Below are 61,091 nucleotides of genomic sequence, written 5' to 3'. Positions count from 1 at the left end.
CTCCATCAAATCCGGTTCATCAAATCCGTTGCTCCCCTTCCATGATCGCAAAAACGGATTCCCTACGATCTCCTCTATCTTATCCAAAAAAACCCCCCTAAATCGCGAATCAAATCGCGTGGAATCGACGCGGTTTCGAGCTGCTATTTTCCTGTGAACCCTAAGCTAAACCGCCTCCGATTCCCCTCAAATCCGCATCGATCTCTCCCCTCCTCCGATTCTCTTTCCCCTCCTTTGCTCGAGCTCCCGTGCCCTAGCCGCCGCCTCTCCCCGTGCTAGCCATTTCTCTCTTGCCGCCGGCGGTCGCTCCTGCCGCCCCTAGCCGCCGCCTCGGCCGACATACTCCTGCGGCGCCACCTCCCACGGCTCCGCAAGGCCGAGCTCTACCTCGTCCACCCGTTCTTTTGCGCCGGAAGCCGCCGTCACCGTGAAGGCCGAGCCGTCGCCGTGTTTTGATCTCCGGCGAAGCCTTGCCGCCCCTCCCGTCGTCGCCAGGCTTTGCCGTCTCCTCCGTTGGCTTCGCGAGGACCCGTAGAAGGCCGTTCACCTTTTCTCCTCCGCCGGAGTCCGCCGGAACACCGCCGTCGCCGTCGTCCCGATCTCGCCGCCGCTCGAAGCTCGTCGCCGGCCGTCTCCTGTTGACGTTCGTCGTCGTGCCGCCCCTCGGTGAGCTCTCCTCGTCGTGCTCTTTCTTCCGGTGCCCTCGGTTTGCGCTGTCGTGCCCTAGATCGCCGGCGATTAGCCGCTCGTCGGTGATGACGTCAGCGCTTGTTTTCCTTTTCTAAAATAAATAGTAAACCCATTTCTGTGCAAGGCTAAAATCAGATTAATCTTGTAAAATTCATAACTAAATCATATGAAGTCGGAATGAGGCCGTTCAAGTCTCTAAATTCATCTAAAATCATTATCTACATGTTTGTTTACTTTTTATATACCGTTTATTTGGAGTTTCTTAGTTTTTTCCTCGTTTTGCGTGTTAGTTGTTGTTTTCGTCGTTTTGGAGGTTTGTGAGTGCGTCGGAAGTGGTTCAGAAGACTAATTGAAGACCGACTATTGCAAGTCAAGTCACACAGATCCCAAACACAATTCCTTTGAGCATATTGAAATTACACCTACCAGTAGAAGAATTTGGTTGCCCTTAAGATTGACCTTATCATGCTGGAAACTGACGATAGACCTCTTGAGATGGTTTAGGGTTAAGCTAGCCCAGTTGGTTCTCTTTATATTTGGTATATTTATGAGTAGATTTACGTAATCTGAATGGACTAATCTCTCAGTTGTAGGACATAGGATCAGTATATAGCACAAACTGCCTTTTAAAGTGATCGTCACAAGATTTGTTAAAATTCAAGAATCCCGCAAGGCTGACAGAGTTATCTTAGTCCCCCTTTTGTCTTTATATAATGCAAACAGAGCAGCCTTTGTTGCCTGTAGAGCTTTGTTTTTATCTTTGTCCTTCGGGGCATCAACGTCAGCTTGGATTGCTCGTGGGACTTCAACTAGTTCAACACCTTTTGATGGCACGCCGAGTATGTGATCCACATCTTCAATGGTTATCTCCAGCATGGTTCCATTTATATTGAAAGCTCTAGTCTACTCATCATCCTGCCTAGCAATTTGTTTGAATAAAAGCCGGTGAATCTGGACTCCATTCATTTTTTGTTAAGCCCCCAAAACCTAGATAGCGATCATTAAGTCGAAAGAATAGTTGCTTACCGGTTTGTTGGCTCGAATATTATTCTTAGTCATTCTCGGTGGTGGCTCACAGTTGGGTATCATCGAGGATTATATTGTCTGATGCGTTTGGAATAATTAAATCATTTAAAAACATTTAAACAGTAATGCATGTGTTAATACAATGGTAATTAAGAGATGAAGTGTGACGGTTGCTGATGAGCCATTACTTCAGCAACTACGAAAATTCAAAATCTAAAATAAGACTAGGTGTTTACTTTTTATCTACGAAAATTCAAAAGCTTAGAATAGGGATTGGTCTGGAGAATTAATTCGGTCGTATATTAACAGTGGTTTAATTTCTGGTTTGTTGAGTACAACACGCCACGAATTGTAAATAATTACAGCCACAGCAACCATCTACCTCATGTAATTTGTGTGAATGTAATTAGCATAAATAAATAACTAGGTGATGTTTCCTGGACACTTCCTGTGGTGTATATATATATGTAGTACATCGTCATTTAACTTGATCCATTTCCATGCACGCGAATGACACACAATTCCGTCCAACCATGTGATTAACTTCCTGTGGTTGGACGAACTTGTGTCATTCGCGTGCATGGAAATGGATCAAGTTAAGTGACGGTGTACTACATATATATACACCAGAGGAAGTGTCCAGGAAACATCACCTAATTATTTACTTATGCTAATTACATTCACACAAATTACACGAGGTAGATGGTTGCTGTGGCTGTAATTCGTGTTGTACACAACAAACTAGAAATTAAACCACTGTTAATATACGACCGAATTAATTCTCCGGACCAGTCCCAGTCCCGGTTCTATGCTTTTGAATTTTCGTAGTTAGAAAGTAAACCCCTGGTCTCATTTTAGAGTTTGAATTTTCGTAGTTGCTGAAGTAATGGCTCATCAGCAAGCACCACACTTCATCTCTTAATTACCATTGTATTAACGCATGCATTACTGTTTAAATGTTTTTAAATGATTTAATTATTCCAATCGCATCACAGAATATAATCCTCGATGATATGCCCAACTATGAGCCACCACCAAGAATGACTATGAATAATATTTGAGCCAACAAACCGGTAAGCAAGTATTCTTTTTGACTTAACGATCGCTCTCTATGCAATAATGAACTAAATTGTGATGTTTATTATCGCAGGGAACGCAAGTATGTTCACAAGTAGCCTACTAGAAATTCATACAGACTCTAGACAAAGAACAGATGCAAGCCATAGATGATCTAGGTTTTGGCGGCTTAACAAAAATGAATGGAGTCCAGATTCGCCAGCTTTTATGCAAGCAAATTGCTAGGCAGGATGATGAGCAGTCTAGAGCTTTCAATATAAATGGAATCATGCTAGAGACAAACCATTGAAGATGTGGATCACATGCTCGGCGTGCCATCAAAAGGTGTTGAACTGGTTGAAGTCCCACAAGCAATCCAAGTTGACATTGATGCCCCAAAGGACAGATAAAAACGAAACTCTACAGGCAACAAAGGCCGCTATGTTTGCATTATATAAAGACAAAAGGGGGACTAAGATAACTCTGTCAGCCTTGCGGGATTCATTGAATTTGAACAGATCTTCTGACGATCACTTTAAAAGGCAGTTTGTGCTATATACTGATCCTATGTCCTACAACTGAGAGATTCATCCATTCAAATTACCTAAATCTACTCATAAATATACTATATATAAAGAGAACCAACTAGGCTAGTTTAACCCTAAACCATCTCAAGAGGTCTATCGTCAGTTTCCAGCATGATAAGGTCAATCTTAAGGGCAACCAAATTCTTCTACGTGTAATTTCAATTCCAGATATGGTTTAAGTTTGTATGATGTGACTACATATTTTTTAAGTTTGTATGATGTGACTACATATTTTTTTAAAAAAAATTCTTGCAGCTTTGGTACTGGGAGAAGTTTCGAGTGAGTCATATAGATCCTTCCATAGCATAGCTTACACCGCACGTGTCAGAAGTTTCGAGTGAGTCATATAGATCCTTCCATAGCATAGCTTACACCGCACGTGTCAGACCACTGATACAATACTGGGATGAGAAGAAGGCTAGAAAGCGTGAAAAAATCATGTATGGAGTAGGACAGGTAATTCGTGTCCTAGCACCAGGAAACAGGCACGAAACTGTCATTAGTGGTGAGCCTATAATCTCCCGTACAGCTTTCTATTAGTAAATGACATGCTTATGATTTATTCATATTTTGATCTCCTGCATGATCAAAGCTGAAAGGAATGGAAAGATATTTCGAAATATCTAGATACAATGAAAGATCTAACCAAACCATCTAGCCGGATTTTGATTTGTCGACTTGGCATGTGTTTAGTGTGATAAGCACACCTAGGCAGAAAGATTTGTATGTTACCCTTCTTGGATTAAATGCAATTATCTTTCTTACAAAAATAATTGTTATGTTAAGGAACATCTTTCTATAGGTCTTCATGTGGTCTCTTCATGCTGAAGTGTATGGAACACTGGAATGGATCAAAGTTAACCACAAAATTTAAGAAGGTACTTCCTCCGTTTCATATTATAAGACTTTCTAACATTGCCCACATTCATATATATGTTAATTAATCTAGATTTATATGTGAACCTAGATTCATTAATATCTATATGAATGTGAGCAATGCTAGAAAGTCTTATAACCTGAAACGGAGGTAGTATGTAGTTTACTACAAAAGAATGTATATAAACCCATCAATTCAAATTTAAGGCTAAAAAACTATACATCTGCATACTATACAGATCTTCAGACGCAAGTTAGCGGCCATTTTGGTTGGCTCCGCATCGAATGATAACACCGAAATCCCAACATATAATAAATAGGCAGGTGGCGACAAGGGTGTTTGGCCGGGAGAATAATAACAACATGATTTACAAATAACTGCATCTAAATATTTCAGACATATTCTTATTTTTCTAATTTAAACAAATTATGGATATTAGTATATTCACTGTACTTGGCTCAATTTCGATTAATATTTTAGTGTGTTGGAGAAAATATTAGTTAGGTGACAATTAGTATTCACGGCTTGTATGTATTGATGACAAGAACGTGCTCAACTCCTGCACTATATTACTGTTCAATGTTCAGAATCACGATGAGTGATCTCAGGATATTATGTTTTCAGGCTACATTGTTGAGTAGAATGTACCGTAAAAGTCTTCTTCTAGTATTAGGGGATTTGATGGAAATAGAGGAGATGGAGAACTCGAGAAGTTTGGGTGTAGGGTTTGATACTCAAAAGCCGCGTTTACACAAAACAAGCCTAATGGACCTTGGCCTGCTTCCTGTCAAAAATTTTGTCAATTTAACCCTTTACAAAAAGTAATTTCGCAGATGAACCGTGGCAAAAACTTATTTCAAAAATAAACCGGTGGCTCAGCGCCAAATAACCTGGCGCTGAACTTGCACAGGTCGGTGCCAGGTCAACTGGCGCGGAATGCCTTGCCACCGTGGATTCGAGGCTGACTCGGTGATTCGACGTGTCAAAGGTCAGTGCCACTCGACTCGCCGCTGAGGTGCCAGGATTCAGCGCCAGGCGGTTTGGCGCTGACCTTCGAGTCTTTTAGGCCCATACGCCCTGGCCGAGAGAGGCAACCTCTCTCATTTCTCTTCCTCCTCTTGCGACACACACAACGACAATGACGGCGTCTATCCCCTGCAAGCCCTAATACTCCTCGATTCCTTGGGGAATCAAGGGGATTGGGAGGGGATTAGTGGTGGATATTGTGGTGTAAGGTAATGCCCTCGAAACCATCCAAAACTTTTTACATTTTGTGATTTGGTTTGGTGAAGAAAGAGGGTTTGAAAGGATGAGGGTTGAATTGATTTATCGGTTAATTGAGTGGGAGAGGGTAATTTAGAGGGGAATAGGATTGATTGGTAATGAAGCCTAGTTGGAATGAGGGATTTGGTAGGTTGCAATGGGTGGTTTGGTTAGGGTTTTGGTTAGAGGTTTTGGTTAGGGTTTGGTAAGGGTTGTTGTTAAGATTGACATGTAGTTCATAGAGAATGGAATGAATGTGATGTACGGCTAAGACTTGTTCTCTAGTTAACTACTGCTACATGGTTTGCTTTGTTCTGACTTTTACATCGCAACATTGCTTTGGTTGCACACTGGTTATGAACTGAATGATTGATTACTTAATGCTGTGTTCACTTCAACTCCAAATTTGTCTGAAAGAAATAAGTTTTATCCTATTATGCACAGCTCAACGCCAAATAACCTGGCACGGACACTGCCGACTTCAGCACCACCATATTTGGCACTGAGCTCTAGCACTACACCAAGCCATACCTAACTGCTTGACTAAGTTAACCAGTACAGCGCCAAACGACTCGGCGCTGACCTTAGCCACCTCAGCGCCGAGTCAGGTGGCGCTGAGCTTTGCCACGCTGGCACGCCGAGTCGGCCTCCCATCCACAGTGGCACGGCATTCAGCATCGGCGCAGAGGTCAGCGTTCATTTTTTAAATAAGTTTTCGCAAAGGGCCAAATTGTCAAAAAAAAATTGGCTTTCTGTAGGCGAATGGCGCACGCAACTCCTCGCGCCCTTGCATGTCGGCCAGTCGCTCATCTGATGCAGAGTGTCTTCGCGCTCTCTGCAGCTCAGCGTCCTGCCTGGAGAAAACCGCGGGGCTGGGGGGTTTAGTGGGTGGCGCGAGGTATGGCGAGCGCCACACCTCACCCTACCGAGCCCTCCGCCGCTGGGGTTTGATCGATCTAGCTCCATGGACGCCATCACTGACCTTGCGGATGCCCTCGGGGGCGATGGCAACTTCAACGGCGCGGATGCGGGAACGGGAGGTAGGCGTACGCTGGAGGTGCCGGGAGAGGCGACGAGAGGAAGAAGAAGGCGGGGCGAGCGGCGACGAGAGGAAGAAGAAGAAGGAGGCGTGTGGCGGCACGACGCTGTGGGCGTACAATCAGATGGGCCAACCCTATTTGAAATCCATGCACAATTATAGAATACACCCCCCTAAAAACTGAATTTACAAGAATGCCACATAAATTTTTTTTCACAATTACCCTTCTACTACCCTACTACACCTTTTTATTAGGTGTAGTAGCAACGAATTTTCACCCTTAGCTCTTATCTCTTCAATGGTCCATATTCTTTCAGAGGTACACTCAAAAAATCCTTGGCTGGAAGGGGGGCAAACTACTACACAGATCATGCATGGAAGCTCAACCAGAATGACTTCAATTTCAAATCACCTTAGTTCAAAAACACAATTCCCAAACTCAGGAGCCAAACTTTGATCTAGTTACTTGATGAAGAGAAGAATCGGCTTCACATGCCACAGCTCTATTGCCGTAAGCCAACACAGACGGAAGAAAAGTAACATCTCGCATGCTCGATCAGACCAAAGTCTCGCACGGATCACGACTGCATGCCTCTCCTACTGCTCCCTCGACGACGAAGGCTGTGGCGCCATCACGACGGCCTCGCCACCCACCGCCTCCCCTTCCTCCTCCTCCGGCTGCGGCTCCGGCACGTCCTGCCCCGCCGACTCCGGTCGCTGCGGTGTCTGCGGCGCCGGCGCCCGGAACGCCTGCCCTGCCAGCTCCGGCTGCTGCGGCGGCGGCTGCGGCTGAACAACGATCTGCCTCGCGGGCGGTGCCCGGTACGCCTGCCCGCTCGACGTGCCCACGCCGCGCGGCGCCACGAACGTCGGTCGCACTGATCCCCATGCGCTGCCGCCGATGCTGCTGCTGCTGCGCGGGCAGCTGCTCCTCCACGCGGGGGTGGTTGTGTCCGACTCCGGATCCCCCCTGGGCGATCGCGGCGTCCGGGTGCCGTGCCGTGCCGCCGCCGCGGCCGCGATGCCCCTGCGGCTGCGGCATGATCGCCAGCTCACGCGCGCGCTGGCGCTGCTCTTGCCGCCGCCGCATCTGCTGCATCTCCAGCTTGAGCTGCTCCTGTAACGCTGCCTGCTCCAGCTGCGCGCGTTGCCTCAGCAGTGCCGCCGCCCGCTCATACCTCTGCTCCAGCTCGCGTCGCTGCAGAAATGCAACCACCTTCTGCAGCTCTAGCCTGACTCGCTCCCGCACCGACGCGCGCCGCTCCTCCGGCGTGCTTCCCCGTTGGTGCTGAAGTGCATACGCCCGACTCACCGTCACCGTGAAGTCTCGTTGCTTCCGCGGCGCCGCCTGCTGCACCACCGGCATGCGCTGCTGCTGCACCGGCGCGCGTTGCTGCTGCTGCTGCTGCTCCACCATCTGCTGTCGCCATTGACGCTGCTGGAGCACGAATCGCTTGTGCGCCAGCGCGCGTTCCCACGACAGCGCGGACATCTGCTGACGCTTCAGCATCCGTTGCTGCAGCAGCGCCGCCACCTGCCGCCGCACCCTCTCGCGCTCGCGCTGGACCCCCCGCGCGCGCTCGTTCGCCTCCACCACACGCCGGCGGCTCGCCTTCAGCTCCAGCTCCCACCGCTCAAGCGTCCAGCTCCGCCGCTCCGCCGCTCCGCCGCCTCCTCCTCCTCCTCCTCCCGCTGCACCTCGCCGTTCAGGAAGTTATCCGCAACGGCCGGCTCCTCGCCGCAGGAGGAGGCGGCGTCGTTCCAGGCGGCGGCGTTCAATGCCAGCACCTGCTTCTCGAACTCCTCGAGCTCGGCCATGCGGATCGCGTCGCCTTCGTGGATGTCATCGAACACCTGCACGTTCGACGTGTTCTTCCCCTGGATCGCGTCCTTGTCGTGCCCCGCGAACTTGTTGATCAGCCTGCCAAAATCAATTCAGTCCATGAGCAACACTGATTGTTAGTTGCTACAGTGCAGGTACGCACTTATTATGAGTTGATCACTGATGAAAAAAGTAATTGTACGTGATTAAGAAATTCTTTGGCAAAATTCAGAAATATCAGAATGCTGACATTGGCAACAAAACTCACTCAATGCGAATTTTATTTCTATCGATCATTCTATATCCACCAGAATGAATGGTTACTAGAATAAATTTCACTCTTCTCTTTAATCAAATGTGTGAAGCAATTCACTGGGATACCATGATCATTGATGACTTAGATATGCATGAAACAAGATGAACAGTTTTGATGATCAAACGAGTACATTAGCACGTCGTAATTTTCTAACTGAAACAACAGAAATTTGTATGGTGAAACATTGGCTTCAAGTCACATACAGAAATTATCAAAGGTTGATCTCAATGCCAGAAATTATATTACATTCTGAAAATTTATATGCTGTCTTCCAGATCCAAAACTAGCTCAACATATATGGCGCAGTGAAGCTAACCAAACATTATATTCCAGAGAATTTCGTCAGAATAACATGTACATGACAGAGAAAAATTACAGTTGCTCATCAATGTCATCAATCCATTTTCCCTGTTCATCCATCGCAGTGAAAAAACTAACTAGTGCAGAGTTTTGAAAATTCATGTTAAAATTGTTCATGGATTGATTTTTGCAAGCAGTACGTAGAAGGTTGGTATCGATTCAATCCGTCTGAAGAAACCTCTATCGTGAGAATGCAATGGGGTTAAGAATTCGCTGCACAAAAACCTTAAACTCGCGCGTGCGTCGTTTCCCCCCAAAATAGGATGAAATCTTGCAGCACACAACACAACTCGGTCGCAAGAACGAACGAGAGATCAACTCAATCTTGGGCGAAAAATCGTAGCAAGAGGAGAGACAAAGCAACAAGGCTGCGCGCGGCAGAGATGGAGATGGAGGAGGAGGAGATCAATCGGAGCACGTACCTGCTGATGGCGTCGTCGTACGCGAGCTGCTCCGCCGCGCGTTCCCTCGCCATCGTCGTCCCCCGCGGCGCAGGGGACACCGTCGTCGCCGCTCCAGCCCCGGTCCCGCCGAAGCCAACGCCCTGATTCTGCTGCGGTTGCTGCGCCGGCGGCGGCGCGAGAGTTGGCTGCTGCTGCACACGGGCACGGCGTGACGCGGCCCCGCCACCATCCCCATCCCCCGTGGCGCCAGCGACTGCGACGCTCCAGTCCCGGCCCCGCCGAAGCCGAACCCCTAATCCTGCCGCGTCTGCTGCATGGCGAGACGCGGCCCAAGCCCCACCGCCATCATCCCCCGCGCGGCGAGCGCACCACCGATGACTCTCCAGCGCCGCCACCGCCGAACACGAACCCCTGCTGCTGCGGCGGTGGCGGAGGCGACCCGAAGACCGTCGGCTGCTGCTGCTGCTGCGTGGCGAGGCGCGGCCCGATCCCCGCCGCCATCATCCCCCGCGGCGAGCGCACCACCGATGCCTCTGCAGCGCCGCTACCGCCGAACACGAACCCCTGCTGCTGCGGCGGTGGCGGAGGCGGCGTGAAGACCGTCGGCTGCTGCTGCTGCGTGGCGGGGCGCAGCCCCGGCGGCTCCATCCCCCGCACCGCCGCCGCCTCCTCTTCAGCGCAGACACTGCAGAGTCCGATTCCCTGCTGCTGCTGCTGCTGCGTGGCGGGCCTCAGCCCGGGGCCTCCATCCCCCGCGCCGCCGCCACCGCCGCCGCCGCCGCCTCTTCAGCGCAGACACTGCAGAGCTCGATTCCCTGCTGCTGCTGCGTCGACGTCGGCGGGGGCGGGGAAGCGAAGCCCGCCGACTGCAGTATCGCGAGGAGGAGCGGGGACGGCGGCGGCGACGGCACCTCCGGCTCCCTGAGCTGAGACAGCGCCTCGTCGTAATCATCCTCCATCTCCTCCCGTGCCTTTCTCTCTCCCATTTCGATCTCCTCTTCTCTTCTTTTTTTTTTTCTTGGGTTATTTCTGGTCGCGTGGATGCGTGAGCGTGTAATGCACAATTAGGAGTATATATACTGCGGCGTACTGGGCTGATCGAACGTGGGTCACCGGAAAAAAATTTGGTGCATACCGGATGCAAATCTCAGCCCATGCATACCCGAGTCAGATGCGCGACGCGTGGAAGAGGCGTGCATCCGATGGCGCGCCCGCACGCCTGGAGCCGCAGCACGATAAGGGTCAGCTCAGCTCGCTCATATCGGCTCGCCTTTCCTCCGGAGTCAACGAGCTGGACGGCTCGCCTTTCCTCCGGCCGCAACTCCGCTTCCCCATTCCCGCCGCCGCTGCCGCCGCGTTCTCCCTTCCCATCTCGCCTCTATCGGATCGTAATCGCCTCTCCTCGACGTCGTCGGCTCGCTCTTTCACGATCTCCTCTGCCGCCGTGCCTCCTCTCCCGTGTTCTTCTCCTGGCCACGGGCGTCGTAGGTGAGGCTGGGTAAATGTTCAGTGCAAAATATCTGCTGCTCAGGTAGATGGTTCCACCAATGAAACAATAATAGCCGATCAATAAGATGGTTCTTATCCTGGATTCGGCAATCAATAAGATGCTCATAATTCTCAAACAATAATAGCTGATCATTCTCAAAAACCATGAATTTGGTGGCTATGTATGAAATGCGAAATCATCTATATTGTTTCAGAAAGTCAGTTTCTAGACATCATATTCCAGATTGAAGAACATGATCATACATAGCCAACACCATACTCCATCGATCAAAAAGAGTCCCGAAGCCAACACAAACAAACAAAAAGAGTTGCATGCTCGATCAAGTCAATGTCTCGCACAGAAAATTAACATGAAACAGAAAATTAAACTTTCTGATCGTGCCCATTTCCCTAGTCATCCATATCCTTTTTGCTAAACATCACGCGACAGATTTTTTTCTTGGAAATCACTCAGAATTTGCTTTCCTCGGATCGCTTGGGCATGACTTAGGGGGGTGCTGATACGCGATCAGCCGGACGCGCGCGGTCAGTCACCCCCCCCTAGTCTCTCCTAGGTACTGTATACATCTTATATATATACGTATGTTGTGTGTGTGTATAGTATATACATACATATATATTTACGAATATATTTTAATGCATAAAAAATATATACACACATACACAAAGTCTGTATATGCTAAAATAAAAAAAAAAAAGAAAATACATAACGTATAGAAAGTTTGTATACGTGTATATAAACTTTGTATACGCGTATAAAAAGTTTGTATATATGTATAGAAAGTTTGTATACGCCTGTAGAAAGTTTGTATGCGCGTATAAAAAGTTTGTATACCCGTATAGAAAGTTTGTATGCGCGTATAGAAAGTTCTATACGTACGAATACAAACTTGGTATATATACAAATACAAACTTTATATTTATACATCTTAAAAAAAAGGGAAAAAACCAAAAGAAGATAAACCGGGAAAAACAAACCGACCAGAAAAAACCGGAGAAAAAAATCCAAACAGAAAAAAAACCGAAGAAAAGAACAAAACAAACATAAACGAAAAAAAAGGAAAAAAACAAAAAAAAACGAAAAACTCACTACTGGCGAGTCGCCGCCCCCTCTCCGCGCGTGACATGTGTGCAGTCGCGCGGGGAGGGAGGCGCGCGACTGATCGCCCAATAGCAATCTCGCGAATTTTTTTTATTTTTAATTTTTTTTATTAAAAGTTTTACAAAAATAATTTTCCATTTTGAAAATTGACAGAAGTAGTCGCCTACCGCCCTCTGGGAGGGCGATTTTTAAAAATCGCCATCCCAGAGGGCGGCGAAAGTGACGTGGCAGACGGCCATTCGCTCTCGGGCGACGGCCGTCAACGAAATTTGCAGGCGGCCCCCTTGCCGCCCTCCGCTAGGGCGATTTTGTACTGTACGGGGGCCGCCTGCAAATGGGCGGCGAGGGGGCATGGCGGCGAGGCGGCATGGAAATTTGCAGGCGGCCCCCTTGCCGCCCTCCAATAGGGCGATTTTGTACTGTGCGGGGGGCCGCCTGCAAATGGGCGGCAGGGGGCCTGGAATTTTGCAGGCGCCCCTTTGCCGCCCTGGGGAAGGGCGATTTTATACTATGCTTTATTTAAGAAATAAATTTTTTATAAATATCAATAGTTATCAAATCTTTTTATATTGAAAACTATACAAGATTAAAATCTCCAAGACTGGTAAAATACAATTTTATTATTTTTTAGGGCCTATTTGGAATGTCACCGTACAAATATTTTGTTAGTGCCAAAATATAAGCAAGTTTTGGCACTACCAAATCTTTGGTAAGGTAAAATTGCATTTGATCATATTTGGTTTGCTGCCAAAATGTAAAATTGTAGTGAAGAATGTTCTACATAATCTCAAATCTAGATTAGGTATTACCTATGAATAGGCTTCAATCGAAATCAAACACAAGTACTATTCAAATTACCAAAATATTGGTAGGGCATGTTTTTGGTAGCAATCCAAATAGGCCCTTAGTCTTATGCATACAAAAATTCACCACCATAATTAAACATTGTAATGATAAGATAGATAAGAAGTGCCATCGATACACGGTACAAATTTGTCGATCCCGACGAATCAAGCATGCGGTAACCTATCGGCCCCTTGTAGGTCGGTCAGAATGCATTACATTCTCGTGGTCCTTCAATCGTTGATACTCTACTTGTATTTCTGACTCTGTTATCTTTTGGCCATGATATGATGGAGTGACATTGTCGATCCATCGAGTAAATCCACACATCCTTGGATTGCCCTGTAAAAATAGTAATGTTATTCAGTTTGGGTAGTAATTTTGTGCAAATCATAGCGGATTTTGTAAACGGTTCGACATACAACGAAATCGTTGTCTACATTGGGCAGACAAAATATCTCCTTCCAAATGTTTGTTCAGCAAAGGATGTAGCCACCTGGCAGCGATCTCTGCACCCACACTTTGGACGCTCAGACCATTTAGGTAACCCTAATGGATTGTTCCTCCAGTCTAAGCTTGCAATTTCCACCCGACGTTCGTACTCCATCCAAGCATGAATGAACTGTATGGTCGGTTCAGGTTGCGTTATCGGCCCACCACTTGAAGTAACTCTGACTGTGTCAATCCATTGTACGAATTGACATTTCCTTACATCCTCCTATGTACATCCATTTTGGGATAGTTAAGTTAATGATAGTACTGAGGAGTGATGAAAAGAATAGTTGTAATTACCACGAAATCATCGTCGACAATGTTTGGACACACGAAACACCTTTGTCCTCGAGTTCGGTGCCTTACGGACCTTATGACCTGACAACGGTCACCACAACGACACTCCGGACGCTCACGCCACGTGGGGAGTCCTAGGGGATTTACCTGCCATTCTAAAGCCTCAGCAGCAATTCGACGTTCATGCTCATCCTTCCGCCTTAGGTAGTCCGATCTTGTTTCACTACGTGGGTATGCACGTGTTCCGTCGTTTTGTGGGTTCTCCATGTCTACCCACTCGATGAAGTTGCACATTGGACGATATGTCTGCGTAAGATGTTACAATTGTGTACGAAGAAGTTAGTTTTTTTATCCATTTGAACTTCGAATAGATGAAGCATACCTGATCAAAGTTCGCGCATTGGAAGAATCTCCTGCCCCGAGTTTGTATCATGAGGGAAGACTTGAGTATGCATCCATCCCCACAATCGCACAAAGGACGGTCACACCATGGTGGAAACCAACCAGCAAAAGGATCGCTCGCCAGTTGAGACGCTCAAGGAATGACGCTTCCATTTTCGTTAGTTGTGTGCTAATGGGAAAGAAGATATGAAGAGGTTGCCTTCAGATTGTCAATTATATAACGTCGTTTTCAGTGCAATATATGTGAACTCAATGAGATAAATTATTCATTAGATGTGACAAGACGAGCACGCGCGGGCATGATTCACTTTATGTCAGCAGGCAGTGTCGAAAGTTGATAGTGACTACTCGAGCTGCCGCTTTTCATGTGTGCTGTTGCGGACTGTGCGCGCTACTGGATCTGACACTACCGTGAAGCGCCGAAAGTGTGTTGTCGTGAGCATAAGTTGTTCTAGCACCATATGAATGAAAAGAACTATGTAGACGAGACAAACACAAGTAGTACTGCAGTAGTAATAGCAAAAGTAGCACTGCTTTACAAGTTTGTAAGCCAAAAGAAACGGTCATATAAGGACTGAAGAGGTAGAACACTACTGACGAGGCCTCTTACCCCTGTCCCTCCTACCCTGCGCCCTAACGTGCCCCTGGGAGTACGTGAGTCGGTCCGGGGGTATGGCACGGCCAACCCGTCCTACCTGTACAGGTGTGACCTCTGGCTGCTCCTGAGTGTGCGCCTCTGGAGCTCCTCCAAGCTGAGAGGAGCCTAGTACGTCGTGGTGGTGTGCACCGTGCAAGTCGTCGTCGTAGAACTGGCTAGTAGGACCAGTCCTACCGGCGTGAGACGAAGATGCCCCAGTACCGAAGATCTCGGCTGCAAATCCTGCTGGACAAGGACCATCAGTTTCATACAGGTATTTAATAGTATTAATAAAAATTAAAGTACCGTGTGGGCGAGGGATCGACGCTCCGTGAGAGGAAGAGCTGGCGAACGCGCCCGAAGAGGTGGCGAACGCGCCGGAAGTGCTGGCGAATGCCCCTGCGGAGATCACGGAAGCGCCGGTCGTGGCTGCGAACGCGCTCGAAGGCAGACGAGGTCCTGCGATGAGGAAACGTGTAGTTAAAACATGGTGACATATTCGTGCAAAAGCTGAAACAAAAATGAACTAACCTCTGGGCTGAACTGTATCGTGCGAAACCGATGCTGTAGGTCGCACTGCTCCGAAGCTAGGGGCGCTCGAAGGCAAACGAGGTCCTGCGAGGATGGAACATCAAGTTACGACGGGGTGATGTTTTCGTACAAAAACAGAAACAAAACTTAAGAAACCTCTGGGCTGAGCAGTACTGTGCGAAACAGGTGCCGTAGGTCAAGGTCGTGCTCCGACGGTAGGCGCGCGAGGCCGTGGTTGTACTGGACCAGCTGGAGGTACGACGTCCACGGCGCTGCGACAGGAGAAGACGCGCATGACCGCACGCATCTTCTCCTGCATCCGGTCGAAGGTCACCCTCTGCTCAACGTCAGTCAAGTGCAAACCTCTGTTCAACCTCACTTGGACTGCGGTGATATCGGCACTGATATCCCGTGCGGCATCAGCCTATGCAAGATGGAAATTTGAAATTCAGTAATTGTCCTATATTATGCAAGACAAATGAAATAATTGTAAAAACTAATACAAATTCGACGTACCCCCACAAAGTAGTCTTGGTCACGGTGCGTGGGATACGCGTCCGTGACAGCGGCAGCGTGCGGCTCTGGGGCGTCTGGAGTGAAGGTCACACGCGCACGAGTGCGAGGAAGGTACCAGCGAAGGTAGTCACGGTAGTTCTCCTCCGTGTGTGGGAAGAGCTCGTTGATCACCTCCTCTGTAGCTAACACCCAGTCGTCAACGTACTGCTGTACACGTGGAGCCCAAAGTGCGCCTGCTAGCTGTCCCCGTCGAGTCAACCTGTGAAGAGAGGTAAATTATATGGCTCGATGAAGTAATTACCATAAAATTTTTGAAATGAACAATCCGAACTCACGAGTGGTCGGCAGGGAGGACGGTCGGCTGCACGTTGCCCGGAAATACCTGCCTAAGTCCGAACTGTCTCATCACACGCTGCGGACAGTGAGGCTCAACGAAAATGTCGAACACCATCGGCAGGATGGTGAGCCAGTAAGCCTAGTCGCGTGTGCACAAGGACGAAAGTCCTAGCGGTGCTCTCGCAGCGACAGCCTCTTCTGTGTACGGCTCCCAGATGACGTCGCTCGGCTGGAGACGGTCAAACTCAAACACGAAGTCCGGGTAACCTCGTCTCACCTGGACGTGAGCGTAACGACGCTGCAATAAACATGATCGGAACTAGACATGTTATGTGATGATAAAAAAAGAAGACGACTGATAAACTGGAGACGCAGTGAAGTTGCACTAACCCCACGTCGACACCAGTAAGTCCCCATCGTGGGACCGTCCTCCGGCCACTGCGCGCTGCGACCAACTCCGTAGGGTGTGCTGTCCACCACTGGTCGACCTATGGCAGACCTCTCGGCTGCCCAAAGCTGAAGCAACATAGGGCAACCAGCGATGATCGCTCCCGCGTCAGTCTTCGTGCACGCCTCACAGAGGGCACGGTACGTGGCTGCTAGCACGGCAGAACCCCAGCTCCACTGCGGCACGTCCTGTGGCTGAGCATCCGCGATGGACCGTGCGTAGTGGACCAGCCGGCAGTCCACAGCGTGCCCGTGGGTGCTAGTGAACATCACCCACCCAAACAACCACAACAGGTACGCCTCAAGGGAGCATCGGACCGAGTAATCATCAGCGTCAGGGTGCAGAAGGTCCGCCTACCATTAAGAATGAAATGTTAGTACAAAACACTCTGTTGACCGCAAATAAGCATGTATGATAATAACAACTTATTTACTTACAGTGAACTGGAGCAACCAAGCCTTGCTAGGCCCGACGGTAGAGTACGGAGGAAGGGTGTTGGCCGGTCCTAGGTGTGGAAGGCGCATCACCTGCTCGAAGCGCGCAGTGATATCCTCCTTCCACCCAAAAACACCGTCCACGGGACCAACTGGTGCTCCGGCCAGCGGTAGCCCGAGCAGGTACGACACGTCCTGCAGTGTCGGAGCCATCTCCCCACAGGGAAGGTGGAACGTGTGCGTCTCAGGTCTCCAGCGGTCTACCAGAGCGGCAAGGAGTGACCGGTCTGCTTCCCACCGCTTCGCTGGGTCACGGTCATCCGCCGCCGCCTCAACAAGCCTACAAAGTGGTAGAAGGCCTGCTGCACGCAACCTGTATAGAGCAAACTTTAAACATAAGTACAACACAAAGCAAAGTTGAGTTGAAATGTGAACATACGCGTACCAAGGAACGTGACGGGGGTCGACATGCAACCACTCGCGCGACGTGCGTGGACGGAAGGTGCCGAGCTGTGCACCCTCGACTGCTGACAGGAACGAGCGGTGGTTCCTGTCAATCCCACGGTTCAATAGCGCCGGTGTGTCGTACGCCATACCTGCAGCAAATAGATTGATCAGAAACATAGAAATAATTAGTTCAACATAAGTAATAAATGTTCATAAGCGAATTACTAACACATATTAAACAAGAGTACAAACAAACAAATGTGTCACTATACCGAATATTTCTGATTACAACAATAACTGCAGTTACACGATATGAGTACTTAGTCCGAACACTCATCACGATAACATTATGATACAACAACGAGTAGTTCGCAATACTACTAGTACAACAATAGTCGGAGGTACTCATTACAACAACATTCAATTGAAATTACACGATAGAAGTATTTAGTCCGAACACTCATCACATCACAATAGCATTTTATTTCCTAAATCGATAGCATTGTTACACCATGGAATCGCTTGCTGCGCGACGACGCCTTGGCCTTGCGCGCCTGCTTGTTGTTCCTTCACCAGGTGGTCGCCTACCATCACTTGACTGTCCAGATGGACTAGCATCTGCGCCGCTTGGAACTTCTGCATTCTTCGGGCATTTCTTGTAAGTATGGCCGCGCAGATCACACTTGCTGCAGCGTAAAGTCCTCCCACCTGCTTCTGACTCATCCATATCATTTCTGATGCGTCTAGTTTGGCGTAGACCCTTTTTCACTCTTAACTTAGATGGATCTGGAATATAAAAAACTTGGGCACTCGGCGTTGTGTAAGATCCTGAGATCCCGAACTCATATATCTCCTCACTCCATGTATGAAAGATTGCTTCTTTCCTGAAATAATTTGAGACGTACACATTGGGAGATATGCCACAATCACCGGCAGCAGCAAGAACGTGTGAGCAAGAAAGGTGATGAAGCTTCGGCTTCATACAACTGCAGGTACATCCACCATCCGCCTTCAAGACACATTCCTGCACGGCTTGCTTGCGATAGATACCACGCCTGCTCCTATCAACACACATTATTTCATACCGATGCACTTATGTGCCTTGAGCAACAACTCTATGTCTCCGTGCCTTTTTGATTTTATCTTTCATGTACTTTGTCACTACGTTGCCAAACACTATGTTGTTATCTGCCATGGATGGACCAATTTTCTTGTATCGATCCCTAAAGTAGGCTTGCGTGCCGTGAAGGATGAATTCAACAATAGCAACCAATGGAAGTACCCGAACTCCTCGCATTACTCAGTTGTACACCTCTGCCAAATTGGTTGTCATTATGCCATACCGAGATCCATCGGTGTCGAACAATAGAGACCACTTCTCCTTAGGCTCATTCTCAATCCACTGAGTGAAATTTCTGATGGACGACCCCGACCTCCTTCTCATTGTTGGTGGGTCATCATGTAATGCACCAAGAGGTATGGGAGGCTCGTCACCTTCAATTTGTGGTCTGCGAGATTGCTCGTCTGTTTGCTTCGTTGTCAACTCATCCAACTTGTCCCACAACTCATTAAATTTCTTCTCTTGGTTCTGTGCACAGAGCCTCTTAAAGAGCTCCATAAGATGCTTGTTCTTGAATTGCTTGTAGAAATTTGCACCCATGTGACGCATGCACCACCGACTCCGAACATCAGGCCACTTAGCTGGAAGTCCCTTCTCATCCCAACCGTTCTGCAAGTAGTCAATAGCCCGCAACATGCCCGCATGACGATCATGTATAAGGCAAACGTTGGGCCTCATACGCACCACTGCAATGTGCACTCTCTCTAGGAACCAGTACCAGCTTTCAGTGTTCTCACTCTCTACAAATGCAAAAGCCATAGGTAGAACCTGGTTGTTCCCATCACACCCAATTGCTGTCAATATCTGACCTCGGTATTTACCTGTCAAAAAAGTTCCATCTATGCATAGAACAGGTCGACAATGCACAAAAGCATTGATGCAAGCACCCAATGAGAAAAAGGCTCTTTGCAGCACACTCTTTGTTCGATCATCAACCGATGTAAATGTATGTAGGTCATAGTAAGTATTATTATTCCTCTGGGCAATGGTGGCTAACAAACGAGGCAAATTATCATAAGAAGCTTCAAATGTGCCATACCTCATCTCAATAATCTTTTGTTTGGCTCTCCAGGCCTTTGCATAGCTTATGGTGTACTTGAATTTGTTCTCGATGTGCCTAATAATTGATTTTGGTTCAAAGCCAATGTTACCAACAACACTGCTATACATCTCACTTGCAACAAAAGCTGAAGTGATGTTTCGGTGATACTTCTCCACCCCTTGTAAGTAGCACTTGTGCTCGGTCACAATGCTAACTTTCCAATAATCATTCCATTTACCCTTATAAGCATGGACACGCCACGGACAATCTTCCTTCATGCACCTCACTTCATACACATAATTTGTTGACTTGACCACCCTAAACTCTCTCTGCAAGGAAACTGCCCAATGCTTCACCGCCTCCTTCATCTCATCCTTATGAGCATACCTTGCACCCTCAATTACCTCGTTCTCCTTATACTCCCAGGTTACATGATCACCCTCTGATATAACAAGTCCAGAGAAGTCCTCATTTGCCCAATCAGTGGCCATTACATCACCTTCCTCATCGGATGATGCGTCGTCGTCCGCTTGCTCATTATCCGAATCTTCCCTCTCCATGTCATCAACAATTATACCGACTCTCTTCCCCTCATCTGCCATGCCCATGGCCTGCTCCTCCCTTGGTTGATTTTCCTCATTTTGCATCGATGGTCCAACAACATCCCCTGCATTGCTAGGACCCTCTACATCTTCGGTTTGCATTGAAACATTTATATCTTTCTCTTGTACCTACACAAATATAACGAGGGACCATGACCGTTCAAAATCCATTTCCACATACCGTCTCCAAGCAGCAGTGATGTCCATCGACATTAGTTCCCAAAAATAACCTTCTGTTGCACGACTCACTACAACTGATACTGACATTGTGTAGACTTCTTGGTCTATTCTAAATCCTCTCAACAACCAACTATAAATTGACTGAAATGTTCTCTCTGCAGGCCTATCGATGCCCTTAGATGTCATTACAAAATCTGACAGATCAACACCATCTGGACCAAATCTAATATTTCCTTCACCGTGAACTATCTGAAATGTGACCTTATTTGACATTGTGCCTGATGAAAACAATAACTACGTTAACCTCGTATTTCTGTACTACGCCCTAAGTTACATTCTCTACAATATTGTTATCCAAAATTCTAAAAGTAGGTTACATTCTCCAGATCAAACTAAACTACATCTTACAATTAACACTACTGTCTATGTCTCAATTCATACTATTATATTCTATGCTCTGGATCTACACATATGTGCTGTGTGCTACAGATCTGCTAAAATATATGGAACTAAAACTAAAATGCAACATATATACTCAAACATAACATATTAGTACAAATGCAAAAGATGTATGGGAGCAAACCTGTGATGAAGTGAGCGAACCAGCAGGGCTTCGCCGCTCCCCTTCTGCTGCCCTCCCCTCTCTCTCTTTCGTTTTTTTTTTGGATTTTTAGTGAATATAATGAAATTTCAGAGAGGGGGGACTGGGCTTTATAGGGGGGAGGCAAAAATCGCCCTCCCCCAGGGCGGCAAGGGGGCCGCCTGCAAAATTCCATGCCCCCCTCGCCGCCCATTTGCAGGCGGCCCCCCGCACAGTACAAAATCGCCCTAGCGGAGGGCGGCAAGGGGGCCGCCTGCAAATTTCGTTGACGGCCGTCGCCCGAGAGCGAATGGCCATCTGCCACGTCACTTTCGCCGCCCTCTGGGAGGGCGGTAGGCGACCACTTCCGTCAATTTTCAAAATGGAAAATTATTTTTGTAAAACTTTAAATAAAAAAAATTCGCAATCTCGCATGACTTAATTTAACAGCTGTAGTAGTCGTTTGTCGGAGGGTCCATCGGGCCATTATCCTTGGGCTGGCTGGGCTGGGCTGGGCTGGGCTGGGAAGCTCGTCCTCTTCCTCCTTGGGTTGGGAAGCTCGTCCTCTGAGCCAGCCCATCAGGTCCAGCAACTAAGGCCTACCTCATGACAGGCCGATTCACCCAGCTTGGGCCTCCAATGCGCGCACGCGCGACGTGGCCGGACTCTACGACGACGTGACCCCGCGAGTTCTAATCCACTTCGCCTATCGATTCCGTTTCCGTTTCTTCTTCTACTCTCGATTAATCTACTACCACTATAAATATTGCACCAACGTACGGCCTCTCCAATCAACCATAGGCAAAGCTATATTGATACCAAACAAACGTTTAATCGCTTGTCCCGTTAGAGCATATTGAGATTATTCATGGAGCACTCCACGGGATCCATCCATGAGCTCCACGATGATTCTTCTAGTGCAGATTCCGGCTCCAAACCCTCGATGACGAAGTTGGCGGCGGAAGGGAAGAAGCAGGCGCAAGGAGATGATCAAGGGAAGGAGGATCATGCAGGCACTACTACGCTCCCTCAAAGGAGTCGCTTGAGGGGCTACGTCATCGGCCTCATCCAGTTCGCGCTTCTGGCGGTGGTGCAATACTACTACTTGGAGCTGATGGCCAGGCACCGAGGGACCAACGATCTTTTCTGCAATCTTTTCGCATGCTCTCACTATATTCTCATCATTAGCCTTATTCTAGGTAAACTCAAGGACGATGCCTAGCTAGCTACTAGTTTTTGATGGATTGATTTTAGTAATGTCATCTTTTAAGTTCTATATATACCTTTCTTTTTTTCAATTCGTCATTTGTTTGTTGGACCAAGCTTTAGTTTAATAAATATTCATTATGTATATTATATATTGTTCCATGTGATGGTATTGTTTTTGATGTATTTTTTCTAGGCAGTGTTTGTTCAATCTTTTTCCCTGGAATTTTGTTACGTAAATGTGTGCAATATGTATGGTATGAAGATAAGCGGCTGTTTAGTTCCCAAACAAAAACTTTTCACCATGTCACATCGAATGTTTGGACACATGCATGGAGTATTAAATATAGACAAAAGAAAAAACTAATTACACGAATTGCGTGTAAATTGTGAGACGAATCTTTTTAGCCTAATTGCGCCATAATTTGATAATGTGGTGCTACAGTAAACATTTGGTAATGACAGATTATTTAGCCTTAATTAATTTGTGTCGCGTTTACATGCGGAATCTGTAATTTGTTTTATTATTAGACTATATTTAATATTTCAAATACGTATCCGTATATCCAATATGACACACAAAAACCTTTCACCCCTGAACTAAATAGGGCCTAAACTCCAATTCCCTGCAGCTGCATTACTACTATATACTACCTATCAATCAGGTAGTTTTGTACCTGATAAATCAAAGTTAAAAAAAAAACAATAGAACGACAATGAGCATCAATTGACTATTTTTACCAATGCGTGCTGCAGCCAGCCAGCAGACGTTTTGGTTTGTAATCTATCCCTGCTTTAAAAAAAATAGTAACAATTTTTCGCATGGTCACAATCGTTTTCATCCGTCGTTACAAACTCGGTCAATCACATTCAAACATAAAAACATTCAAACTCGGTGAATCACACAATCCTACTGGAATTCTGGAACGTGAAAAAAGCGGAGAGAGATTCGCTCATGCAGCAATAGGCTCGGCTTTGCCGAGATTGTCTTCTCCATATATCAATTGGACTCTTACCAAGATTCAAACCGACTGCTGGGCTGGGACCAGATCGATCGATCGAGAAAAGATCAGGCGAATTGATCACCAAGCGGTTGGCAGAGACTCACCATGGAACGACGACTCCAGCACCAGTTCAAAGATTTTCAAAAACCAAACTTCGGTCTTGTCAATCGAAAGAATCAAGTTCACAGTTCATATGCCAAATGCACAGAGCCACGAATCAGGCAATTGCACAATTCACTCGCTATCGATCAGAACAGAGTCACGAATAGCCAACACCAACAAAAAAACGATCGCGCATGGCAAAGGAAATCAGGTCAATGTAATCTAGCACGAATCACAAAGCTCTAGCAAGCGTACTGTGCTACTACCTCAACGGCTGCGGCGCCGCGCCATGATCTGTTGCTGTTGCTCTAGCATGAGCTGCCCCTGCAGCGCCGCCGCCTCCTTCTGCTACTCCTCCTGCAGATCCTTCAGCCTGCGGGCAAATTAAATCAGTCCATGAACAGCATAGTTACTGTGCACATACTCACTGTATATGATTACTTTCAGTTTAGTTAGCTGGATGAAAGCAATTGCGCATAACAAACTTCTTGGCCCAATACAGAATTCAGAGATTGGCAGCAATGCTTGATATGAATTTGAGTGTTTTCTTTCATCAAAAGTGCGAACATACATATTTGACAGCATCAGTCTTGTATGTATTGATATGAATTTCACTGTATCATTGGGATTTGGGAATTTGGGGTACCATGCAGTGAACATACATAGGGGGTGTTTGGAAACTAGCGACTAAATTTAGTCCCTCTCACAAAAGTATAAGTCCCTGTTTTTGTGAGAGGGACTAAAGTTTAGCCCTACTTTAGTCCCTCCAACCAAACACCACCATAAATGACACTATGACACATCAGTCTTGGAGAAATGCTAAGGATTGTGAACTGCATCATGATTATTGACAATGCAGGACATGAACGAAAGAAGATAAAAACAGTTTTTGTGATCAAACGGGCCGGATAGAGATTAATTAGCATGTCATAATTCTAACAGAGGCAACAGAAATTTATACTGTATGTTCTAATGTGTGGTGCCAGAAATTATACCATCAGAAATTGATCATAACCAAAACACCTAATCAGTATTACTAATCAAAGATCAATGTCCTTGTTAATCCAAAATGCATCGTTCTCAATGAAGTTAGTCAAACATTAGATTCCAAATCATTTCGTCAGAACACGATGAAACGGAAAAATGAAAGTTTCTGGCTGTGCCCTTCTCCCTGTTCATCCATCACAGGGAGATTAATGAACTAACCCAGCGAACAATTCTGAAACTCCTCAATGTTTTTTGCGTTAAAACTGTTCATGGATTGATTTGCAAGCACTAGAAGTTCATGAATCGTGTGCACTACAGGAATGATCGCCGCACCAAAAACCTTAAACAAGCTCGAATCCCCCTAAAACACGGATGAAATATTGCAAATGCAACTCGACAGCGATCAACCTTGGTGTTGTTCACCGCAGCGAAGATTAATCCAAAAAAAAAAAAAGCAGGAGAGAAGCAACGAGGCAGCGCGCAGCGGAGAGATGGCAGATGGAGGAGGAGGAGGAGATTGATCGGCGCAGGGGAAGCGCGCGTACCTGCTGATGGCGTCCTCGACGGAAGCCAAGGGCGTCACGAAGTCCTTCCGCGCGTCTTCGTGCGCGATCTGCTCCGCCGCCGCGCGCTCCCTCGCCCGCGCCTCATCCTCAGTCTCTGCAGCTGCCGCCTTCTCCGCCACCGCCGCCATCGCGCGCGCCGAGGAAGACACCGGCGCCGGTCCAGCTCCAGCCCCGGCCCCGCCGAAGCCCTGAATCTTCTGCTGCTGCGGCGGCGCGACGTTCGGCTTCTTCCGCTTGCTCTGCGAGGCGGGACGCGGCCCCGCCACCATCGGAATCCCCCGCGGCGAAGGAGGAGGCGCCACAGCGCTGCCGAACCCGGTCCCCTGCTGCTTCTGCTGTGTTGTCAGCGGCGGCGCGAGGATCGTCGACGGCTTCTGCATGGCGAGACGCGGCCCCGCCGCCATCGGCGTCCCCCGCGGCGAAGGAGGAGGCGCCACAGCGCCGCCGAACCCGATCCCCTGCCTGCTTCTGCTTTGCCGTCATCGGAGGCGCGAGGATCGTCGACGTCTGCTGCATGGCGAGACGCGGCCCCGCCGCCACCGGCATCCCCCGCGGCGAAGGAGGAGGCGCCACCACCGCTGCAACTAGCGCCGCCGCATTCGATTCCCCGCTGCCTCTGCTGCGCCTTCGTCGGTGGCGCGGGGAGACGCGTTCCCACCGCCATCCCCCGCGTCGAGGAGCCCGGCGGCGCGCGGCGCGGTGGAGGAAGCCGCCGCCGCCGCCGGCGACTCCGCTCAGCGGAAATAGGCGAGGAAGAAGGCCGCCACGGCCGCGGCAGCGACGATGCGGACGAGAGCGTCCTCCTCCGCGAACCCGTCCCCGAACCCGAAGGCGAGCGCGAAGATGGTGGCGTAGCGGAGGAGCTGGCTCAGAATCACCCCGAACGCGAGGACCCAGAGGAGAAGTCGGAGGGTCCATCGGGCCATGATCCTTGCCTCCTTGGGCTGGCTGGGATGGGTTTCTCTCTCGCGCTCGTCCTCTTCTTCCTTGGGCTTAGCTTTGGGTGCTCTCTGGAGTAGTGCTTGCTTTGGGTGCTGGACTGCGCAGCTGTGCCTCCACTAGACTTGATTTAAATAGCCGAGCCGACGGGGAAAAACTACCGGGCGCCCGAGGCCTCATGAGACAGCCCATCAGGTACATCAACTAGGGCCTACTTGCTAACAGGCCGATTGGCCCCGCATGGGCCTCCACTGTGCGCAATAGCAATAAGTCCACTTTGCGTTTCCCTTAAAAGGGACCCGGATCTAATCCGTGACCATCAACCGCAAAACCAGATAGGATGACTCCCCCGAACTACTGAAACTATTGCAATTTAACTCCCTCAGTGGTTTTGTAGGGCGGTTTTACTGTTGTGGCGGTGTTGAACTGTTTTCGTCCCACGTGGTGTTTTTGTGCCGTTAGAATTAAAAAAATATCTATGGGACCCATCTGATATTCACATACAAAATAGTATTGTGGGTCCCACTGATATGTAGGATCCACATGTCATCCTCTCAATTTCTCTTATTCCTCCTCTCTTTCTCTCCCACTTTTTCTTCACCTTCTCTCTCGTAACGCAGTCGGCGGACAGGGGCGTCGTCGCACCGATGGCGCGGGGACACACGGCGGGCAAAGCGTGCGCCATACGGGCGTCTGATTTTTCTCCCCAAATCAGACGCCGAACGCACGGCATTTTTGCAATTGTTTCTATACGGCTCATTGTTCAACAACAAAACAACCAACTCCGTGAAAAGACAATCACACTATACTAGATTTCTAATAAAGTAGACCTTCAGAAAATCCTTCTGGCCGGACGTCTGATGCGGGCGCGCATGCATTGGGCGCTGCGCCGCTGCCACCCAGGCCCCACCATGCGCGTCCGCACGCCGCCACGTGTCCCCACCACAGCGCACCCCGTTGCAACAATTGCCTCGATATAATGGAAACGCCCTATTAAGGGGATCCACTTTATTTTTTGTTTCACCAAAATTGTTTCACCTAGTGTACCAATAATGTTTCACTATGTATGGATCAAATGTTGTAGTGAATTGAAATATTCTTTTTGCAACAAATCACCCACATATTATGGAATCCCTCTATTAAGGGAATCCATTTCATTTTTTTGTTCCACCAAAAATATTTCACCTTATGTACTCGTAATGTTTCATTATGTATAGATCAAATGTTGCAGTGAATTGAAACATCTTTTAGCTATTGCTGAAACATTGTTTTATATATATGGTAAAACAACACCCGATTTTTTGGGAACTGTTTGTTTCGTAAGTTGTAGCAAAATGTTCCATGAGTTGATTTGGTTATGTTTCAGCTTTTTAAACGATTGAAACATTTTCGACATACTTAGAGAAACAACTCCGATATACTTGGTGGAACAACGTGCAATATTTAAAAATAATTCAATAATAAGATAAATATTTTTTTCATCGGATTATATTCATGTGTGGTCTTGTTTTAAAGATTTAATTGCAATGGATATAATGGTGCCATCGAATCATGATTTGGATAAATAATTTAAGAGAAAAAATAGTTAAAAACTTTGCTTAGAAAGTTTTGCATGCATGCATGATGACATATGATCGGTAGGTGCCTCCTAGACCTTCCTAGGAAAAAAAAGGAAAAGAGAGCTTAAAAAACAATACAAATAGGCATAAACAGTCCTACTACCAATAGGATTATGAGTATATACTACAAATATTTATTGAAGTAAAGCTTTGTTCTTAGAGATAAAGGCGACCTATTACAACTTAAAAGAACGGCATTATTGGATTAAGCCATCAAGACAGACTAAATACCCATATAGCTAGCTAGAATAATGATAGCAATCAAAAAATAGTGAAAACAATTGTAAAACACGCCAAAAGTAGTTCTTGTAAGCTCGGGCATCATCTGCATCTGTGTACAGTGGTAGTAGTGCATCGCCGCCGTGAACGCAAACCGGATGCCCATGAGGGTGTACCGGATGAGGTCGGTAGCCGAAAGACGACTCCCCTGACGAAGCGCAGTGCCGTCCTCCTCTTGTTTCTCCTGAAGCTGAACCTTCTTCTTCCCGTCTGCCACCATACGCGCCTTCGCCTCTGCCGTCAGCTCCTCTTGTTTTTCTTGAAGCTGAACCTTCTTCTTCCCGTCTGCCACCATCTGCGCCTTCGCTTCTGCCGTCAAGGGCTTGTGGAGCTCGTCGATGAATTCCTTGGAGTGCTCCATGGATTTCTCCTGTAATTGCAATGATCTCTGAAAGCCGTATCTCGTGGCTGCAGATCGATTTGCAAGAGGCGCAGGTGCGGTACTTATATAGATCGAGTAGTAGTAGTAGTAGGTTAATTAATCGAAGAAACAGAGCCGGCATCGTAAGTAGCCATAGGTTTGGTTGGGTTCGGTTTAGGACTCTCGCGTGTGTGCTTGTGATCTCTCGATTTCCGCTGAACGATTTGGCCGCGGCCATCGATCACCCTCCGATCTCGGACTCGCGGGAGTAGTAACGAAACGATAGATCAATTTATTCAATCTCCGAGGCCTCATGAGCCAGCCCGTCAGGTCCAGCAACTAAGCCCTACCTCATGACAGGCCGATTCACCCAGCTGCTTGGGCCTCCAATGCGCGCGCACGCGACGTGGCCGGACTCTACGACGACGTGACCCCCGCGAGTTGTAATCCACTTCGCCTATCGATTCCGTTTCAGTTTCTTCTACTATCGATTAATCTACTACCACTATAAATATTGCACCAACGTACGACCTCTCCAATCGATCTGTAACCATAGGCAAATTAAGCTACATTGATACCAAACAAACGTTAGAGCATATTGAGATTATTCATGGAGCACTCCATCCATGAGCTCCACAATGATTCTTCTGGTGCAGATTCCGGCTTCAAACCTTCGATGACAAAGTTGGCGGCGGAAGGGAAGAAGACGCAAGGAGAAGAGAAGGATGCAGGCACTACGGTTCGTCAGAGGAGTCGCTTGAGGAGCTACGTCATCGGCCTCATCCAGTTGGCGCTTCTGGCGGTCGTACAATACAACTATTTAGGCCATTCACAGTGGGATGATCTGTCATTCAGCCCAACGCTGCCACATCTGCGAGATTCTTCAATCCAGTGCCACGTTTACTCCTGGGCCCACTAAATTGAAGTCCGCGTGACCAACTTTGGTCACACGTTCTTCGGCTCAAAAAGCGAGATAGGAAGAAGAAAAGCGAGAGAGAGAGAGAGAGAGGAGCTCCCAAGCCAGAAAAGTAGGGAAAAGCATTACTTGGTGGGCCCACTTTAGATACCCATGTTGCCATGCATTGTGAGCCGAGTAGCTTTGAGCGTGGTTTGCTTACGTGGAGGTAGAAAGCCCCTGCTGATTTCGCGGCGCAGTGTGAATGGCCTTATAGTTAATGGCCGAGCATCGAGGAACCGACGATCTTTTCTGCAATCTTTTCACATGTTCTCACTATATTCTCGTCATTGGCCTTATTCTAGGTAAACTCAAGGACTACTCGTCTTGATGGATTGATTTTGAGTAATGTCATCTTTTAAGTTCTATACTTTTTTCAATTGGTCCTTTGTTTGTAGGACCAAGCTTTAGTTTAACAAATATTCATTATATATATTATATATTGTTTCATGTGATAGTATTGTTTTTGATGTATTTTTTCTAGGCAGTGCTTGTTCAATTTTTTGTTACGTAAATGTATGCAATATGTTCAGCATAGACTCCAATTCCCTGTAGCTGCATTACTATTACTATCTACCTATCAATCAGGTAGTTTTGTAAAATCAAATTTAAAAAGAAAAAAACAATAGAACGACAATGAGCATCAATTGACTATTTTACCAATGCGGGCTGCAGCCAGCAGACTTTTGGTTTGTAATCTATCCCTGCTTTTTAAAAAAAAAAGTAACAATTTTACCCATGTCACAAATCATTTTCATCCGTCGTTACGTCACTCGTGTCCGCATCGTGCGTCATCCGCGTCACTCCAGCGCCAGCTCTTGCCTCCAGGCTCCAGCACCAGTTCAAAGATTTCATAAACCAAACTAACTTCGGTCTTGTCAATCGAAGAATCAAGTTCACAATTCACATGCCAAATGCACAAAGCCACGGATCAGGCCAATGCACAATCTCACTCGCTATCGATCAAAACAGAGACACGAAGAACGATCGCGCATGGCAAGGAATCAGGTCGGTCAATGTCTATCACGAATCACAAAGCTCTAGCAACGTACTGTGCTACTCCCTGAACTCAACGGCTGCGCGGCGCCATCATCTGTTGCTGTTACGCTACCATGAGGTGCAGCGCCACCAGCTGCTGCTGCTGCTGCTGCTGCCGGACGAGGGCGCTGACGTGCTCCGACTGCCGCTGCTCGTCGGCGAGCAGGAGGTTCTCCACCATGAGCCGCTCTCGGCGCGGGCGGCGCCGGCGCGGGACTTCCGGACGGCGACGTTGAAGGCCAGCACCAGCTTCTCCACGTAGACCACGTCCTCCTCGTACCGAAGCAGCCTGCGGGCAAATCAAATCAGTCCATGAACAGCATAGTCACTGTATATGGTTTTTTTTTTCTCAGTGTAGTTAGCTGGATGAAAGCAACGGCGCATAATTAGCAACGTCATAATCCTAACAGAGACAGCAGAAGTTTATATGCTGAAACTTAACATTGGTTTCAAATCACATACAGTATGTTCTAATGTGCGGTGACAGAAATTATACTATCTGAAATTGATCATAACCAAAACACCTAATCAGCATTATTAATCAAGGATCAATGTCCCTGTTAATGCAAAATGCATTGTTCTCAATGAAATTAGCCAAACATTAGGTTCCAAAGCATTTCGTCAGAACACACGATGAAACGGAAAAATCAAAGTTGCCGATCGTGCCCTTTTCCCCGTTCATCCATCACCGGGAGATTAATGAACAAACCCAGCGAACAATTCTGAAACTCCTCAATGTTTTTTGCGTTAAAATTGTTCGTGGATTGATTTGCAAGCACTAGAAGTTTGGCTGTCGTCGATCCAATTCCTCCGAAGAAACGCTTCTTCGGAGAATGTAATATCTAACGAATCGTGTGCAGTACAGGAATGATCAGAAATTCAGATTCGCCGCACCGAAAACCTTAAACAATCGCGAATCCCCCTAAAACACGGACGAAATCTTGCAAACGCAACTCGACAGCGATCAATTTGGGTGTTGTTCACCGCAGCGAGGAACTAATCCAAAAAAAAAAAAACAGGAGAAAAGCAACGAGGCGGCGCGCGGCGGAGAGACGGGAGATGGAGGAGGAACAGGAGATTGATCGGAGCAGGGGAAGCACGCGTACCTGCTGATGGCGTCCTCGACGGAGGCGAACGGCGTCGTGAAGTCCGGGTTGCATGCCTTCCGCGCGTCCTCGTACGCGATCTGCTCCGCCGCCGCGCGCTCCCTCGCCCGCGCCTCCTCCTCCGGGTCTGCAGCTGCGGCCTTCTCCGCCATCGCGCGCGCCGAGGAAGACACCGGGGCCGGTCCAGCTCCAGCCCCGGCCCCGCCGAAGCCCTGAATCTTCTGCTGCAGCGGCGCGACGTTCGGCTGCTTCCGCTTGTGCTGCCTGGCGGGACGCGGGCCCGCCACCATCGGCATCCCCGGCGGCGAAGGAGAAGGCGCCACACCCGCTGCAGCGCCACCGAACCCGATCCCCTGCTGCTTCTGCAGTGTGGTCGTCGGAGGCGCGAGGATCGTCGACGGCGGCTGGATGGCGAGACGCGGCCCCGGCGCCATCGGCATCCCCCGCGGCGAAGGAGGAGGCGCCACCCCTGCTGCAGCGCCGCCGAACCCGATCCCCTGCTGCTTCTGCAGTGTGGTCGTCGGAGGAGGTGCGAGGATCGTCGACGGCTGCTGGTCGATGGCGAGACGCGGCCCCGACGCCATCGGCATCCCCCGCGGCGAAGGAGGAAGCGCCACCCCCGCTGCATCAGCGCCGCCGCATCCGATTCCCCGCTGCCTCTGCTGCTGCGTCTTCGTCGGCTGCTGCTGCTGCACGGCGAGACGCGTTCCCACCGCCATCCCCCGCGGTGAGCCCGGCGGCGCGCGGTGGCGGAAGCCGCCGCCGGCGCCGGCGCCTCCGCTCAGCGGAAATAGGTGAGGACGAAGGCCGCCACGGCGGCGGCAACGCCGATGCGGACGATGCGGATCCAGACCAAAATAACATGTGTGAACCCGAAGAAGGTGACGTAGATGAGGAGCAGCTGGCTCCAAATCGCAGCGAAGGCGAGGACCCAGCGGAGAAGTCGGGGAGACATCGCGCCATCATCCTTGGGCTGGCTGGGCTGTGCGAATTGGGAAGCAGGGTTGGGAAGCAGGAGTTTGCTTTGGGTGCAGGACTTTCTGTGCTCCACTGGACTCGCTTTAAGTAGCCGAGCCGACAGGGAAAAACCACCGGACGCCCGAGCCCATCAGGTCCAGCAACTACCTGGCAAGGCTGATAGGCCGATTCGGCCTGCTTGGGCCTCCAATGGGCCGCAACGCCACACGGCATCCCTGAGACCCGTGGTTTCTGGACTCTAGGACCTTAGAGCATCCCCAGCAGCTCTTCTATCCCACCCTCCATATGAGAAATGGCGTATGGAAGCAAAAAAAAAAAAGAGGCTCTAGCAGACACTCTAAAACATCCTCCAAAAATAGACATCCGCCAAAACAGGATTTGGTGTTTCTCTCTCCTCACGCCATCTAGTTTTCCCGCCTCCATCCGGATCGATCCCACCTTCGCCGGCCGCCGTTGCACGTCCCTGTCCTCCCTCTTCACTTGGCGCTACGGTGGGGTGGCGTGCAACATCGCTGCCGACGCAGCAGGAGGCGATGATGGTGGTAGGGAAAGGAGGAGGTGGCCGGCGGCCAAGGCGGCGGCTATGGGCGACGACGGCGCAGCGAGTGAAACAGGCGGCGACTGGATCGATAGCCAAGGGCGGCAGGGATGGCGACGCTTGGCGTCTGGGAGGCGGCGGGATCTGACCGCCGCATCCACCCGTCGCATCCGCCTCCGCCTGCCTCCGCCAACCGCCGACCGCCGCATTCACCTCCGCCTGCGCCCGCCGCCCGCTTCCGCCCGCGCCTGCGCCTGCCCGCCCCCCTCCGCCTGCGCCTACGCCCACCCGCCCCCTGCCTCCGCCCGTCGGCCGCCCCCTACCTGGTAGAAGAGAGAGAAGAGAGAAGAGGAGTGAAGAGAGAAGAAGTGTTGAGAAAGGAGAGGTAGAAGAGAGAAATTAATTTTAAATATATGGCAGTTGAAAGATAATTGTAAAATATAGGATGAAGGATGTAATATAGATTATCTGCTGGAGTAAAGAGAAATATGGAGTGAGAATCTTTTTGGAGGATCATCCAAATAGCAATATGGAGGAAGAAATTTAGATGAGCTGCTGGGGATGCTCTCAGGGTGTGTTAGCTATGGGTGCTGCTAGCTGGCGCGTGCGTGTCAGCAGTGAGCACCTCCCTAACTACTTTATAGGATTACCTCCCTAACTACTATATTGTATTACTTAACACTAATGACGAGTAATTAGGGAAGATTCTTAAGATTTTTTTTCTTTTATGGGGAGAATTTTTTACTAACAAATTGAAAATTTTTAAGTCAGATTTGAAAACTTTTGATTTAAGATTTAAATTTTAAAGTCAAATTTTGAAAACTTTCCACTCGGATTTGAAAACTTTCAACTCATATTCGAAAACTTTCAATTTGAGATTGAAAAACTTTCAAGTCCAGATTTAAAAAATTTGAAAACTTTCAATTTGAGATTTGAAAATTTTCAACTCGAGATTCAAAAACTTTCAACTTGAGATTTGAAAATTTTCAACTCGAGATTTAAAAACTTTCAAGTCCAAATTTTAAAATTTAAAAGTTAAGATTTAAAAATTTTAAAGTTAAGATTTAAAAATTACTAGTAAACTAATCACTAGTAAAAAAACTAATCTAAACTAATTACGTTACCGTACGGTACGATAGGAACAGCGGAAAAAGAGAGAGAAAGAAACAGCGAAATAAGGAGAGAAAGAAACAACGAAAAAAAGGAGAGCGCACGTGTGGGCCGCGTGGGCCGGAAATGCGCGTTGGCGCCGCGCGCGCTAACTTGCCTTTTCGGTTAGCTATTACCTGGTCCTAATCGGAACCCTCCACACGGAAAACGGAGCGATCCATTAGCGCGTGATTAATTAAGTATTAGCTAATTTTTTAAAAAAAATGGATTAATTTGATTTTTTTAAGCAACTTTCGTATAGAAACTTTTTTAAAAAAACATATCGTTTAGCAATTTGAAAAACGTGCGCGCGGAAAACGGGGGAGAATTGTTGGAAAAAGGGGTGTCCGAACACACCCTAATCTCCTTCACCTATCCTTTCTAATCTACTACTACTCTCTCCGTTGCAGATTATAAAATATTTTTGACTAAATTTATAGAGAAATATAGTAATGTTTATAATACTAATACTAGATCAATATTTGAATATATTTTCACAATAAATTTGTCTTGGGTTAAATTTGAAGCAAGATTAAAATATCTTATAATACGGATGGAGTATAACGGCTCAGATTCGGATTCAGATTCCATGGAGGATTTGTATTTGCCTGTGCCTGTTTCCATACCGTAACGGCTCGACATGTGGGGAATTATTTTCTTAGAAATTTTATTTTGAAAAAAGAGAAGTGCTTACACAGTACACTTCTATATCTATACTACTTAAAAAAACGGTAGTGGTGACGGTGAAGCCAATCGCAGACACGCGGAATGTGAGCCGTGGATCGTCAAATTCAACATGTCAGATCGCTTCTCTCCCTCCGCATCGAGAGCGCCTCTTCCTCCCCTCACTTCGCCACCGCGTAAGTCGTAACTCCCTCCCGCTCGCCCGGTTTTCCCTCAACCCCACAGATCACCAGCCGCCGCCGCCGCATCAGGGCATCGTCGCCATTTTTGCTGTGCCCTACGCCCACGAAGCCACGAGTGGAGTTCGTCGCCGACGCCACAACCGACCGCTCGCGGCATCCACGCCGCACCTCCCTGATCGTCACCACCGTTGCTCCATTGATCTGGTCGGTAACGATGGAGGAGGCAGCCTTGAGTGGGAAGCGGTGAGGTTTTACCATTTTTGCGCACGCGGCTAGATTGAAAGGATGCAATTAATGTGTCCTGGCAATCAGGCAAATCATCCATCTCCAAGTCCGACCGCTGACGCTCGATCTGAATCCTCTGCCTGAAAATGGGCTGCTGGCCGGTGTATCGTTCCTCGCCATCCCCTCCGCCACAATTCGGTATCTTTTATGCTTAATAGATTTCTCTTTGTTGATTCCTCTTCTTTTGTTCAGGTAAATTAGGCAGTTCCAGAGCATAGAGCAGGAAGAGAGTCGGCACCATGACTGTGAGTCCATCTTATTAGTCATTGCTGCTGTGTTCGACTGCTCCAAAATTTTCTTGCGCTGTTGTCGCCCCTACCTCCTTTTTCTACATCTGCTACATATGAAATAAACAATGGGAAGCAACTGATAGGCTGCAAATTATCCATCCTATATATTGTTCATCAAGTTATGCTCATGCTGCACGTATTTCAGATTGAATTGATAACTGATGCATTGGAGTGACAGTACAGCAGCAGAAATTTGCTTGCAAACCGGTTGGCTGATTTTCTGTAAGTAAATGGCTTCGAAATATTTGGCTTCTGCATGTTTGCCTGTATCACTGCATGTTATAGGGGATAAGTTTGGATATTTACCTAAACATCTGAGACATACGTGTGCAATGCTGATATCTTAGAGCAATTTTGCTAATAGCATATGGTTTGGCAAAATGTTTCTTTGGTTTATTTTCATGTTAAATCTGAGTAAGTTTATTTGCCACCAATTTATCTCTTTCTGACTTTCCCTAATGGCCTAATCCCTTCTTCACATGAACAAAAAAGATAAGAGGGTGTGTTTAGTTCACGCTAAAATTGGAAGTTTGGTTGAAATTGGAATGATGTGATGGAAAAGTTGGAAGTTTGTGTGTGTAGGAAAGTTTTGATGTGGTGGAAGAGTTGGAAGTTTGAAGAAAAAGTTTGGATCTAAACTCGGCCAGAGTATAGTGGCTTTGTTTTCCTGCAGCATTTTATTACTTTATTTCTCCACCTCTTTGAAGGCAAAAGTGAGGTGTTAGCTGAGTGATCTCCTTTTTTTTCTCTTTGATTGTTTTAGAGCTCTGTATATCAGCATATCCTTATCTCAGATTAAATCTTTTGTCACTGTTTTGAAAAGTAAGATATCGTGCCAGCATATCTATATTACTACCAAAGGATTTCTGCTTACAGCACTGAAAATGTTTGTTCTTATTAGTCATCCCACTGAATATTTTAGTCCCTTTTGCCAGAATGCTAGATGTAACCCAGGGAAAATGTCTTTAATACATTATGTATTTACATAAACATTGGCTTCCTTAAAGTTGAGACTTGGGAGTGATTACAATCTGTTCTGTGCATGCTTTCCCCAAGTGCTAGGGCTAGAATCCTTACTTTAATTTGTTGAGAACTGGCGATGTCATTTGTACATGATTCAAACACAAATATGTTATCTGGTAAACAATTATTTGAGTCCCTTTGTAGAGTACTCAATTTTAACACCGATGCATCCTGTGTTTGTATATCTTAACAATGGATGCGTTATTGTAGATTTTAACAATGTTCCTCTGTATTATGTTTGCAGCGCAAGGATTTTCATATCATGGTGGTACACAGGTAAGTACCTTTTTGGACTGCAATATTAAGCTTTGTTCTAATAATTTCTTGCTGCACATCTAGAATAAAGACCCTGGTATGAGTGAGTTGTCTAGCAGTTATACAAAACATTGAGAAGCCCATAATTGGTCGGTACCATTCTAAAGGTTTCTTCATTGACAAGCTCAAGTGCCGTAGCTGATCTAGATCAGCTTGGCGCCGTCGTCTTAGGCGCAGTAATTTGAAGAACTTGCAAAAAGAAGCACTCTACCTGAGTCACTACTGTTATCAGTTAAAGCAAAGGTTCATGGGGGCATTTCAGCCTTTTGTAGAGTATTTTAAAGATAAATGGTGACTATTCATTATATTGCATAGCATGAACAACTGATTGGTGTTTGAACTATCTTAAGAACTTCCAATCATATTCTTTTTACAAATTATTGTGTATTCAAAATTTCAAATTAGACACCGCCGCCACCCACCACCTCCTCCCTCCCCCGCCTAGATGAGTTGAATTGTTCAAATTTTTGAAATATTGGTAAGTAAATATGCGGACACCTAAGATAAATTTCAAATTTTTACTTTTCTGCATGTTGCGCACTGGTTTGAGAAAACAATCGGTGATGGTACTTGCATATTAGTTTCTGTTGCGTCACCTATGGGTTGTTGATTTATTGGACTGATCCAAGTCACTCTTTTAAAAATGATTGGAGTGTGTTTTAAAGCATCCTACCTGAATTTGTTGTTTACTTCACAAATCGCTTGCAATAGTGGATGAATGGTGAGGACATGAATGGAACATAACCCTCTTGCTTTGCCTTTCAACAAGTGCAGTCAAGTTATGCTGAGGATGGGGAGCACCTGCAGAAGGCACAAACCTGCTACCCTTGGGGCAAACAAACCCAAGTGCCTTGCCGAGGTGGAGGAAGAGGAGGCAAAGGCAGAGGAGGCCCATAAGGAGAACACCATGGTGGGCGGTTGCTATCGGTGACCTGTGATGGCTATCGGCAAAGGGAAGCAGCAGTGCAAAAAAATACACTTCCTTCCTGTAAGGGAAACCTGCAAGTTTATATGCCATTCTATCCCCTTGTGCTATTATGGATAGAGGTTCTTAGGGTTGCGAGGAGCTTTAAATTTTCAATGGTTTCAGATGGTTGATAGTTCTTAAGATGTATTGTGATCGATATAATGCAAGGGCAATATAAAAGGTATACATACGTTTCTTATCAATTTTGCAACAGTACATAAACATGATTTTTTTAGGTTAAGCGTGTGGAGATCGAGTGGTCTCTTTGAATGTGGGGCTATATTAAGGTTTTGTTATAATTTACACTTAATGATTACTTAACATTATTTTACTCGATGACTTAAAATGGATACATACTTTTGTCCCGTAGCAAGGCACGGGCACTCAACTAGTACCTCTAAAAATTCCTAACTAATTGTTTCTACACAGCTCATTGTTGAACAACGAAACAGCCAACTCCACAATTTTTCTTTTTTATAACGACTCAGTACGAGACGGTGCGAAGTTCTGTTCGTAGAGCGAAAAAAATTACAATCCTAGAAGTCGTAACCAGGGAAACGAAAATATTTTTTTTTCCCACGATGATCAATGATCGTAACGGGAAAAGACAACCACACATATGCATAAAAAAACAAATATGCATAAAACGGTACTACCATATAGGACAAAATATACTTCAAATATTTATTAAAGTAAAGCTTTGATCTTACAAACAATAAAGGACCTATTAGAACTTAAAAAAACAAAACGATATTATTGGATTAAGCCATCAAGACTGACTTAAATACCCATATAGCTAGCTAGAATAATGATAGCAATGAAAAAATAGTGAAAACAATTGTAAAACACGCCAAAAGTAGTTCCTGTAAGCTCGGGCACCATCTGCATCTGTGTATAGTGGTAGTAGTGCATCGCCGCCGTGAACGCAAATCGGATGCCCACGAGGGTGTACCGGATGAGGTCGGTAGCCGAAAGACGACTCCCCTGACGAAGCGCAGTGCCGTCCTCCTCTTGTTTTTCTTGAAGCTGAACCTTCTTCTTCCCGTCTGCCACCATACGCGCCTTCGCTTCTGCCGTCAAGGGCTTGTGGAGCTCGTCGATGAATTCCTTGGTGTGGTCCATGGATTTCTCTTGTAATTGAAAGCCGTATCTCGTGGTTGCAGATCGATTTGCAAGAGGCGCAGGTGCGGTACTTATATACTAGATCGAGTAGTAGTAGTAGTAGTAGGTGGTTAATTAATCGAAGAAACAGAGCCGTTATCGTAAGGTAGCCATAGGTTCGGTTTAGGACTCTAGCGCGTGGCGATCGAGTCGTAGAGTGCATCATCTTTTCTCGGACTCGCAGGAGTAGTAATAACGAAACGAGAGATCAATTTATTCAATCTTGGACGAAATTAAGATGGTAGCAAGATGAGAGACAGAGCAACAAGGCACGTACGTACCTCTTGTTGTCGGCGGCGGGTGGGGGTGGGTGCGGCGCCCTCGTTCGTGTCCCCATCTGATGGAACTTGAACAAGAGGATTATCTCTCCCGGAACAAATTCTGAAATTTCAAGCCACATTAGTTCAAAGATTTCATAAACCAAAACTTGGGTCTTTGTCAATCGAAGAGTCAGGTTCACAATTCACATGCCAAATGCCACTGCTCAGCTCTATCTATATATGGACCAAAAAAGAGTCACGAAGCCAACAAAAACGATCGCGCATGCTCGATCAGATCATTGTCTAGCACGAATCACGAAGCTCCCTCAATGGCTGCGGCGCCATCTCGGTGGCCGCGCCACCCGCCTGCCCCTCCTCCGGTTGTTGCTGCTGCTGCGGCGGCGGCGGCGGCACGGCATGCACGGGCGCCAGCCAGTACGCCGGCCCCAGCGGCTCCGGTTGCTGCGGCTGGTCGTGGAACAAGATCGCCAGCTGCTGCTGTTGCAGCGCTGCCATCATCTGTTGCTGCTGCTGCTGCTCTAGCATGAGCTGCTGCTGCAGCGCTGCTTGCTGCTGCTGCTGCTCCAGGAAGAGTTGCCGCCGCTGCAGGGCTTGCTGCTGCTGCATCCGTTGCCGCTGCAGCGCCGCCTCCTGCTGCTGCTGCTGCTGCTTCTGCAGCGCCACCAGCTGCTGCTGCTGCTGCCGGACGAGGGCGCTGACGTGCTCCGACTTGCGCTGCTCGTCGGCGAGCAGGAGGTTCTCCACCATGAGCCGCTCCTCGCCGCGGGCGGCGCCGGCGCCGGACTTCCGGACGGCGACGTTGTAGGTCAGCACCAGCTTCTCGAACTCCTCCGCCATGCGGATCACCTCGGCTTCGCGGTCGTCATCCCACTCCTGCACGCTCGACTTGTCCTTCGCCGGCGGCTGGTCCTCGACGTAGATCTCGTCCTCCTCGTACTCCGCGTACACGTTGTATGGAAGCAGCCTGCGGGCAAATTAAAACAGTCCATGAACAACATAGTTACTGTACACATACTCACTGTATATGATTCTTTTTTTTTTTCAGTGTAGTTAGCTGGATGAAAGCAACTGCGCATAAGAAACTTCTTGGCCCAATACAGAATTCAGAGATTGGCAGCAATACTTGATATGAATTTCGGTGTTTTCTTTCATCAAAAGTGTGAACATACATACATATATGACAGCATCAATCTTATATGTATTGATATGAATTTCACTGAATCATTGGGAATTTGGGATACCATGCGGTGAACATACATACATTACACTATGATGGCATCAGTCTTGGACAAGTGTTAAGAATTGTGTGCTACATCATCATTATTGACAATGCAGACATGAACGAAAGAAGATAAAAACAGTTTTGGTGATCAGACGGGTAAAGATTAATTAGCATGCCACAATTCTAACAGAGACAACAGAAGTTTATATGCTGAAACATTGGTTTCAAATCACATACTGTAGGTTCTAATGTGTGGTGATAGAAATTATACTATCAGAAATTGATCGTAACCAAAACACCTAATCAGTATTATTAATCAAGGATCAATGTCCCTGTTAATCCAAAATGGATTATTCTCACAATGAAGTTAGCCAAACATTAGATTCCAAAGCATTTCGTCAGAACACGATGAAACCGAAAAATCAAAGTTGCTGATCGTGCCCTTTTCCCTGTTTTAATGAACTAACCCAGCGAACAATTCTGAAACTCCTCAATGTTTTTTTCGTTAAAATTGTTCATGGATTGATTTGCAAGCACTAGAAGTTTGGCGTCGACTCAAATCCTCTGAATAAACCCCTCTTCAGAGAATGTAACATCTAACGAATGATCAGATATTCAGATTCGCTGCACCAAAAAACTTAAACATACAAGCCCGAATCCCCTAAAACACGGACGAAACCTTGCAAACGCAAGTCGATCGCAACTAGGAACCAGCGATCAATCTCGGTGCTGTTCACCGCGGCGAAGAAGAACTAATAAAAAAAAACCAGCAGAAAAAGTTTAACGCTACGAAGAGAAAGTGAGGCGGAGACGGGAGGAGGAGGAGGAGGGAGATTGATCGGCGAAGGGGAAGCACGCGTACCTGCTGATGGCGTCCTCGACGGAGGCGAACGGCGTCGTGATGTCCGGGTTGCACGCCTTCCGAGCGTCCTCCGCCATATCCCCCAACGCCATCTCCACCGCCGCCAACATCCCGCTCGGCGGAGAAGACACGGGCGCAGCTCTAGCTCCAGCCGCGGCCCCGGACACGCCGATGCCCTGATTCTTCTGCTGCGGCGGCGCGAGGGTCCGCTGCTTCCGCTTGCGCTGCGGCTGCCTAGCGGGACGCGGCCCAGACGCCATCGGCATCCCCCGCAGCGAAGGAGGAGGCGCCACCCCCGCTGCTGCGCCACCGCCGAACACGATTCCCTGCTGTTTCTGCCGCGTCGGCGTCGGCGGCGGCGGCGCGAGGATCGTCGACGGCTGCTGCTGCTGCATGAGGAGACGCGGCCCCGTCGCCATTGGCGTCCCCCGCGGCGAAGGAGGCGCTAACCCCGCTCCCGCTGCGCCACCGCCGAACACAATTCCTTGCTGCTTCTGCGTGGTCATCGTCGGCGGCGCGGGGATCATGGACGGCTGCTGCTGCTGCATGGCGAGACGCGTTCCCACCGCCATCCCCTGCGGCGAAGGCACCCCCATCGCCCCAGCCCCGGCCCCGCTGAAGCCCTGATTCTGCTGCGGCGGCGGCGGCGGCGCGAGGGTCGGCTGCCTCTGCTTCTGCTGCGCGGCGAGACGCGGCCCCACAGCCATCGTCATCCCGCGCGGCGAAGGCGCCACCGCCGCTGGTCCAGCGCCGCCGAACCCGAATCCCTTCTGCTGCTGCATCATCGCCGTCGTCGTCGACTGCTGCATGGCGAGACGCGGCCCCGCCGCCATCCCCATCCCCCTCGGCGCCGAACGCGCCGCCACCGCCGCCGCACCAGGGCCTGCGCCGCGCCCGAACCCGAACCCCTGCAGCGTCGTCGGCGCCGGCGCGGACGGCCGCCCGAAGATCATCGACTGCGACATCTGCTGCTGCTGCTGCTGCATGGCGAGCGGGCGCGGTTGCCGCGGGGACGCCGCCACCGCCGCCAGCTGGCGTGGTAGGGCTCGGGCTCGCTGAAACTGCTCGGGGGTCACCAGCTTCCCCGGCGCCACCAACACCATGGGCACCTGCTCGGGCTCCTCCTCCTCCGCCGCCGCCGCCATCGCTTCCCGTCTCTCTACTCTCTCTCCCTTCTCCTCTCCCATGTCTCCTCTCTCTCTCTCTCTCTCTCTCTCTCTCTGTGTTTTTTTTTTTCTTTTCTCCGCGGGTTTATTTTTGGTCGCGTGATGCAGACTTGCAGAGATACAATCCGCTCGTCCTTGCCGGGCTGAAGCCTGAAGGTCGGTTAAAACCAATACTTATATCGTGATGGTGGTAAAATAAATTTGGGAATCATGAAGAGGTGCGGGAAATGGCCTATCGAGATATTTTGCCTATGTTTGAGAAAGTAACGGCCTCAATTTTTTTTATTATGCTTATACTTATTAATCGAAATTTGAATTTTCAATATTTAATTTAGAGTTGGTTTTGATATTTATTTTCAGTATTTGCTTTTAGATTATTAAGAACACGTCTATAAAAATTTTATTAATAAATTATTTTTTATTTGTAAATATGACGTTTCGTTTGATTTCTCAAATCAGCCAAATAATGGGAGTATAAGATTCTTATCGGTTGAACTAATAAGCCAAAACAAAAGCAAAAAAATTGATTTGAAGCTAATTTTAAGATATTTTCGACATAATTTCTTTTTACACTAACTTTTAAGTCGCTACAAACAAATATATACAAGTTTTACTTATAAATTAATAATTTTTATTCCCTAATAAGTCGTTTTGGCTTTTTGGGGAATATGGGTAACCGATGAGGCTTTAAGATTCTGAAAAGCAGTTGGTTGGTAGCTGGTTTTTTTATCTTCTAATTTATTTTCTGGATTCTATAGGTACAACTTCTCATAATCTAGGTGAGAATATATCGAAGCTGCTATAGCTAGAAACTCCTCTAAATTGGATATTGGGCACATAGTTGACCGTTAACGGTTATATCAAGAAACCCCTTTACACGGTTAGCAATAAAAGAGAAAGTTATACTATAGTTTTACAAATGTGGTTAGCATTTAATAAGAAATTGTGATAGAAACGTGGAAAGTAGAGCCGGTTAATGTGTTAACCTTTCACTATCGTGTTTGCATGAAAATATAAATGTGAGGATCATAAAAGGTAGGCAAAAATAGATTTAAGCGCTTATTAACAATTAATGGTGCTTAAAATATGATTAAAACATGAGAGGTCGGTTCGAGACACAATGTCAAACGACCCCTCATGAAGACTAAAAAAATAAAAGAGAAAATTATATAGTTTTACAATTAATATGTAGATGTAAAGGAAACAAGGAAAACGGTAGAGCCATTTGATGTACTTATTGTCTTGTTTATGTCAAAATGTTAGAATGATGATATATATATATGTATGATTTTTCTTTCTTTTATCTGTAAAAGAAAGTATCCTACCACGACTGTCAGCGGTTACATGGAGCATGGAAAGTTGCTCTGAATGGTCAAGCAACGCCTACCGTCAACGATCAAAACATAGTGGAAAAATTATATAGTACCGCAAATGTAGGTTATCATTTAATGTTATGAACTTATAATTGAAATATAAGGAGAATAGCTAGTTGTACCAATAATTTTTTTTCTGTCCATATGGTTTCAAAAATATATAGACATGCACCAGCAAAAATTGGTGCCACATTATAAACCCTAACCTCAATAGATGGAGATGGTGTCTACTATCGATGGTTGTTCCTTAAATTCATTCATTAGAAACTATACTTGAAATGTCATAAACATTGATCATGGTAGCTCATAGGTTATCTCACTTATGTTATTTTAATTTGTATTCCTCTTCTTTTTCATTCATTATATTTTTTTCCCTCACTATGTCCGTTTGAAAGTTTACTTATGTAGTATATATATCAGCATCATTATCTTCTCCAACAAACTCTGGTATAAACAAGAGGTTTGGTTACTAATTACCGTGTTTTGATGTCTTGGTAAGTATTTGGAGAAGATGTTTTTGGTAGTCGAGACATTGATGAAGCGCCTTGATGTCTCGACTACAAAAACACTCATTAACAATTACTACTAACTAGGGGAAAAAACACTTCGCCGCTAGCATCGATGGCGTCGTTAGCTTCTTATTGTCCATACTTGACTGGTATGGTGATGATATCATGTACAGGCACAATTTGATCATGTGGTTTAGTCCACGCTAGGTCAATATGTGCCAAACAAGCAGAGTGATACTCGCTCCGGATTTTGACATTTTGCTTGCACTGTTTGACCACTTGTTTTATTAAAAAAATTTATGTAAATATAAAAAATAAGAAGTTGTACTTAAACTACTTTGGATAATAAAGTAAGTCACAAATAAAATAAATAATAATTCTAATTTTTAATAACACGAATAGTCAAACAGTGCAAGTAAAATGTCAAAATCCCTTATATTAGGGGATGGAGGAAGTACATAATAGCTACAGTACTTGGTTGTGTTCTCCAGTTGTCTACCTGTACATTTCGACCATAATTTCCTCTTTTTCTCCTCTACTTTTTGAGTTTGTATGCAACGTTATTGTTAATCCTGTTGTAATGTAAGGCTGGTATACATATTCATTACTGACTAGAAAAAATAAAAAGAAAATGTGTGATGCCTATATAGCTTGCTTATTTGAAAAGTAATACTACCACTGTGAGGCCTTGATTGGGAGGACAATTTCTCAGCCCATCGGCTTAAGATGTTTGCTTAAACTCCCAAACCATCCCATGAAGAAACACAAGGAAAACAACGTAGTAATGATATTTTAGTGCCAAACGGGTCTCAAAACATTATCGAGTAGAAACAGAGATTTTGGATTTATAATGATCTCATCATTTTCTTGAGATCATTTCACATGCTGAATATTTTTGGACAATTTTGCACTAGAAGTATGAACTTTTGAAGTGCTTTGTTGGGTGACCAGAAAGATTTGCAATCAGCCGAGCTATTGTATATAAGCATTTAATACCTTGCAAAAAAGGATAACCTAAACAGGTTATCAATTAGCGAATAGAAGGAATAATGCTTTAACTGGATAACGCCGTTTTCCTCTCATACAAGAATCTTTTTCACCCTCTCATTGCAAGGATATTTACTGACCACTAAAAGCTACACTAACCAATGACACCCCTATCATGCAGAAACCCATGCACCTTGGAACAGTTGGGTCACTGTTTTGCCTAAGATCCATTCCAAATCTGACGAGGAAACAGGTATCTTGCCGGCGACATGAGAGATCGCCTCCTTGGCCCCTTTGTAGCCACATTCAGGAACAACGAAGGGGAAGTCACTGCAGAATAAGTGCAGAGCATAAGAAGTTTATACAGGTACTGGGGTTTGCAAGCATGCAAGAGATCATCTATTCGTGTCCATTACAGATTTCTAATAGGAGTGCGGATTATGTTATTCTTACTGGAGGGTTTTGTAAGACTTCAACACTAATCGATTGATCAATAGTAGTGTTATTAGCATAATTCCTTAGAAGACTTCTTATTGGGGTACTACTAGTTGCAGAGCATATGTTAAAATGAAGGTCCCACTTAAGGTGTGAATTACCTTCCCCACATTATTCGATTCGCTCCATAGCTAGAGATCACACGGGAAAGAAGCTGAGATGTGTCCTCATATGGATATGCTTCTCTTGAAATACGAAAGAGCGCACTGTATTTGACGTAAATCTGTTCAAGTCAAGCATTATAGCATCAGTGATTCAGTGTAAGTGTAACGGTGTCAAACAGAAGGAACTGATTCCATTCCATAGCTGAGAAACTTATTGTACAATACCGTCTTCAACCAGCAAACTTGAATAGGAACTAAAGATCATATCAATCTCTTTCATTTCATTTAGGTTCCTATAATTTCATCACTGCATAAATACTATTAATCCTCGAGTACTAAACCTCACGGTTCAGGAAACAAAGCTACTGACCCATGATCTCTGATAAGAGAAACGGAAGAATGTAGGCTTCAACAAGTACCAAAGGTAGCTTAAATTTACAATAAATATTTTTTTCACAAGTTATTGGTAACTATGAAAGAATTGCATGTAAATGGTTAAAGTAGAATTAGACAAGCCATTAATTTGGAATGGTTTCATGAAGTACCTGAGGGAATCTGGATAGTTCTAGAAATGAAGTGAAGGCCTTCTCTTCTTCAATGTTCCTGGATGTCAATGGAAATGGCATTAACACAGACAAGAAGCACTTGGCTAAGGATTACAAATACTACAGTTCAGGAGAAGCAAATAAAAAAAGTTTACATTGGTGGCTTGCAGAAAGCCATATGATCGAAAATAACAGTAGTTTTTGGATAATCTGTGCAGAGCTCCTCTATCTCCTGAATATATGTACTGATTCCCTGCATGTGCAAAGAGCATGAACGAATAGATTAACAGTGACAAAAGAAAACATATGAAATTTCCTTTTATGTTCTAGAGTACCTAGGCCTTAGTAGACCAAAAGAACATGCCTTTTACTTTACTCAAAACGTGCAAGTGTTACAATGTAGGCTTTATTGTAAAATGGCAATGGTGGCACCAACAGTATTCTGAAAGGAGAAGAATAGTCATACTTTCAGCAATGATCACCTCCATACAAAAGAATTTCACATTTGTGATCATAGCTGTGCCATTCCAGAGCCTGACTGATGCAAATGTTAGAATCAGCTGGCAAAAACTTGGCAAGTAACAATAGAAGTTATTATTTTCAGCAGTTACTTCGAAACCCAGCCTGCACCTTGTCTGCTAATCTTTTTGCTCCCATTGGCATTTTAGAATTAGATAACTTCATACAAAATCTTAAACTACTATGTAACACTTGCACATTGTGAGTACCCTAAGAAGACAAGTCTATGCACATTGTAATGCATCGTGGCAGAGGAATGCATTTTACCTTCATCACCATGATTCCAACTGGTGCTCCAAGTTCTCCAGCCTTAGCGAATAATGACCTCCCAACCTCATTTGTCATCTATAATTTTAAGGCATTTTGTGTTCTGACTTGTGAAGTCCAAATCATTTACGATAATCAACATTCAAGAGAACATGAAAATTTATACAGCACAGTTGCCCCTACAAACCTTTTGACCTGACGGCCATAAGTTGGGGTTGAACCGGACAGCACGATACTTTTCCTAGTGAGAAGCAAATGAATCATATATCAGACTGTAGGTTTGAACCAGTTTTTAGGTTTGGGAAAGTTCCAAGGTATGTACTTGTACAATTAGATGTTCAAGCTGTTTAATGCCGCTTCCATCATCTGCAGGATTAGCAAGACAGCAGCCAATGAATTTGGATGGGTATTTCTTCAACACGCTACAACAAAAACAAAATCAACAAATTATAACCTAGTTTATTGTGTTGGTATGTGCATTAACATATCAGAGAAAGAATCCTATAATTGAACTTCTTTTAATCGATAAAACCATATGAGTTTCAGATCAGATGGATTCAAGAAACATTTACCTAGTAACTAATGAGTGATCAAACATATGATTGATAGGTTGAACAATGAGAGCTCCGTCCACTCCGGCTTCATCCATACACTAGAAAAAAAAAGGGAGGGAACAGAGTTCAAAACAATATCTCCAATTAACTATTATAACCACAAAAGACTGACTATCATCAGTTCATCACTCCCATGATGTTAGTCCAAACCATTTGGGGATAAAAAATCAACAGGATGGATATTTCAACTGAAATTAGCAACACTATTTTAGCAGCTAAGTGATATTCAGGTTCTGTCCATCACAGGAATTGAATAGCCATGTCTTCCTCAATCGATAAAGTCCCAATTCCCAAGTTAAAAACTGTCCATCGAGCAGCTCAAGTGTTATCCCCAAAATTTTTGACAGAAACATGAAAAATCCTCCAACCAACAAGGCTATCACCCATCCAAATGTACAGACATTTCTAGCAAAAGACGAAACAAGATTGAATGCAGATGATTATTATTTTGCGAGGGACCGATGAATGGAGGAGAACCTGGAGCAACAAGTCGACGTCACCACGGATCGGCGGCTCCTGCCCAGGGAAATACGGGTACCTCTCCGCCGCCTGCACGCGCGAATTACACGCCACCCGTAAAGCAAAGCAAACCTTCAAAAAAATTGGGGAATGTAAGTAACAACGGCTAGGGCGCGCGCGCACCTGCTGCGGGGATGCCCAGACGTGGAGGTGGGAGTCGACGACGACGATGGCGCTTCCCTTGCCTCCGGGAGCAGCGGGGGCGCCCTGCCCCTCCATGGCGGACGCGGCGGCGGCGGAGGCGATCGTGCCGCAGGTGGAGGAGAGCAGAAGCTTCCTCCTAGTGGCAGCGGAGGGGGTGGGGGAGAGCAGCGGGGAGGTGGTGGCGATGGGGGAGGAGGAGGAGGAGTAGAGGAACCTGCACGAGCGAGCTGCCATTGAAGGTGGAGTGGTGGTGGTGATGGCGTCTCCTCTCTCTCTCTGCGCGCCTCAGCGGCTCTGCCACCGTAAGTACACGTGTCCTCTCCTCCTCCTCCAACTCCCTCCCTCCCGTGTACACGGATCTGCAGGCTGGACTGAGCTGGGCTGGAATATGTTGGCAGGGCCATCTCAAGGGCAAACGGAATCAGCGGCCCGATAACGGTTTCGAGTAAGTCTACTTTGCCTCCCTCATTTCTTGCCTTTGATCTAATCGTACCCCTCAACCACAAAATAGCAACTTATTTCATAATACAACAGATCCAGAAAGGCTCATGTCCAGATTTGTTATACTATAAAATGTTTCATATGGTTCTAGGTTGTTATATTATGGGACTAGAGATGGCAATGGGGACCTGATCACTGATTCCCCGCGGTGATTTCACATATTAAGGGATGGGGATGGTTGATATTTATCCTCCATGGGGAATCATATGGTCTCAAACCTATCACCGTCGGGGATGACGGTGACGGGGACGGTGCTCCATTCCCCGTCCCCGCCCCCCACGGTGACCTGCATATATTGTATCTAGGACCAAATCTAGACTTTCTCAGATGTTTTGGCCCATAATATCAAAGCCCAATTAACAGGTATATAATCCCTAACCCTAAACTCCACATCGTCAGATCCAGATCGAGACTTGCCCAGCCGCTCCCAGCCACAGGCGTGCGCGCCGCTGCTGCTCCTCCTCCTCTTGCGCCGCCGCCTGTCCCGGTCTCCCGGACCAGCCACCAGGCGCGCCGCTGCACCTCCTTCTCTCGCGCGCCGCCTCCTCTTCTCGCACCGTTGCTGTCCAGACACGCGCGAGTGTGCGACGCCGCCTCCTCTCGAGCGGCGCAGGCGCAGGCACTGTCCCACCACAGCGCCGCCGGGAGCCGCCGTCGTCACCCCGCCCGGCGCCTACAGGCGTCGACGCGACGCGGGGCGGCGCCTGCAGCTATCGTCGCGCCGTCGGGAGCCGACGTCGCACCGCCCAGAGCCTACCGTCTTCGTCTTGACGTTCGTCCGCCGTCCGCCGTCCGCTGCCCGCCGCCAGAGCCCTTCGTCTTCATCGCCACTCGCCAGCACGCCGTCCGCTGACCATGTTGTTTAACCGGGGCGGGTTAACCACGGGGATAGATTCACCGCGTGGTGATCGGGGCTGGAGAAAATGTAGCCCCGTCATGGTTGACGGGGGCGGGGACGGTGAATTTTTTTCACCACGGGGATGGGGACGCAGAGCCGACCCCCGACGGTGAATTCCCCATTGCCATCTCTATATGGGACGGAGGGAGTACGATCTAATTCTTGTACCTGTGGGTTTACCGCAGAAGCTAATTCGTGTGCGTGCCAGCTAGCAGCCCATCCCGTGCGCGGCGATTTTTTTTTCTCTTTCTTTTTTTTTTTGCATTTTTCGCATTCTTTTTTCCTTTTTCTTTTTCGCTTTTTCTGATTTTTTTTAATATTTAGCACACGTGTATTCAAATGTTCCGTGTTGAAAGTTTTTACATCTTGACTTGAAAGTTTTCAAATCTCGAGTTGAAGTTTTCAAATCACGAGTTGGAAGTTTTCAAATCTCGAGTTGGAAGTTTTCAAATCTCGAATTGAGAGTTTTTAAATCTAGAGTCGAAAGATTTCAAATTCGAGTTGAAAGTTTTCATATCTCGAGTTGAAAATTTTTAAATCTGAATTGAAAGTTTTCAAAATTTGTTTTACAAATTTAAATTTTGAGTTCAAAATTTTCAAAGTTTGATTTGAAAGTTTTCAAAATTTGAACTACACCGAGCTGCCATTGAAGTTGAAGGAGTGAGTGGTGGTGGCCTCTCTCTCTCTGTGCCTCATTCACTGATGGGTGGTAATGAGCTAGGGCCCATGGGCCCTTTCACAACCCACCTTAGCGCTTAAATAGTTTTAGCTCAAAAATCTATTAAATCCCAGCCCAATCACTTTTGAGCCAAAACCTCTTTGTAGGCTAAAATGTTGGACTCATTACCGCCCCTAGCCACCGTACTTGTATTGACTTCTCCTCCCTCTCGTGTATGGTAGCGTGTAGTGCACTGAAACGGAATGGAACGGATGTGCGGGCTAGGCTGGGCTGGGCTGGGCCTAGGCCATCTCTAAGGCAAACAGAATCAACGATGCTCCTTATCGGTTTTAGGCCTTTGGGGAATAAGGATCTATTTGGTATAGCTTCAACTCCTAGATCTAACTCTAAACTTAGCTCAAGTGGGTGCTAACTCTTATAGGAGCTGGAGGTGACTATGAAAGTATTTGGCTAGCTTGGTCAGTGTCATAAATCCTAGGAGAGAGGATATGGGGAATGTGGACATTATTATCTTTTTTTATTTGACGTAGGATTATAATTGTACTTCCTCCGTCCCAGAAAAGTTGATGTTTCACCGCCCCCGGATTGTCCCAGAAAACATGTCATTGTACTGTTGTAGAGAGAAGTGGTAGGCCCCTCCGTATATGTGGAAGTGGAACGGGAAAAAAAATGAGTTTTTTTTTTATTTTTTGCGCTAATACAGTAATCGATCTTATCCTCTCGCTCTTGCCCCCATCCGCACCCAATCTCGACTCGTTCGCCGCTCGCCCCCCTCCCACCGCGCTTCCGTGCCGATCCCCAATCTCCATCGCTCTCCATCGCCCCCCACACGATCCTCAATCTTCCCCGTCCTGATTCGGTTCCTCCGTCACCCCCAACCCTAATCCCCACTCTTCCCCACCTCGATTCGGTTCCTATGTTGCACTAAACTTCAATCCCCAATCCCTAGCCTCCTCACCTCGCCTCTCCCCTCCACAGTCGGCGTGGGCGCATGACAATGGTGCGGCCGGCGCACGACGATTCACTGCCCCTTGCAGCATCGGAGGTCACGGCTCGCCTGGTCAGAAGGGCCGCACCCAAGCGGAGGGTGGCGGAACTAGACGTCGAAGCACAACAGGCAAGTGGAGGAAGGTGAGGTAGATGTAGGCGCCGTGGTGGTGGGGTGCTTGGCGTCGGCGGTGTCCAGGTACTCACCGAGGAGCGCCGTGGTGGTGGGGTGCTCGGCGCTGACGGTGTCCAGTTACTCACCGAGGAGCAGCATGCATATGGATACTTGTCTGATGCGGAGTGACATCCCGGCGGTTGCTTCATCCCTGAGTCAGAGGACCAGGCATGTGGCAGCGTCAGTGACTCGGAGCTGCCACCCGACGGTGGCTTCGTCCCAGACTCTGAAGACGAGGCAAGTGGCAGCGTCGACGACTCCGAGCTGCCACCCGACGGCTGCGTTGTCCCTGACTCCGAGGACGAGGCAAGTGGCGGTGTCGACGACTCCGACCTGCCAACTGACGGCTACGTCATCCCTGACTCCGAGGACGAGGAAAGTGGTGGTGTCCACGACTCTGAGCTGCCACCCGAAGGCTGCGTCGTCCCTGACTCCGAGGACGAGGAAAGTGGTGGTGTCCACGACTGCGAGCTGCCACCCGAAGGCTGCGTCGTCCCTGACTCCGAGGACGAGGAAAGTGGCGGCGTCCACGACTCCGAGCTGCCACCCAAAGGCTGCGTCGTCCCTGACTTCGAGGACGAGGAAAGTGGCGGCGGTGTCCACAACTTGGAGCAGAAACCGGACAAAGACATCTCCGCCAACTTGGAGGAGCAGCACATGGATGGCATTGAGCAGCTGGTCGGTGGGGAGGAGGTGGCTGGCCTACAAGATGATGCTGGTGTAGCTGCCAGAGATGAGGGCGTTGACGAATTTGCTGAAATTCGTGAAAGTATGTTACGGCTTTTACTTCCCCTGTACTTCACCATACCCCACTAACAATGCCATGGAAGATATGACATGTAGGAGTATTAGTACTACTATCAGTAGGAGTAAGACATATTACAAGTAGTAGTATTGAATTAGTACTGAGGAGATCATGGTTAGAGAAATGGAATCCTGTTTTGGCTAAATTACTTTGATCTCTGCATATATGTAAAAAATGAAGAACTAGCATGAGTACCAAGCCTGTTTGGTGCACATTTCCTTTTGCGTAGTCTGTAATCAGTTGATGCTTGATCAATATGTGTAATTAACTAATTAATTATAAGGACCTTTTAAAGCTTATTTTGTGCCATGTTTGGTGAATTTGTTTACTTAGCTCAGTATTCCTTGCACCTCGAACCTAAAAGAAACTTCTTGTAGTCTATGCTGCGAGATTTTGATTGTAAATATAGTACTGCAAAATTTCAAGTTGAGTATGCTAAGCATTTGGTGCACAATATAACCGACATTATATTTTCTTTGTGATTCTGCGTATATGTCAGATAACATGTAGTTTTTTACTAAATGATTGTGCAAACTAATTATGTGTTGCTGCGGGATATTTATGTATAAAGTATAGTTGCAAATATATCAAAAGTATCATTATATAATAACAAAAAAATGCATGATTCATATAGTTTAGAAATATTATATGATAGTTAGCCATTGATATATATGTTAAGGATGAAACAGACAGTGAAAATACATATATAACACATTATATGAGGACTGTTCAAAATACATATTGGTTGTTGCCAAAACCTGCAGATGGCGTAGTGATAGATGAATAGATGATGCTAGCAACTTACATATATAACACAAAATAACACCACATGTTCTCCAAACCACAAATACATGCATAACGTCGGCAATTTACATATATAATGCAAAATAACCACCACTAGTTTGCCAATGACTCCATGGCTCTCTCATATACTTGACGATCACAACTGAGGGCTTTAGGTAGAATGTCGAGTGCCTCTAGCCTCTCCTTGTTCATGTGAGGGATCTTATACCTATTCCCTCCACTAGCTTTCATGGCTTCAATGTGGCAGCATTGTAGTGTAAGGAATACCCTATTAAGAGTAGTTGGATTGTAGTCACAGTATTCCTTGTGAACATTCTCTATTAGCTCATCCATGTTTCTAGATGTCCTATTATATGTTAAGGACTGAAGTGAAGCAAAGAATCCAAGATCTAGGCAATTCATATCCGGGGAATTTGGAGGGTGATTCACGAGGCGAATATCAAGTCCAGTTTGGGCTACTGCAACAGCAAACTGCTCATCATTGATTGGGAGATGAGTTCTAGCATTATCATGCTGAATCCATATGGTTTTTCCTGCATCTTCTCGAGGCCAACATGCTCTAATAGCTGGCAGCACTTTAGATATCATGAATGATCTTATGGTGTTTCTATCAACCTTAATTGGCTTGGTCACTAGTGTCCCCCTTTCTCTATTACGACTTCTCCTTTGTGCTGGTTCCTGTTAGTATATGAAATAAGTTAGATTAATAAATAAATACCATAAATAAGTGTATGTGAATAGCACTTGTAAGAAGGATATGTTACCTTCCTAACAAAAGGCCAAATGCCTATCTTTCCATCAAAAGTGCAGTTACCCTCATCATCGAACCTAGGCTTTGCAACTGCTGCTAAGAACATTACTTTATCAATGGCATTTTTGTTTTGAACTGTGAAGTATGGTTCCTCTTCATCCGGATAAAGGTAGAAAGTTTTCTGCTTTTTTGAGCCATTAAACCATTTCTCATCTATGTGGATAATATTTTCCATTTCAATAAATTTGGGGCTGTTTGGCAATGTGCTTGGATCTAACATAGAAACACACCACCGCAACCTTTCCTTTTTATTTGCTTCCTTCAAATAAGGCTTTAGTGAGTTAGAGTGACGCCGTATCAGCCCTTCTTTGAACCACCTATGTAATGTGCTTTTCGGAACACCTAGGGCTTGTGCTAGTGACCGTATATTACTCTTTTGCTGTAATGGAATAGCAGTTATAAGGGATAAGTCTACTTCAACCTTTTTGCGCCCAGAATTCCCATGCTTCCTTGAATCAACATTCACTGCTATTCCCTGTTCACGGCAAACCTTTGCTCTCTTCCATATACGTTGGACGGTACGGATGCTGACATGGAACTCTCAAGCAACTATACTTGTGGTGTCTTTTTCTAATTTTCCATTCATACTTTTCTCAAGCAACCTTGCATAAATAGCTCGCCTTTCCATGTTTTTCAAATCTCTTGACTGACTTCGCTCATTTCCATTTGCATGTTGAACCTCATGTGAGTTGGGAAACTCCTCTACATCAAAGACAACATTTACAGCATCAGCGTACACTCCATAGTCTTGAAGGTAGTTCTCCAATGCTTCCAGCTCAAGTTGCAAAGCATCATCACCATCTACAAATTATTTCAAATGGTAAGTTCATGTGCGCTAATCAGATTGTACACATTTATTTAATTTTATGAAATCAAGACTTTATACAACCTTTAACTGCTAAAAAAGTCATGAACTTTACCTTCAACTTGTTGTTGTTCCTCATATACGTGTGCATTGGCATGCAGGTCGTGCTCCATGTGTTGGTGGTCATAAGCTGTCAAAATCACATGCTGGTTAGTGCACTTGATCTTGCCTACTTGAGTCAGTTTTCATGGCAATGTGCTTTCTGCTTTTGTAATTGTATAACTCTATGTTTACAAAAAAAAAGAAGAAGAAAGTTAAATGTTATATGTGTCAAAATTACATGCTACTCCCTCCGTTTCACAATGTAAGTCATTCTAGCATTTCCCATATTCATATTGATGTTAATGAATCTAGACATATATATCTATTTAGATTCATTAACATCAATATGAATGTGGGAAATGCTAGAATGACTTACATTATGAAACGGAGGAAGTAGTTACTGAAAAATCTGAAATCTTTCCTATGCTGAATGATAGAAGATATCAAATGTTATATTTATTACTATTGCAGTCTTATATTTATTTCCCATAAATAATTTCAATTGCTGGTTTTAGTCTGAATATTGTGATGTATCTCCCAAAAAAAAGTATTTTGATATAGCTATGCATGTGCTTTGCCATTCAATTCCTTTCCAATATTTAACGATAGTTATTGCAAACATACTTGTCTATTGTACTATTGTTTCTCTCTGTTGTGAGGCAGAAACTCTGCAAAAATAATATTTGGGGTGGTTGATAGGCTCACCAGTTTGTATGGGCAGTAATAGTTTTATAAAAAAAAACAATTTTGGGTCTAAAGTTATGTTTTCTCCACATAATTTTCATGTAACAGTGATATGGTTCAACCCCTAACTTTCATATGGGCATTAAGTTGCTACTTTTCTTCTTTTTGCAGGAAATTTATTTGCAAGACTTCTCCACAATTGCTTCCCAAGGTAATGTTCACGCTTTCAAATCTGTACTGTTCATTCACCTATGCAAATATAAATTTGTATTTGATGCTTTAGGAAATAGCTCACCAAGTCACAATCTAGTTTCAGTAGTTTAGTTTAATGTTTCTGTATAACATTGGAACCCAGGCCCATGCATCTTTTTATTAGCTATGTTGACTGATCAGTTCATGGGATATCTTCAGATGGAGGAAAGTGTGAGAAAAAGTTTTCATAGCATCAGCAGTTGTTCCACTAAGAAAAACATTATCTATTCACATGTATATTTACACTTTTGTGTTTAACAGAAATTAAATGATGAGTATAACCTAATCCTGTCATTTTAGTCTTCATTAAGTAGATAAGAACTCTTTATTGAATGCAAAATTGAAATGGAGCAGTCTACACAATATTATGCTTGCCTTGGAAACTAAAGCCTTGAATCAAAGGCTGTAAATCAACTTACCTAGGTGTATTTGTTCTTCTTCTTCTGTAGCCTCAAAGTTGAGATCAAAAGGATGTAGGTTGAGATCAAAAACATGTAGAGCATGTACATGTGCCTGCCACTCAACTTGATCAAGGTTATCTCCTTGGCCAGCAGCAAGTCTTCCATCTTCTTCCATATCAGCTTCTCCTCCATTGAGGTTAGGTAAAGCTCCTCCATCTCCCTCCTCTTCTAGCGGTAAATTGAGATCTGTAACCATTTTCATATGTGTGGTGTTGGATTGGATTACAGGGAGATGAGTGAATTGAGATGAAGTAAAAGATGGTCTTCCAAGACTGTGGGTTGGATTGTAGGGAGATGGAATGGATTGAGATAAAAAATGGATGGTCTCTTCAGGGCTTATGGAATATTGAAGGGCAGAACTAGGCGCCAAAGTATCCTTAATTGGTTGATTCAAATGTTTGAATTAGGCTAATGATTGCTTTCTCCTGTATGGTCATTGTGGCCTTGGCGCCATTTTACCTTTGTAAATTCTACGTGGCATTCAGTGTGGTTGATTCATTTTTTTACTGCAATAGTTGTAATTGTGTGAAACATTCTGGGCTGTATTCAAATGGGAGCTGAATCTAATAATTGAGGGTAATTTAGTCATTTGTGCTGAACACTAATTTGTGTGTGATTCCTTAAAACGACATATTTTCTGGGACGGAGGAAGTAATTCTTTTTCTTAATAATTTGAACACCATAAGTATGGAAGGCTAAAAGTTTAAAACTTAATTAAGATAAAATTGTCGATCAGTAATACTACAGGTAAAAGGAAATTGTCGGTCAGCAACAAAATATGCTCTCTTCGTTGTGCTCGGGAGAGAGACAAAAGGCTGCAACCAAACAAAAGCTTTACAACTACTACTGTACAAATTTATAAAAGACTCCCAACTTCTCAACCTGCTGACGGACGGGTGACCGGCCATCGACGGCGACAGGAAGGAAGCTGGGATTGATGATGACGTCGTCACATCGATGCGATCATGTTGAGATCATATCACCGGAGCGCAGAGATATTGCGTCCAATCGATCCTCGCGTCGTCTCGTCGCGACGTCGGTCTCTCAAGGAATGATGATTAATTGGACTTTATCTTTTCCGGGGGAAGTTCTCCCAAAGGGAACACACCTTGTTTTAGTATCCTAGAATACTTTTACAAGATAATGCTCGTAGTCAATTTTATTACTCCTTCCGTCCCCCTAATACAAGGATTTGATATTTTACTTGTACTATTTGACTATTCGTCTTATTTAAATTTTTTTTGAAGTATTATTTATTTTATTTATGACTTCCTTTATTATCTAAAGTACTTTAAGCACAACTTTTAATTTTTTATATCTGTATAAATTTTTTAAATAAGACGAGTGGTCAAACAGTGCAAACAAAATATCAAAATCCCTTATATCATAGGACGGAGGGAGTAATGAGTTTTTAACACTTATTTATAGTTATTTAAGTTGAATTTGAACGGTACAATATTATATTATTTTCTAAGTTTTTAACACTTTCTAAATGACATACTCCATCCGTTTCAAAATGCTTGACATCATTGACTTTTTAGCGCATGTTTGAACGTTCATCTTATTAAAAAAATTATGAAATATGTAAAACTATATGTGTACATGAAAGTATATTTAACAATGAATCAAATGATATGAAAAGAATAAATAATAACTCAATTTTTTTTAATAAGATAAATGGTCAAATACGTACTAAATGGTTATCGGTGTCAAACATTTTGAAACGTAGGGAGTATACAACATGAGGGGATGTCCACTTATAAACGAAAAAAAATACCCGTTGGCTTCTTCCCCAAACATGAGTAAGCCGCATAGGTCCTTTTCCCATTGGCACGTAAACAAAAAAAGTTGGCAACAGGAAGAAAGCTAGCTAGAGTCCAAAATTTTTGTCACATCGATCGTCTATATGTTACGGCCCCTTTCATTTGTAGGGAAAGTGTAGGGAAAGTGTAGAAAATTTAAAGGATTTTAATCCTATAGAAAAAATTTCTATGAAAGACTTTGAAAGAAAGGATTGAATCCTATACCATCCTTTAAAATTCCTATGGAATGGCTAATACTATAGAGATTTTAGTGGAAAGTTAGTAAGAGGTCCAACCTCTTAGAAAAATTCTTTTGAGTCTATCTCTCTCATCCGATTCCTGCGTTTTTGCTGTGGTCCAATCAAACGGTCATTCATTTGTTTTTCTTGTATTTTCCAATCATCTGTTTTACACCTGCATTCCTGTCAGAATCCTACGTTTTTCATATTCCTCCTTTTTCTATTCCTACGATTCAAAGGGGCCCTACGTGTTACTCTCTGCGTCCATAAATAATAAATTTAAAACCGGATATCATATCAGGTAAGACAGAGGGAGTATGTGTATACACAGTTAAAGATTTTTGAACCCGAGCAAATTTTAATATAACGAATATTACTAATTTTATCATCGATTTACGCATCGATATTAAAATTTAATGGAGTTTGCATCGCCAATTGCTCCGCCCATTTGTGTGACACTCGTCTATATAACAACCTCTTCACATGTGTAAACACAATCTATTCAGAACACCTCTTCTCCCTCTCTTCTTCTGTTTGATCCATGGCAGCGCCGGCGCGCCGCTCCGCCGCCGACGAGCTGGACGAGGCGACGAGGGCGCAGGCCGACCCGGACTACCTCCTCTTCCTCAGCCACCTCTACCCAGACGGCGGCGGCGCCGCCGCCGCGCCGTCGCCGTCGTCGTCGACCTACGTCCTCGACATCCCCGACCTCGGCCTCGTCGTCAGGTACGGACCCTTCGTCATCGGCGGCGACGGCGACGGCGGCGGAGATGCTGCTTCGAACAAGAACGCGACGGTAGGGCGCCGGCAGCTATCTTCGGCCGTGGTGATCAACAACGACGACCTCCCACCGCCGTCCGCCGCCCGAGAGGCGGAGGTGGCCGATTCGGCGGCGTCGAGATCGAGCGTCGCGAGCAACGACGACGACGACTTGGCGGCCGCCGGCACCGTCGACGACGGCGAGGAGGTCAGCAACGACGGAGTTGCCGTTGCCGGCGAGGAGGGGGCAGCGCGCGGCGGCCGGCAAGTAGAAGAAATGCCTGCTATCTAACTCCTACTCCTACTAGCTAAACTACCTAGTGTACTTTTGTATTACTTCCTCCGTTTTATATTATAAAACTTTCTATCATTTATCATATTCATATATATATTAATAAATCTATGTATGTTTAAATTAATTATCATCTATATGAATATGGATAATACTAAAAAGCCTTATAACTTAAAGGCAACATATCCTATGCACACATGCCCTCACGTGTACACACGTGCACACCAACTAAAAAATGTCACCAAAAAATCTAGAAAAAATCATACACATACTTTCAATTGTATTACACCTAGGGTTAAAATCTTAACGTCAAATTCATTATATTTTAGCCGTAACAAAAAAAACGAAAAATCTGACAGTTTTAAGGTTGCAATTTTGTCAGAATTTTATCTTTTTTGTTATTCTCTATGTAGAATGAATTTGAAGATGCGACTTTGCACGTAGATGTAATACTATTGAAAGTACATGTATGAATTTTCCTAGAATATTTTGTGATAATTTTTAGTTGGTGTATATGGTGTGTACACGCGAGGGCCTGTGTATATAGGATACGCTCCCTAACTTAAAATGGAGGTAGCAATAATAAAGATGATCTCTTTATGTGTGATTTTTTTTGTTTGCTTAAGTGCTCAAGATTCTTCAGCATGATTATTTGCATTTCCCATAGCTACATTTTCAACTACATACATACAGTTAATTTAAGACAGTTAATTAGAATAATACAAGTAGTAAATCTACGAAAACTGCAGTTAAACAGATGCTGTCAATCAGTTCGTTAAGAAGCCCAGCCCAGTTGGAGTAAGAACTGGTTGACATGCGCCAGGTATTGGGACCAAAATTCAGGGCAAGAAAATTTCACTTGATGGGCTGCAAAAATTGTGCCTCCATGGGCCAGCAATCAGGTGCTAGTAACTTTTGTATTAGCACGACCCAAAATACAGCAACATAAAACCATATTAGACACAAATTACTACTTCCTGTATTCCTAACAAGATTCATAGTAATATAATATGTCTAATCAAATTCTAGATTACTGCTATTTTTTTTAGAATAGGAGTTACTGTTTTGGGCCCTCCTTGCAATTCCAATGGATGGGGGTTTGAGATGATAGATCATTCTTACTCCTATTATGCAGAAGTATACATATCAAGTTGAAAGATAAAGACTATAGAGTTGTTTCACCGAATTTGAAAATAACGATCACCCATCGACCAACGTACATGGTTCCATTTCTCAAGCCAAGCAACCAATTATATATGAAATTAAACGGAGCGAGAAATTAAGTGCGTACAGAAAACGAAAACATCATATGAAAAAGATGGAGAGGATGGGATCAGGCTCGGGGTTGCAAGAGAAGAAGACTGATCTGTTATTGAGCAGGAGCAGATTTGCTACGGACTATCCACTTAATACAGACAAATTAAATATTATAAGAAATAAATTTAATAAATAGTTTAAAATAACCGGTCTAAACAAGATGGCAGAAGAAATTGTTTTTTTTAAAAAAAACATATTATTTCAAGCATAAAGTAAATAATCCAATAATCTGAAATGAACATTGCAACGATCTCTCCTCCAACCGCACAACATTTTTTATATAAAAATAATAAACCTAGTTATTATGTCCCTTTGTTTTTATATAATGGAATTCATTTTACTCTTTGCTTCATAAAAAATACAACCAATTAATACAAATAAAAGTTACAACCAATTAATACAAATGTTGTAGATAAATA

The 61,091-nt window shown here is 45.7% G+C and overlaps 3 protein-coding genes, 1 long non-coding RNA gene and 3 pseudogenes across 4 annotated transcripts; 2 read left to right on the top strand and 5 right to left on the bottom strand.

Moving 5' to 3' along the window:
- Window positions 1–7,084: 7,084 nt before the first annotated feature.
- LOC127770029 (uncharacterized) lies at window positions 7,085–9,511 on the bottom strand. Its single transcript, XM_052295696.1, is given in 4 exon segments — window positions 7,085–7,423; window positions 7,425–8,204; window positions 8,207–8,459; window positions 9,459–9,511. Coding segments are annotated over 4 exon segments (1,374 nt in total). The 3' UTR covers window positions 7,085–7,135.
- Window positions 9,512–22,978: 13,467 nt separating this feature from the next.
- LOC127770030 (uncharacterized) lies at window positions 22,979–25,749 on the bottom strand (annotated as a pseudogene).
- A 3,775-nt stretch (window positions 25,750–29,524) lies between these two features.
- LOC127769912 (uncharacterized) lies at window positions 29,525–32,061 on the bottom strand (annotated as a pseudogene).
- Window positions 32,062–34,659: 2,598 nt separating this feature from the next.
- On the top strand, window positions 34,660–36,508 carry LOC127769913 (uncharacterized). The gene is made up of 3 exons (XR_008016858.1): window positions 34,660–35,181; window positions 35,372–35,448; window positions 36,494–36,508. It is a non-coding gene; the product is annotated as an uncharacterized LOC127769913 (long non-coding RNA).
- Window positions 36,509–39,096: 2,588 nt separating this feature from the next.
- LOC127769910 (uncharacterized) lies at window positions 39,097–42,346 on the bottom strand. Its single transcript, XM_052295571.1, has 2 exons — window positions 41,058–42,346; window positions 39,097–39,937 (listed from the first exon to the last, which is right to left on the bottom strand). The coding sequence occupies exons 1-2, from the start codon at window positions 42,242–42,244 to the stop codon at window positions 39,256–39,258; spliced, it is 1,869 nt and encodes a 622-aa protein (XP_052151531.1). The 5' UTR covers window positions 42,245–42,346; the 3' UTR covers window positions 39,097–39,255.
- Window positions 42,347–45,080: 2,734 nt separating this feature from the next.
- On the bottom strand, window positions 45,081–48,591 carry LOC127769679 (uncharacterized). Its single transcript, XM_052295293.1, has 10 exons — window positions 48,279–48,591; window positions 48,114–48,185; window positions 47,595–47,674; window positions 47,345–47,444; window positions 47,210–47,263; window positions 47,023–47,100; window positions 46,392–46,489; window positions 46,237–46,294; window positions 45,689–45,810; window positions 45,081–45,422 (listed from the first exon to the last, which is right to left on the bottom strand). The coding sequence occupies exons 1-10, from the start codon at window positions 48,531–48,533 to the stop codon at window positions 45,266–45,268; spliced, it is 1,074 nt and encodes a 357-aa protein (XP_052151253.1). The 5' UTR covers window positions 48,534–48,591; the 3' UTR covers window positions 45,081–45,265.
- A 2,777-nt stretch (window positions 48,592–51,368) lies between these two features.
- Window positions 51,369–56,513, top strand: LOC127770044 (uncharacterized; annotated as a pseudogene).
- Window positions 56,514–61,091: the final 4,578 nt, after the last annotated feature.

This window comes from Oryza glaberrima, chromosome 4, assembly GCF_000147395.1.
Source record: "Oryza glaberrima chromosome 4, OglaRS2, whole genome shotgun sequence".
Taxonomy (NCBI): domain Eukaryota; kingdom Viridiplantae; phylum Streptophyta; class Magnoliopsida; order Poales; family Poaceae; genus Oryza; species Oryza glaberrima.
The sequence above is the reverse complement of the archived record's forward strand: the minus strand, read 5'-3'. Positions and strand labels throughout refer to the sequence as shown.

Bases quoted from the DNA above. Each gene is read 5' to 3' on its own strand.
- LOC127769679 (XM_052295293.1), bottom strand. From the start codon at position 48,533: ATGGCAGCTCGCTCGTGCAGGTTCCTCTACTCCTCCTCCTCCTCCCCC. The intron at 47,264-47,344 runs GTACATACCTTG...GCTTCTCACTAG, and splicing joins TTGAACATCTAATTGTACAA to GAAAAGTATCGTGCTGTCCG. The intron at 47,101-47,209 runs GTTTGTAGGGGC...TTAAAATTATAG, and splicing joins TATGGCCGTCAGGTCAAAAG to ATGACAAATGAGGTTGGGAG.
- LOC127769910 (XM_052295571.1), bottom strand. From the start codon at position 42,244: ATGGGAGAGGAGAAGGGAGAGAGAGTAGAGAGACGGGAAGCGATGGCG. The intron at 39,938-41,057 runs GTACGCGTGCTT...ATTTGCCCGCAG, and splicing joins GTCGAGGACGCCATCAGCAG to GCTGCTTCCATACAACGTGT.